Source organism: Cetorhinus maximus, chromosome 16 (genome assembly GCF_964194155.1).
Source record: "Cetorhinus maximus chromosome 16, sCetMax3.hap1.1, whole genome shotgun sequence".
NCBI classification, from domain to species: Eukaryota; Metazoa; Chordata; class Chondrichthyes; order Lamniformes; family Cetorhinidae; genus Cetorhinus; species Cetorhinus maximus.
In genome coordinates this window covers 7,099,160-7,167,660 of record NC_135894.1, presented here as the reverse complement: position 1 = coordinate 7,167,660, position 68,501 = coordinate 7,099,160, and the positions used below count along the sequence as shown (strand labels likewise).

Genomic DNA, 68,501 nt, shown 5'->3' with positions numbered 1-68,501 from the left:
GGCAGCAATAAGGTCACTGATGTCCGTACAAGAGGTCCTGATATGGCCGAAGCGGGTGATAATAAAAACGGAGAAGTGTGGTAAGAACCAGCTGATAGAGTGAGAATTGTCAACGACAGAAAGGACTGAAAATTAGTGGCGGGAAACAAAAACATCTGGGAACACTTCATGACAAGAATTGGGGTGACTGTACCGTTTTTTGTGACCTCTATTGGAACGCAAATGTTTCTAGGCCATTTTTAGCAGGATGTAATTATTAGACTTCAAGCGGGTGAACACAATCTGTCTACTCTTGACTGGGAAAGTCTGTCCACTGTAAACTTTGTTGAAGAAAACATCTCTCATGTCCGGGGATAGTATTGAGAAATGTTACAAACCTTTATAATGTTTGAAGAAAGTTCGAGCAACATTTGAAGAGGCCCCTACAGTTGAGACAAAAACATGTAGCGAGGAACATCTCCCGAATGTGCTGGAGGTTTTTCAGGCCCCTTTGTGGTGAGGACTGGCCAGTGGTGATTATTTTTTTCGCTCTGCATCCCGAAAGCAGGGAGTCCAAGTTCTAGCCCAGGATGCAACATGCAGGCTGACTCAGCACAGGGCCGAGTGCTGCATAACCACCGGCCTCATCGTGTGCAGGAGGTTCCAAACTGCAGTAGCCATGTACCCCGTCTCCCTAAAGATCACATTCCAAGTTAAAAGCAGAGAATTATCTTACCTTGAAGTATCAGGTTAACGGACCATTTATTTCTAAGAAAATCCGAAAAAAACACGATGTTTGCCTCAAGCCTGTTTTTCCCCCCGTCTCAACTCTGACCCCTGCCCCCACAACCCCCTCCGCCTCGCCGCCGGACCCTCTAAACCAACTCCATGCTGGCCTTGCCTCCATTCTCCCACCCCCTATATTCGTGCTGGCCTGGCTCCCCCCTCCCCATGTCCATGCTGACCTGCCCACCCCTTCCCCAGAAGCTCCACTATAGGCTCCAGTCTCCCGCATTCTCGGCCCCACTCACTCCCGATCAACATGGAGCTGCTGTACTTACCGATCACAAGCAGAAATGTGGCCCACACCAGCACAGGAAGTGGAAATGCCCCTGGGAGCAGCAGGTACTGAGGGAGTGGCCTCTGGACCACACAATGGATTTTTAATGTGACCACTTCTGTATGTCTGTGAGGATAAGAGGCCATTCCTCTAATACTGACCATCCCAGACACAGGCTGCATTCCCACTTCCTCCCAGAGCAGGAGGGGGTTAGATGATGGTTGGGAAACCATCAATGCGCAGGGATGCGGGGAGAAGGCAGGAGAATGGACCTTGTTGAAATGTTTATGTTTTAAAATCCTTTATTGATTGTGATTCACTCTGCTATCACTTTCAAACTTTACCGGGCAGGAATAACTCCCCATTCACAACAGTCCCTGAACGGAAACATCTCTAAAAGCGACAAAAGAGACTTCAACAACCGTCAAAGAAGATGGGGAAGTAAGGATCAAACAAATGGATGTAGGAAAGTTAGTTGTGAAGGGGACAGAAGGATGTAGATAGGTCACGTGATTGGACAAAGAGATGGCAAATGGGGTGTAAAGTGGCGAAATGTGAGTTTGACCATTTTGGCAGGACAAACAAAAAAGGGGCACATATCATAAACGATGAGAGATTGCAGAGCTCGGAGTTACAGAGGGATCTGGGTGTCCTACTGCATGAAAGATTTTGCTCCTTTCTGCTGTTAAACTGTCCAAATCCATTGAAATTCGGACAGTCCAGAGTGACAGAATGGTTGCTCTTGAAAAAGGCCTCATTCGCTGAAAAAGCCTTAGTTTTGTTTTAAAACTCTTTCACTTCTGCACTGGTCACACTGTCTCATCCATTCACTGACACGTTCTTTTCTTTTCGACTGAAATCTCAAAATCAACTCAATCTTCCCGTTTAATTCTCACTTCAGAGCAGAGTGATCCTATGACAGGGAAATCATGTTGTTTCACACAAGAGGGGCACAGAAATCAGGTGCTGAGAGCGGACACAGAAACACAGGGGGACATTATTTTAACCCGCCAGCCCCTTTCACACACTCTCCCTGACGCAATGTTCACATCTGCACATTCACAGGACAAACTGCCCCCAGATTGACAGTTCGTGGGATAGGCTTCCCACTCCACTCGGCCTCTGTTGTGGACTCTCCGGGGTTATTTGTAGTTTCGCAGCTCTGCTCACAGGGTCTGTTCCCCAGATTCAGGGGCTGAAACGCATCACAGCTCTGGCTGGATTAAGACAGGTATAATTTTACATTATTAGATTATTCACAGCCAGCAATATGTTTAATTAATATAAAAATACAAATGTTGTGCTCTGGCCCTTCAGTAAGCGAATCCCACATTGTTTTATAGGGCAAGGGAGAAAAGGGAGAAAGGGCGGAGTGTAAGACAAAGTCAGGGTGAGTTCAGGCAGTGAGACACAGACAGTCAGGCAAAGTATCGGCTGCAGAATACATTGTTCAATCCAGTTTTACGAACATACAATTGGAAAGGTAGAAGACGCTGTCTTATTTCTCACTGATATTTTACCGGAGAAAAATACATTATTAATCACACACTCAGGGTCAGTGCCAGAGAGTGATCCAAAGCCTCATATTTAACCTCCTTTTCCCTGTTGTAATCTCTGCAGTCTTGCAGGTCAGGGTTGCTGGGTACTGCTCTCAGTAACGGAGTGTTTCACTTCGATTAAATGAATCTGGGGGTCTCTCTGTCAGATATTAACTATTGCGTGCTCCCAGCAAATCACTACCTCCCTCATTCCTCCCATGTTTCTGCAGGATTGCTTAGTGACGATGGGCTCGTGAACAACAAATCCCCTGCAGGGAATGATGCCAAATTGGGGTTTGTAAAGGGTCAAGCCCCCACTTTTCAATGTTCTGTGATCTTTTCCCAATCCCAATCCTTTTGCTCAGATAGTGTTCTAAGTGAATTGCAGAAAATGTTGATTTTAGTTGCTGATTTACAGCAGACATCTGCGCATGAGGTATTTAGTGCCACCCGAACGCTGATTGTTCGTGAGTCAGAGATTGACAGATACAGAATCAATCCCACACTCACAGGTAGTGATTGAGACTGATGTTTACACAACTAATCTCACAATCACAGATAGTACCAGAGACTGACATTGATAGAATGAATCCCACAATCGCAGGTAGCACCAGAGACTGATATTTACAGAATCAATTCCACACTCACAGATAGTGCCAGAGACTGATATTGATAGAATCAATCAGCACTCAGATGAATAGTGAAACATTGCAGGATTACAGGGAGCAGCATTCGGTGAATTGCACCTTCAGAGGGCCAGCACAGATTGGACAGCCCGAATAGCCTCTTTCTGTGTTCTAGCCATTCCATGATTCAAATGGAAAATACTGGAAGAACTTAGTCGCTCTGGCAATTTCGACGCTTCGATAGCAGGTCTATTCGTTAAAACTTCAATCGACCTGAAGTGTGAATCCTCCCTTCCTCTCTCCACAGATGCTGTCGGAGCACAGATGAGTGTTTCAGCAAATACTGTCATTATTTCAGATTCCCAAATTGAGCAGTGTCTCGCCTTTTGAACAAGAAAACAATCCCTGTGCAGGAATCCATATTCAAATAATAAATGGGAAGCAACAGGGGGGAAAATTCAGATAATTGGCGAATTTTACTAAATCGGAGTAATTCTCTCCCTGCTCCATAGTACAGTTCAGGAAAAGCCTTCATTATCAGCAACAAGGAATTCATCTGAGTTACATTTTAAATGGATGAGAAGTGGAGGTTGGAAATATTTTTTATAAAAATTAAACCGGCTCGTATTTTTGGAACAGAGTTTCACCGAAACAGATCAAATTCAGCTGCAAACTTCATATCTGAGGGGTTTAGAAACTAACAGACTGCGGCGGCCGAGAGTCGAACCTGGGAGAATTACTTAGAAGGGAGCTATGCTCACCACTATATCACCATCACTGGCTGCCAAGGGCGAAATGGACCGGAAATCTCCAAGCCTCTTAACGAGGGCGTTATCATTAAGAAAAAGAAAGCAAAGTTAATGTTGCGCCACAGAAGGAGATATCACATGGATCAGAACAATTGGATCCTCCCCCTCCCATTCCAGGTTCCTCTCCAGCCTTAAAACGGGCATTTTGCGGGCAGCAGGACTTTAGGCTCTTAGCTCATGCTGCAAAGATTAGTATCTATACGCTTGACTATGCTGTCCTCTTCTACAGCTCATTTCAATTCTTTACTTTGCCTACTTGAATGAGACCCTTTAGGACTGCGTTCATCCACGGTGTAGTCACTGCTCTCTTTTATGTAAGCTGCAAGCAATTAATTCCTGTTGGACAAGCGCAAGGACTGAGGCTCGTCCATTGCTACTTGCTGGGTCCAGCTACTTGCTGGGTCCAGTTACTTGCCTCACTGGTAGTCACACCCTCCTGTCTTTGACCGCACACCAATTCTGAAGTAGATACGGTTATCATCCTTAATGTTGTAATCCTATCACCTGAAGCGCCTGCTCTAGTTATAAGTGAGAGGTTCAGTTATTAGTTGGGGAAATGGTGGTGCATTATTATTAAGCATATACAAGAATTGGTTTCCACCCATGTGGATGGAAGGAAAATTAAGTTTGTGCCTGTGTTCTCTGGGTTTTGTGACTAAACCAATGTTAAGAAAGACTGGCTCCATATTCCTCCTTTACTCAGGGAATGAGTATCAAATTGTACCATGGTTCCAGAGATTGAACGTCGAGCTGTAGTGGCTGTAAGCTGAATAAGCATTCTTTGTATCTATTTCTGACAGAAGTATTGCTCGAGGAAATCTCTGGTGAAAAATGGTGAAGCCAGAAGCAAATTTTCAACCATTGATTGCAACTGTTTTTTGGGTAATTTGAACCGTAGAAGCAGCGGAAAATGAGGTGGAAATGTGGACTCGAGTTAACTCGTTTTCCAAGAGGAAGAAGGGCACCGCTTTGAATTCGGCAGCACCAGGAAACAATAAGATTAGGAGTCAATTATTTTTGGAGCTGGTTTGGACACTGAGGAGGGACTAACTCTTCTATGGCAATTGGTGGATAGGTTTTATATTGAAGGTGATTTGTTGGAAATCTACGCAGCGTGGTCAACGTTTGAATAATTTGCGATGACAGACCATCAGTCCATGGAAGAGTATATTCTGGAGTTAAATAGGTGTTATGAGAGATTGACAAAGTTTGCCCGAGATGTTTCGAGTCTGTGTTTCTATTTAAGTTACGAGATTGTACCCAAATTTCACATATTTCTAGCACTGACTGAACTATTTAAAAAGAACGAGCAGATTCAATGGATACTGGAGTTTAAGAAGACATTTGAGAATTTGAAAACTGTCTTAACTTCGAGACTAGTTTTGGCAGAACCCAATTATGCCAAGAAATTTAATTCGGCTGTTGAGGCAAGTGATATAGGCATTGGGGTTTGATTGTTACAAGAAGATGACATTGAAATTGAAAAATCGATAGGGAATTTTTCACGGAAGTTGAATGCGCAACAGAGAAGATATTCAAAGTGATAAAAACAAAAGGCTAAAAGCTACTGCGGATGCTGGAAATCCAAAACAAAAGCAGAATTACCAGGAAAAACTCAGCAGGTCTGGCAGCATCGGTGGAGAAGAAAACAGTTGACGTTTCGCGTCCTCACGACCCTTCGGCAGAACTGAAGTATAGTTAGGAGAGAGATGAAATATAAGCTGGTCTAAGGTGGGTGGCGGGGTGAGAGAGAAGTTGAGGGTGGGGTGGTTGTGGGGATAAGCAAGCCGTGATATGAGCAGATAATCAAAAGATGTCACAGACAAAAGGATCAAAGAGGTGTTGAAGGTGGTGATATTATCTAAGGAAAGTGCTAATTAAGAATGGATGGCAGGAGACTCAAGGTACAGCTCTAGTGGGGCATTTCTTGAAGAGAGGTGGCAGTCAATTAAACATAGAGATAAAAACAAAAGGCTAAAAGAGAGGTCACCTCTCTTCAAGAAGTGCCCTCCCTGAAGAAGTACTGTTCTGTTCTCTGACAGGATTTCCGCCTGACTCTTCTGCACTGCTCACCTTCATTGCTTTCCATTTCTCTCCTGGTGTTTGACAAGGTGTTTACTAAAACCCGCTTTCACAGACTTATTTCCTTTCTCAGTGACTGTCTCCGTCTCCGACTCACCCCACGTGGATTTCAACTGAAATTCCATCCCTCTTGTTTCGAATCCACCCAGGATTACAGGTATCTCCGGGACATAAAACGTTTCTCGGACTGCTGTTCCCATCGCATTCTGAGATCCACACTGAGTGCCATGCGCCGCCATATGAACACACATGACCTCTCCCTCCAGCAGCACCGCTGCACCCTTTTTCAAACTGCGCTTGCCCCCAGTTTCATTTTATTCTTCGCCTCATCCATCGCCTCAACAAGAAACTTTTTCTCTTTCTCTCAAGTTCTAAGGAACACAAGCTCCAACAACTCATCGACACCAACACCCATCTGGGACCCTCCACCCCTGCTTGTCCCTCCGTCCCCACCCCATCTTCCAATCCCAGCCCCAGCCGCGTATTCACTATACCCCCTGACCTTCCCCTCTCCGATGCTGAACGTTCAGTGCTCAGCAAAGGACTTAGCTTAATACCTTTACGCCCTCATCTCAATGAATTTCGGGCTCGGCACGATGCTGAAATCTTCTTCCGCCGTCTTCGTCTCCGTGCTCACTTCTTTGGGCAGGAGTCCTATCCCCGTTCAACGGATCCTTTTACCCACCTCCAATATTGTCCCTCCGCCTGGACCCCTCCCTCTGGATTCTTATCTTCTCTTGATCTTTTCATTGAGAACTGTCGGCGTGACATTAGCTGTCTCAATTCCTATGCTCCTCTCACCCATTCTAATCTGTCTCTCTCTGAACTTACTGCACTCCGTTCTCTCAGGTCCAACCCCAACATTGTCATCAAACCCGCTGACAAGGGTGGTACTGTTGTTGTCTGGTGCACTGACCTCTACCTCGCGGAGGCTGAGCGTCAACTCGCAGACACTTCCTCCTACCTCTCCCTGGACCATGACCCCACCACAGAACATCAAGTCATTGTTTCCAGGATTGTCACTGACCTCATCTCCTCTGGAGATCTTCCTCCCACATTTCCAACTTGATAGTCGCCCAACCTCGGACGGCCCGCTTCTACCTCCTACCCAAAATCCACAAACAGATCTGTCCTGGCAGACCGATCGTGTCAGCCTGTTCCTGCCCCATGGAACCCATTTCTCGTTATCTTAACTGCCTTCTCTCTCCCCTTGTCCAGTCCCTTCCCACCAACATCCGTGATTCCTCTGACACCTTACGCCACATCAACAATTTCCAGTTCCCTGGCCCCAACCGCTTCCTCTTCACCATGGATGTCCAATCCCTCTACACCTCCATCCCCCACCAGGATGGTCTGAGGGCCCTTAGCTTCTTCCTTGAACAGAGGCCCGAACAATCCCCATCCACCACTACTCTCCTCCATCTGGCTGAACTTGTTCTCACACTGAACAATTTCTCCTTTAACTCCTCTCACTTCCTCCAAATAAAAGGTGTGGCTATGGGTACCCGCATGGGCCCCAGCTATGCCTGTCTCTTTATGGAGAATGTGGAACATTCCTTGTTCCAGTCCTACTCCTGCCCCCTCCCACAACTCTTTCTCCGGTACATTGATGATTACTTCGGTGCTGCTTCATGCTCTCATCGGGACCTGGAAAAATTTATTAATTTTGCTTCTAATCTCCACCCCTCCATCATTTTCACATGGTCCATCTCTGACACTTCTCTTCCCTTCCTTGACCTCTCTGTCTCAATTTCTGATGATCGACTGTCCACCAATATCCATTACAAGCCTACCGACTCCCACAGCTACCTCGACTACAGCTCCTCACACCCCGCTTCCTGTAAGGACTCCATCCCATTCTCTCAGTTCCATCGCCTCCGTCGCATCTGTTCTGATGACGCTACCTTCAAAAACAGCTCCTCTGACATGTCCTCCTTCTTCCTTAACCTAGGTTTTCCACCCACAGTCGTTGACAGGGCCCTCAACCGTGTCTGGCCCATATCCCGCGCATCCGCCCTCACGCCTTCTCCTCCCTCCCAGAAACATGATAGGGTCCCCCTTGTCCTCAATTATCACCCCACCAGCCTCCGCATTCAAAGGATCATCCTCCGCCATTTCCGCCAACTCCAGCATGATGCCACCACCAAACACATCTTCCCTTCACCCCCCTTGACGGCATTCCGTAGGGATCGTTCCCTCCGGGACACCCTGGTCCACTCCTCCATCACCCCCTACTCCTCAACTCCCACCTATGGCACCTCCCCTTGCCCACGCAGAAGATGCAACACCTGCCCCTTCACTTCCACTCTCCTCACCGTCCAAGGGCCCAAACACTCCTTTCAAGTGAAGCAGCATTTCACTTGCATTTCCCCTAACTTAGTCTACTGCATTCGTTGCTCCCATTGTGGTCTCCTCTACATTGGAGAGACCAATGGCAAACTGGGCGACCGCTTTGCAGAACAACTGCGGTCTGTCTGCAAGAAAGACCCAAACCTCCCTGTCGCTTGCCATTTTAACACCCCACCCTGTTCTCTTGCCCACATGTCTGTCCTTGATTGCTGCATTGTTCCAGTGAAGTCCAACGCAAACTGGAGGAACAGCACCTCATCTTCCGACTAGGCACTTTACAGCCTTCCGGGCTGAATATTGATTTCAACAACTTTAGATCTTAAACTCCCCCTCCCTCCATCCCCACCCCGTTTCTTCCCCCTCCCCCTTTTTTTTCAATAATTTATATAGATTCTTCTTTTCGCATCTTTTTCCATTATTTTTAAATCTACAACTAATACTTTGTTAGTCTGTCCACCCCACCCCCACTTGAGCTGTACCTTGAGTATCCTGCCATCCATTCTTAATTAGTACTTTTCTTAGATAATATCACCACCTTCAACACCTCTTTGATCATTTTGTCTGTGACATATTTTGATTATCTGCTCCTATCACGGCTTGCTTATCCCCACAACCACCCCACCCTCAACTTCTCTCTCCGCCCGCCCCCCACCTTAAACCACCTTATATTTCACCTCTCTCCTAACTATACTTCCGTTCTGCCAAAGGGTCGTGAGGACTCGAAACGGCAATTGTTTTGTTCTCCACCGATGCTGCCAGACCTGCTGAGTTTTACCAGGTAATTCTGTTTTTGGTTAAGATGTTCAAAGTGTTTATTGCTTGTTGAGTGTGATAATAAAGCATCAGGTTATTCTGCCCTGTTTGGCTGATGCTGTTCATCAGGTTTTCTGAGGGACTGGAGTGACGCCTCCATATATTAGGTGGCGGGTTGTTTCCCATGTCAGGAGGAAGTATAGAACGTGAAGGCATGGAATGAAAACCAGGTGTCAGAAAGCGGCACCTTGAAGGAAGCAAATAAGAATCCGCATATGAGTGTTTCATTAATTCCCGACATGTCGATCTGAATGAAGAGCAGCCTGGTGCGATTGGATAGCGGTGACGTGAAGGGTTTTTTGGGCACTTCTGTTGATTCGGTATCTGACTTCCTTTACAGCAGTGCAGTTTAATCGATTGGTCACCGATCTGAAAGCTTACATCTCCTTCTCTCTTCACAGATGCTGCCTGGCCAACTGAATATTCCCAGCAATCTCTTGATATGAGCTGGATTTTACAATATCAAACTGTGGTAATACATCTCCCCCCACTCTTTTTTTGATGATACTGCAGCAATATAGTGATATACAATTCACAACATTGGATTACAATGCTTGCTTGCAGGTTGTCACCGTGCCTTTTTTAGTGAAAGCGGCTGTCTTTTAAACTGAAGAGTCCAATTCACTCAGCAGTGCCTCTGTTTCTGCAATGTACGGCTTTAAAGTAATACGGTAAAGTAGTGCCCATTTTTCAGGAGGGAAGGAGCAAATCACGTGCGACCATAGGGAAGCACTATTGGATCAAAATTATCTATGAAGCGAATGTGGACCGTTGTGCACATATGTCGCGGCCTCTTGAATGTATCCCAAGGGAATTTGGCAGAGTCCGTGAAAGATAACCGCGTCTACATCTTTACTATCGTTGTCACAAAGTATTTTGATGTAGCTACTTTCAGCTATCTCGCCAGCATCAACTGAAACTAGTCTGGCATGCTGAACCATGTAGGGAGCAGTTGAGGGCCTAGTATTTGAGAACAGTCAATGCGCTATGACACTGTCTGCCCCAGTGCTGATTACCACTGGATGCGCTGTGAATCGGCCTTGGATTCATTTCCTGTGCTGAAGCCATTCACATTCAAACTGCGATAATAATAGGTTCAGTACCACGAATGAAATCATTACTCAATAATGTTCAGTTATTAATATTCTACCCACTTTAAATGGACAGAACCATTCAGATATGTGTTGGAGACGGGCTTACAAGAATGGGTGGTTCATTTTAGCAAATAAGAACGGTCGTAATGTCGCACCGTAACTTAATTAAAAAACGTCATTGAGTGCATTTGGACAAATAAGGATACTGAGGCGGATAATTAAAGCATTAGTGCAACTGAACAGATGTTAGTTTTAATGACGATTTTAAAGGAGGAGAGATGGGTTTTGGGAGAGGATTCCAGAGTGAAGATCCCAGAGACCTGAAGGCAAGTCCAACAATAGTGTAGTGAAGAATTAATGGATGAACATGACGCCAGAATATGAGGAATAGAGAATTCTCAGAACATTGTAGAGAGGGAAGAGGTCATAGACGATCGCAGAGGCAAGGCCATGGGTGGATTTGAATGCAGGAATGAAAATTCTAAAATAGAAACGTGTTTAGACTACTACAGAAAGGTATTAATTAACTGGTTTATCTGCACTTTCCTGACATTTATTGGATTTTGAAATTAATATGATTGATATGGTTTGGCGAGTTGTGCCCAGGTGATTTAACATAAGAAGGGTGTGAAGCAGCACACTGCTTCCAAGATCTGAAGGGTCAGGAACCATCGCCCACAGATGAGAGGATATAAGGAATTTAGAACTGAAAGAAGAAGCAATCCCTTTGCTTGGAGAACGAGAGTTGGGTGACATTAGTGGGTAATCGCGTTGGGTATGTATCGGGGTTGGGCAGATAAGTAATCCAGTTGCGTAGGCAGTTGGGCCGTTAGGGGTGTGGTGGTGGGGAAATCGAATTGGTCCGGTTGTCAGATCACGTAGGTGGATAATCAGGTTGGCCCGGCTGTAAGGTCGTGTACTTGGATACACAGGTTGAATGGGTAGTTGTGTCAACTAGGTGGGTAATTGGGTTCAGTGGGCAGTCCGCTCTCTAGTTGGGCATTCAGGTTGGGTGTGCAGATGGGTCGCATAGGTGAGTAATCGTGTTGAGCGGGCAGCCGGATTGTGTAGGCAGTCCAATGGGCATTTGTCAGTTTGATTCAGGAGGGACGTTGAGTCAGGTGAGTAGCCAGGTTGGGTCAGTAGAAGGGTTGAGGAGTGCAATCGTGTTGGCAGGTATTCAGTTTTGGAAAGGGCAGTCAGGTCGTGGGGAGGGCTATGGGGGTGGCGGGGAGGGGGTGGACTTGTTGGGAGGGAAGTAGCCGAATTGAAAGGTGTAGTCGGGGCGGAGAGAGGATAGTCAGGTGAGGTGAGCGATCAGTCGGGTGGGCAGTTGGTTCGGTACACAGTTAGGGTTGGGGGAGTAGTCAGGTTTTTCGGGGGGTCGTGGTGGTGGTGGTGAGTTTCAGCACTGGTTGTGGTGAGCAGTTCAGTTATGCTGCTTAGTCTATGAGCTAGATTAAGTTTTTCCCAACGTAACATTCGCAGGGCAAGTATGCAGGCATGTCCCCTGTACCTGACCCCCAAGTCTCTGACAGTGATCTCAGCCTGGGAGATATTGACAGCGGATCCAGGTCAATGCAAAACAGCCAATCAGAAATTTAACCTTCCGAGGCAATTTCAGCCCGTGAGCACGTGTCAGGACATCCACATTAACTGGGATGCGCAATAGCATATTAAATTAACTGCCGTGAACTTTGAAAGTTTTGGGGCCCTAGCTGTTATTAAACTGGCGCTTCTCATTGAAGTACCGGCCATACAAGGGAGTAAAGGCCAGTGCAGAGAGGTTTTACTCCAATGCAGAAACATGTTAATGGCTGTCCTCTGTGCACCCTGAGTGGCAAGTGCGCCGCTTTAGGAAGAAACAATTATAATCCCCATGGAATATCAGCAGACATAAAACACGTGACAGAAAGTTGATCAGTGTTTTCTGATAACTTTTAAAAAAACAATATATTGTCGTGGAAGCAGAAAGGCCTCCAATCAAAACAGGAACATTGGCTGCAATTTAATTATAGTTAGAACAGGAAGAGTTGATTTCAATTTGCATTATTAAAAATCTGTACCAGAATTATTGCCCAAGGAGATGTCACAATCTTCTTCAGCTCTTCCCTGAATTTAGTTTGCGTAGCTGCATAAATAAACGCGTTTGTGCAAGAACTCAAATACATGAGCATTTGTCTGGTTTGAGTGGTGATATATGCAGGAGCTGTATAATCCGGTAGTAAATGAATGACCAGACTACTGACTAACGTACAAACGATTGCTGTCAGCCACAATAATATAAAAGTACCAGATACAGTGAACAGTAATATAATCGATTTCCTTCGGTTCTGTATTTCTGGATCACTCTGATTCTCGCTGCTGTGACCCCGGAGCTCCTTACGGGCTCGACTGGCTATTAAAATCTGTCCGACTGTCAAACAATTAAACAGTAATATCAAAGTGAAAGGAATCCAGGGCAATAAAATACTTTGTAGCCAAATGAATATGGCACCAAAAGTAGATGTATAAAATTCCTGGCTTCGTTGGAAACCCCAGTCAACGTTGTTAATTGTTCTCTTCGGTTCGAATGCAAACCGATTTGGAATGTTGTGTAAAAGTGAGAGGACACAGATTGTTGTTAGAACTGTAGCCGCAGTTCTCACTGTGCAATACCTTGTCTTAAACTTGTGGTTAAATATAAACACAAATCGGTCAAATGTGAAGGAGACTGTAAACCACACCGATAAATACAGGTTGGTACTAATTGAGTACATTATGAACTTGCAAATGGCTGTATAGGACAGGATTATATGTGGAAAGTGCTTACTCAGGACTTGACGCACGAGAACATTGTTGAGCATGACCAGTAAATCAGCTATTGCCATGGACACCATATAGAAAGAAATACATTTTGAAAGGCCGCAATTTCCTCGGGAGAGAATCACGATTGTCATCGGGTTCGCTGTGGGAAAATGGAGAGAAAGTAGATAAAGTGGACACTCAGGTACTTTCCACAGAATATTATGGGAAATTATGTGCATTTCTAGCCAGCGTTATATACACGTATACGATTAATAATATTGGCCAGTGTTGATGAAATTCGCAAAATAAATATTGAGATTAAACAGTTTCAAGGGCTTTATTTTTATGACTGCCCCCAGCTGAAGCAGGAACAGGAACGGAAACTGATTGGGAAGTATAACAGGCTGGGAGATTGGATTTCAGTATAAGGTCAGAACAAGCAGGCGTCTAAAAAGTTCAATTCTTTTTCAGCTGAAGGGCAGCAGTCCCAGGGGTTCTCGCTGAAGATGTGTGTGGGAGCAATCTTAGAAAACTATAACTTGAGAAAAGCTATGAGCCACCCAGTCACGCCGAAGAGCTGAGATTTTTTTTTTCTTTTACCCAGAGCTGAACATACTTGATACGAGAGGGTTACTGAATGGTGGAGTGACAGTGCGTCTGGGAAAACTCCGCCATCAGAACTCTTGTGACCCGAGTGAAAGGGGTTCCAAAGAAGAAGGCCTTATTGATGATAATCATTTTTGTGAAACCGGATTAGGATCCAATGGGTGATGGAGGCCACCTGAGAAATAGACACTGCGTTAAGGACAGTGGCTGAGCAACGCTGGGGCAAGACGGAATTGTGAGAGACTTTAGGACCGAACACAGTGCCGACTATGTGCTGAGGGCTAGCTGAGAAATGCGTGAGACTTATCATTGTTATATCAGCTACATCAATTATAATACATACTATTTTACCCAATACAATTAGCATTTAATTATATATTTGTTGACTTTGGTTTGAATTTTTTTTTAAGATAATGCTATAAAAAGAGAAAACTTATCCATTATTTTCTTCCATTTTGGACCTTTGGGAAGTTACGTTCTTTCAGGAAATTGATCCTGAAGTGAACAGTAACACTGTCTATATGGACTGGGTCTCTGTCGACCTCTCGGTAAATCTCTGACTGATGTTTTCATAGTGCTGAGAGTAGGGTCCCTCGAATTCAGTCTGGAGGATGGTAACGGAGAGCAGCCCCAAACTCCACCCAGTCGCACCGCCCCTATGCATTGATAGCTCAACTGGGACTATTGTTGACTTCGGAAAATTGAGTAAAAATGGCTGAATAGGATCAGCCGTCTGTTGTACAGAACACCTGATTTCCTTTGAAGACCATCGCCCCATCTCTGGATTGAGGCTCAATGGAACTCAACAGTGCAAATCACCGCGAGTACCTTGCAGAGACAGGCCAGTTGCCTATATAAGCTTCGTGAAGGGAAAATGGGATACTTCCATAACTTGTTCAATTTCAAAGTCAAATAGTAAACAAATGTCCTTAACTACAACATTCCTGTTATCAAGCCATGACCCTTTGATACACCGAGTGAATTTCATAAATTGCCACTGAGGCTCCATCTTTCACTAAAAATTATTTTAAAGTCGGCTCCTTCTGATTAGTTGGAGATGGGAATCTCGGGAAGGGCACCAGGTTCCACCGGTGTTCAATATGAGTCCTAATCCATTGCAGGAAGTAATAAATTCAAATAAAACTTTCATCTGAAGAAAAAAAACAATCCGTAGTAATTCAAAACGTTGCCCTTTGTCTATTTACAGTCGCCCTGAAGGACCCGTTCAGGATATGAGCGGGGGCGGGTAGAACCACAAAGATTCTTTGCGAGGGAGGAATGAGGAGCAAGTCCATAATAATCCATTTAACTCATCCAGCTCGGCAATAAGCAGTGTTCCCTTCAGCACATACAATTAAATTATAAAGCCCACCCTACCAGATATTCCCTTCAACCGTTCTAGCCCACTTATTTATAATGTTCCCTTCAGGCCATTTAGCCCATTTGCCCACAGTTTTCCATTCAATCCATCTAAATTTATCATTCGCCATGATTCCTTCTGCAATAATTACCTGGGATAAGGCCCCTGAATTTCCACTGGTTTTCATGGTTGCCGGATTAATACTGACTGTAATTGCATTAACTGGCTCAAGATAACCAGGCCATGAACCACTCCCTCCACCCTATTCCCCTTCCACCTCCTCCCAATCATTTGTCATCGAGTCCCTAGCTGATAACAGACGACACACGGACCCTCTGACACCTCATCTCACCCACTGAATGATCGGCCTCGAGGCCAAATCAGGTTGTCGTTTCCCGATGAGTTCTGCCGGCATCTTCACACTGTACTCATAGAAATCACAGAAAGTTTACAGCACAGAAAGGGGCCAATTTGGCCATCGTGTCTGCGCCGGCCAAAAAACGAGCTACCTCGTACAATGCGACTTTCCAACCCCTCCGTGACGGTGTACCGGTGTGCGGCCACCTCTGGTGGCTCTGGCTTGTCTTAAAATTGGTCGTATAATTCGGGGGAGTTGCAAGTGCAGGGAACTGAAACATGTTTCCGCCAGGTTCTCAGTCAAGGACTTTAGGCGATTAGAGCAAGTTAGGAAAACAGTAAATGACAGAACATATATCAGGCCAACAGCCGTTGTGATTTATGTAATTATCTCAGTAACAGACGTACAGCAAAGCGGCTGCACGGTGGGGAGAGCTCACTGTTATTTTGCCGCTGCTAGGTGGCATCGTAACAAGATTGTTCGAGAGAAGTTGGAATTTCAACAAGCTATATGGGAAAGCATTGGTTACTCAGCGACCTTGTTTACGCGTCGCTTACAAGTAGCTCAGCAATAAGGTAGACGTTGCTCGGTCCGGTATTTTGTTTCGTTCCGGGCGTATTTCAAAGTAATTTAACAACACATTAGGAGTACGTCGTGCAGTATTTTTTCAAAAAGACATGTGGAAGCAGCAAATGCTTTTTTTGCCTCGCCAGCAGCTGACTGAGCGTAAAGGAATTTTCTCATGAATAGGCTTTGCTGAAAAAGGTATTGGAAATAAAATGGGTTCCGGCAGCTGCACAGTCATAAGCAGGGCCACAGCAAAATTCAGGGAAAAGGCAACTCAAATTTAAGTATAGAAAAATAGTAAAAATGTTCCTACTGGGGAATGTGGGCAGTAAAAATGGTTTCCGTCAATTATGGTAAGGCAAAGTTGGAAGCCCGTTTTCTGCTCCTTCAAAATTTCACCTCCAATTCATTTAAAAGTTTATTTATTGCTTAACAGCGCAGTTAAGCGGAACTCCAATTGTCTCAATAACAGGCGACAGTTACAGTTGAGAATAATTCCACAGATGAAAGGATGCACCAGGAGGTGAATTAATGGAGCAGGTAGGTAGGGAGTCAGGGAATAAAAGGAATTGCTGTAAACCCCCAGGGAATTTTATCTCTGAATGAAAAGGAAGGTGCTGAAAGGTGAGGTGATTTCATTCTAATAAAGTGGGACACATGAAGGCAGTGTGTTGGAAATTGCAGGAAAAACCTGTTGAAATTATTGGAGGGGGGTGGGGGTTCAGAAATGTTCTGGAAGTAAACGCACTGTGAATATTGATGTTCAGGCACAGGAGGGAAAAAACCCTGGTTTGTGTACAAGTAAAACCAGGAAAATGAGTGACAGGTAAAGAAGTTGGAATGCGTGCAAAATTTACCCAAGATAATTACGAAGAGCAGTTTGTAAAAATGTTTAAAGATTTTGTGTGTGAAGGGAATGTCTTTCCATGTGTACATGGTGGAGTAGGTAAGGATGTTAAAATTTCAGGAGAGACAGCGGCTAGTAAATCATTACTGTTGTGGGATAGTGATGTTTGTTTTTCATACAGAGAATTGCAGGAAGAGGTCATATTGAGTGAGGTTCTTGGGGATGCTAAACATATTCCATTGTGGAAGGTAAATTTAAAAACTAAGTGAAAAACTAGCGAAGTGATTGTTGGGGTGGTGGAAAAAATGCCCATTGCAGAGGTTCAATTTATTTTGGTTAATGAGTCGCTGGATCACCAATGTGGCATTTGAGAAGCGTGTAGAAGCGTTTTAAACAGACGTGTTACAAGAGGAGCATCCTGGGATGTTTCCAGGATATGTGATAACGAGATGACAGGCACATAGTTTGAAGCAAGAGAAACCAGATGGACAGGCAGTTCAAATGCAGGAAGTGGGTATTGAAATCCAATTTGCTGGCAATGTGTCTGATATTATTGTTCAGAAAGACACAAAAGAATATATTTCTGCTGAAAGGTTTAACTCAAGGCAGTTAATTGAGATGCAGCAAAAGGTTTTGGGATTAAACAGTTATATCAGACGGTTTATTCAGAAAGAGAGGCAAATGCATCCCAGAGTGTTATTCCTTTACGGTTGATATTTGAAATGCGAAATTGGAGGCTGGACCATGTCTCAGCAAATGAAAACTGCTGAGAGACACATCACATTGTCATCCCATTAGGATATAGAAATCAGATTCAGAGCTTTGTTCATTAAATTCCAATGTGGAGGCATTTCGGAATTAGGAAGACTCAGGCAACAATGCAGAAATGTTTTTATTGGCCAGGATTGCATAGGTTTGTCGTCACCTTCTGTAAACTTGTCACAGATGTCAGGTGATAGGGAAACCACAAACAGTGATTAATCGGTACCGTTAATCCTAATACCAACATTTGATTAGCCTTTGATGAGAGCTATGATTGATTGTGTAGCTCCCTTTGATAATATTAAAGTGGAAATCAGGATTTACTGACAATGATGGATGTGTCTACCAGGCTTCCTGAAGCGATATCTTAAAAAAATATATATAACGAAGGAGGCTGTGGAAGGGTTGACTATTTTTTTTTACGAGATATGGTTCATCTCAGGAAAAACAATCAGATCAGGTTTCAAATTTAAGGTCACAGCTGTTTAAGGGCGAAAGTAACAGTTTAGGGAAAAAAACAGTTTAAGTCAACAGTTTATCAACAAGGAGCTTTGGAAGGATTGCATCAAACTATTAAAAACTATGATGAGAGCGTTCTGTCACCTCTTCCAAAGAGGTGGGAAGACGACAAAATTAGTTTTTAGTTGTGGTAGATTATGAAGAAGAAGTAGAAATGCAGGACTCTGAAATTGATTTTCCTGTATTCAAAATAGATAAAGAGGGAATACTTGAGTACTTAAATGTAATATTGAATTGCCTTACAAAATCTATCAAAGTGGTTTGGGTAAGCTATTGCAGTCAAAAATGTTTATTTGTGGGAATGCATTGGGGAGGAAAGATTTAGCTGTGCAAGATGCCCCTGTAAGAGTTTCATCTTCGATAAGGCAACATTCTTATGGATTAAATTCAGCAAGTGATCACAAACACAGAAATAAATTGACTTCATGCTTCAAAATTATATCATTAAGTCTAGTTGCAGTAACTTGAGTTCACCTATTGTCCTGGCACCAAAACCAGGTGGAACACAAAGGCTTTGTGTGAACAATCAAAAGGTTAATGCGGTGACAAAATAGGGTTCAAATCTAATAGAACGGTTGGAGATTGCATTGAAAAAGTGGGGCAAACAACATTTATCGCAAATATTGACTTGCTAAAAGCATATTGACAAGTACCATTATCGGAGAGAGCAAAGGAAAAATCGGGTTTTGTGACGACAAATGGACTATAACAGTTTAAAATCATGCCATTTGGTAAGAAGAATGCACTTGTGACACATCACAGGATGACAAACAAAGTAGTTGCAGATCAATGCAATTATGCTGTTTATGTTGATGAACGAATCATTTATAGTCAGGCGTGGGAGGAGAATTTACAGCATCTGGAAGAATTATTTATTCGATTACAAGAAGCTAATTTGACGATGAAGTTGTCTAAAAGTGAATTTGCAACAATGCAAGTTATGTATTTAAGCCATACAATTGGAGATGGAAAGGTGGCTCCAAGAGGTGTGAAATTCATGGCTATCATGGATTTCCCCGTGCTACAACAAAATGGGAAGTTTTGAGATTTTCGGGCATGAGCTGGTGTTATTGGAAGTTTGTACCACATTTAAGCCGTGTGCTTGCTTCACTAACTGAAGTAGTAAAAAATAATGAGAATTTGCAATGGACACTGGAGTTTCAGAAGCCATTTGATAGTTTGAAAACTGTATTAAATGCGACGCCAGATCTGGCAGCACCCAATTACGCCAAGCAATTGAAGTTGGCCGTTGAGGAAGTGATGTATGCATTGACGTTTGACTGTTATAAGAAGTTGACATTGAAATTGAAAAATCGAGAAGGTATTTTTTAAGGAAAGTCGAATGCACAACAGAGAAGATGTTCAAGGTGATTATTTTTTGTTTACTAATAAAGCATCAGGTGGTTCTGCCCAGTCTGGCTGAATCTGTTCCTCATGTTTCCTGAGGGACTGAAGTGACACCTCCATAAATTTGGCAGTGTGTTGTTTCTCCTGTCAGGAGGAAGTGTAGAGCGTGAAGACATACAATGAAAACCAGGCGTCAGAAAGCGTCTCCTAGCAAGAAGCAAATAACAAGCATCACATGATTATTTTATTGATCCCCGTCATGTCCATCTGAATGAAGGTCAATCTGTCGGGATTGGATAGGGCTGAGGTGAAGGTTATTTTGGACACTCCCTCTGATTCGGTATCTGACTTACTTTACAACAAAGCACTTTATTCGATTGGCCAGCGATCTAAAAGGTTACATCTCCTGCTCTCGTCACCGATGTTGACTGACCTGCTGAGTATTTCCAGCATTCTCTTGATATTACCTGGATGCTTGATTGTTAAAATGAGTTAATACAACTTCCCCTCTCTTTCTTAAGATCATACTGCAGCAATATAGTGATCTACAATTCAAAGCTTTGTATTTCGATGCTTGCTTGCAGGTTGTCACCGCGGCCTATTTAGTGAAAGCGCCTGTCTATTAAAATGAAGATCCCAATTGTGAATCTCAGCAGTGCCTCTGTCTGTTTCTGCAACGTGTGGCTTTAAATTAATCCGGAAAAGAAGCGGGCATTTTCAACGCGGGAAGAAGCAAATCACGTGCGATTATAAGGAACCACGATTGGATCAAAATCATCTATGAAGCAAGCGGGAACCGTTGTGCTAACTTGCCGCGATCTCTTGAGTGTGTCTCAATGGTAATGGCGGGGTCCGGGAATGATAATCGCTTCGACGTTTTTTCTTGTCGTTGTCATAAAGCATTTCGCAGTTGCCACTTTCGGTTACCTCTCCAGCATAAGCTGAAACTGGTCTGACATGGTTAACCCTGTAGGGAGCAATTGATGGCCTAGTAGTTGAGAACAGTCACTGCGCTATAACACTCTCTGCCCCAGTGCTGGTTACCAGTGAATACCCTGTGAACCGGGCTTAGAACCTATTCCTGTGCTGAAACCGTAAACTGTGATGATCAGAGGTTCAGTGTCACTAATGGAACCAACACTCAATAATATTCAGTAATTTATGCTCCATCCACGTTAAATTGGTAGGACCATTCAGGCATGTGTTGGGGACGGACTGGCTAGAATGGATAGTTCATTTTAGCAAATAACAACTTTCATTGATATCACGGTGTTAGCTTGATAAAATAGCGTCGTTGGGCTTAAAAATATTGTATTTGGATAAATAAGGAGACTGAGACAGATATTTAAAGCACTAGGAAAAGGAGCCAGATGTTAGTTTTAATGACGACTTTAAAGGGGGAGAAATAGATTTTGGGAGAAGATTCCCGAGATTACATCATAGAGATCTGAAAGAAAATCCAACAATTGTCCTGTGAAGGAATTAGGAGATGAGCAAAACGACGGAACATGAGGAATACATAATTTTCGGAAGGTTGTAGAGACGGAGATCGCAGACGATGGTAGAGACAAGGGTAAGAATGGGATTGATACGAGAATGAACATTTTTAAATAGAGGGGTTGCCCATACCAGAGTACATGTTCAGCGAGCGCTAGTGTTGTGTGAATGGGGCTCAGTGCCAGTTGCATTCTGGCCATCAGGGCTTTCTCTGATATTGCTTTTCTGGATAGTGGACGGTGGAAGGCGGCAGAGTAACAATGCATAAGCCAAGTCTGGAGATCAACTTGGCGGGTGAGGTTAGCAGCAAAAAAGGCGGAGCTGCGCGACATTGCGTAATCGATGCGATCGGGGTGATACGTGGTCAGACGCTCATATCCTGCATGCGTGTGATCTGTGACTTTGACAAGCACCTATTCAGTGTTGTCGCACTGGGTTCCAATGTGAAGTTCGACTTTTGAAGGATCTCAACATGAATGAGAACATGGCAGAGTGACGCTCAAAGTAAGCTGTTAATGACAGGCTATTCAAAACCAGTATAATTATATCGCTATTGAAGCATAAATGCTTTAATCAGGTTCGACAGCATTGGAATGAATGTTTCTCTTATTGAGAACGCACTCCGTGCAATTTTATTTAAAATACATTTAAAGGCAGAAATTGCAGCGGCAGGTAATGATTTTATTTGGCGGCGGAGGCGGGTTGCAGGGCGGCGGGTGCGAACCGTGGGCAGATACAAATCTTGCATTTTTCACTAACTGAAATACTACGACTACATTTTTACACGTTGTTCTCACTCCCTCTATATAACAATTCCATTTAAGTTTGCTTTACACAATTCTGTAATTGTTAAATTTCAATTTCATATCGTGAGAATATAATTTGCTTATTCTTGTTCAATGTTGATAATTTCCCCTACTGAACAAGATTTTTTTACCAATCGGCCAAAAGTATTAGGCCCTTAACTTGTTGTCTAATAGATAAATTCAATCTAGGTCAACATAATTGAAATTCTAACAATTGTTTATTTAGAAAGCTTGCTATTCAACTTTATCATTGCTGCCAATTGAGAGGATGATTTATGACAAATGATTATATTTCTAGACCGTATCAAACGAGTAAACGTTTTCGAAGTTTATTAATCAGTGTGCAATAACATATCTTTAAATAACTTCCATAAAACTTCATCCTGAAACTGATGCTTACTGCAGGGTCAGTGCTGGCCTGATAGCCTCGTGTTGTTGCAAATTGACAAATTCTTCGCTACTTAGTATATAATGGCTAAAGATAGCAGCTACTACAATATAAAGAGAAAACAAGAGGATACAATGTGGAGAAACTTCATGACAATCTTATCAATTATAATCGAGAAGGTCTTCCAGTCTGCGTCATTTATTAGAAGGCATTCCTATATTTTCTGCCTATCCAGTCCAAGGAATGGGCCTGCAGGTCTTTGACTGGAATCTCTCCTGCACAGACCCTGTCATTTGGGCAGCTCCCACCTGTAAAATCCATTCTTCTCCCGTCAGTAGATGGAAGGACACAGGCATCTCTCACTGAAACATGTTAATTAACTGGTTTAACTGCACTTTGTTGAGATTCACTGGATTTTGAATTTATGTATGGTTGAGGACAAACGTCCACATATTAGAGAATGTAAGGAATTTAGGACTGAGAGAATAAGCAATCCCTTTGCCTAGAGAACTGGAGTTGGGTTTCATAGGTGGGTAATCACGTTAATCACGCCCAATCGGCAGTAGTCGCTTTGGATCAGGTGGGCCATTGAGCCGGGTGGGTAGTCAGGTTGGCTGAGTAGCTGGGTCGAGGAGAGCAGCCGTGTTGGCAGGTAGTCAGTCCGGGGAACAGCAGTCAGGTCCTGAGGAGAGGTGAGAGTGGCTGGGGGCTGGTTGGGAGGGAAATAGCTGAGTTGGAAGGATTAGTCCGGGTGGAGATAGGGTAGTCAACTGGGCTGGGCAATCATTCGGGTGGAAGTTGGATCGGTGGACCATTGCGTCTCGTGGGCAGTCGGATCGGGTCGGCATGGTTGGGGGGAGGTGGTGGTGAATTGGAGAGTTGAGTTTGGTGTTTCGTTCAGTTCTGTTGGTTAATCCCTGAGATAGATCAAGTTTTAACCAGCGTAACATTCGCAGTGTGAGTATGCAGGCAAGTCCCGTGTATCTGACACCCAAATCTCTGACACTGAGCTCAGTGTGGGAGAGACAATAACAGCGGGTCCAGGAGAGCGCAAATCAGGCAATCAGGAATTTAAACTTCCGGGGCCATTTCAGAGCGTGTCCACGTGTCAGGGCGTTCGCAATGTTTGGGATGCGCAACAACAACTTCAATTCACTGCTGCTTTTGGGACCTTAGCTGCTTATTAAACTGGCGCTTCTCATGCAGTTCCTGCCGTGTAGGGGAGTTAAGGCCAACACAGAGAGGTTTTACTCCAATGCTGAAACATGTTAATAACTGTTCTCTATGGCCCCTGACTTACAAGTGCGCCGCTATAACAAGAAGCAATTATAATCCCCGTGGAATATCAGCAGACATAAAACACATGGAACAATGTGGAATAATGATTTCTGATGCCTTAAAAAACACAATACATTGTCGTCGCAACAGAAAGGCCACCATTCAAAACTGGAACATAGTCTACAAGTTAACTATAGTTAGAACAGGAACAGTTGGTTTCGTTTTGCATTTTTTTTAACATTAACAAAATTATTATCCATGGAGATTTCAGTATTTTCTTCATCTCTTCCCTGAATTTAGTTTGTGTAGCTGCATAAATAAAAGTGTTTGTGCAGGAACTCAAATACATGAGCATGTATCCGGTTTCAGTAGCGATGTATGCAGGAGCTGCATAATCGGGTCGTACATGAATGAGCATACTACTGACTAACGTACGAACGACTGCTGTCAGCCACAACAGTATAAAAGTAGCCGATACAGTGAACAGTAATATAATTGATTTCCTTCGGTTCTGTATTTCCGGATCATTATGATTCTCGCTGCTGTGACCCCGGAGCTCCTTACGGGCTCGACTGGCTATTAAAATCCGTCTGACTGTCAAACAATTAAACAGTAATTTCAAAGAGAAAGGAATCCATGTCAATAAAATGCTTTGTAGCCAAATAAATATTACACCAATAGGAGATGTATAAAAATTTAGGCTGGGCTGGAAGCCCCAGTGAGAATTGTTAATTGTTCGCAGATGTTCAAATGCAAACCAGTTTGGAATGTTCTGTAAAAGTGAGATGACACAGATTGTTGTTAGAACTGTAGCCGCAGTTCTCACTGTGCAATATCTTGTCTTAAACTTGTGGCTACATATAGACACAAACCGGTCAAGTGTGAAGGAGACTGTAAACCACACCGATAAATACAGGTTGGTATTAATTGAGTACATTATGAACTTGCAATTGGGTGGAAAGGACAGGATTATATGTGGAAAACGTTTACTCAGGATTTTATGCACGAGAACATTGTTGAGCATGACCAGTAAATCGGCTATTGCCATGGACACCATATAGAAAGAAATACATTTTGAAAGGCCGCAATTTCCTTTGGAGAGAATCACGATTGTCATAAGGTTCGCTGTGGGAAAAAGGGAGAGAAAGTAGGTAACATGGACACTCAGATACCTTCCACAGAATATTATTGGAAATGTTACTGTGCATTTCTACCCAGCGTTATATACATGTGTCCAATTTATAACATTGGCCAGTGTTGATGAAACTCCGAAAATAAATAAACGAATATGCACTCTATTGTGATTAAATAGTTTCAAGGGCAGTATTTTTGAGACTGGCCCCTCGCTGAAACAGAGACCGGAACCAGATTTATGGGGGAGGGATCTCTTCGTTGGACACCGGAATTCTGAGAAATGAATGTGCGCATGTAATTGGTAAGGGAATGGAAACTGGTTGGGAAGTGTAAACAGTTTGGGAGATCGGGTTTCACCATGTGGTCAGAACAAGCAGGCGTCTAAAAAGTTCAATTCCTTTTCAGCAGAAGCCGCCAAGGCTCAGTGGTTCTCGCTGAAGTTGTGTATGGGAGCAATCTTAAAATACTAAACCTGAGAAAAGCTATGAGCCACAGAGCTAATGATACTGTACACGAGAGCGCTATTGAATGGTGAGTGACAGTGCCTCTGGGAAAACTCCGCTATCAGGACTGTTGTGACCCCAGTGAAACAGGCCACACAGAAGTAGGCTTGCTGCTGATAATCATATCCGTGGAGCTGGAGTGGATTCAAGTGGTTGTTGGAGGCCACTTGAGAATCAGACCTTACGTTAAGAACAGTGGTTGAGCACTGCTGGAGCAAGATGGAGTTGTGAGAGACATTAGGAATGAACACAGTGCCATATGTGTGCTGTGGGCTAACTGAGATATCCGTGAGACTTATCATTGTTGTATCAGTTACTTTAACAATAATCAATACTTTCTACTGAATACAATTAGAAGCTAATTATATACTTTTTGACTTTGGTTTGATTTTTTACAATAAATGTTTTAAAAAGTTAATTTTTGTCCATTGTCTTCTTCCATCGGGGTCCTTTGGGAAGTCCGGTTCTTTCAGGGAATTGATCCTCAGTGTACAGAAACACTGTATCGGGACTGGGTCTCTGCCGTCCTCCCGCTAAATTTCAGTCTGAGATTTTCATGATGCTGAGAGAAGGGTCACTCGAATTCAGCCTGGAAAATATAACGGAGAGTAGCTCCAAACTCCTCCCACTAGCACCGACCCTAATGCATTGATGCCTCAACTGGGGCCAATGGTGACTTCGGACAACAGTGTAAAACTGGCTAAATCGGATCAGCCGTCCGGCATACATATCGCCCGATTCCCTTTCATTGACCATTGTCCCTGTCGCTAGATTGAGGCTGCATAGAACTGTCCAGCGCAACTGTCAGCACCTTGCAGAGGCATTCCAGTTACCGATATAACTTTCGTAAAGGGAAAGTGGGATATTCTTATATCTTCTTGAATTTCAACAGTCAAATAATATACATATTTCCATTCAAACAACCTTCCTGTCATCGGGCGGTTACCATGTGATACACCGAGTGAATTTGATAAATTGCCAATCTGGCTCCATGTTACACTAAAAATAATTGTACAGTCGGTTCTTTCTGATTATTTGGAGATGAGAATCTCGGGAAGAGTATCCGATGCCAGCGGCATTCAATATAATTTACAATCCATTACAGGACGCAATAAATTCAAATAAAACCTTCAGCTGAAGATAAACTATCCAATGTAATTCAAAACGTTGGCCTTTGCCTCTTTATAAGCGGTCTGAAGGATCCGCTCAGGAACTGAACGGGAGGCAGTGGATCCGGAAAGATTCGTTGAAAGGGAGGAATGAGGAATAGCTTCGTATTCCTCAAAATAACTTCCCGCCGACTGCTGGGCGGAGGGTCTGAAGTACTAGGAATTATCAATGTAATGTAGAGAATGGGCACCTTTACATATGAGATGATGGCCATTGACACTAAGCAACACATGCTTTAGTTATGTGGGGTCGGGAAATTGGCCTAATTCTCCTTCACTGTGAGGGTCTGCTGAGCATTACCGCGGATCACGGGCCCTGTGAACGGCTAGGGTTCCCGCTGATATTCAGCCATTTATCCTGGCAGTGAAATGACTCGGCAGTGAGACATTCCTTCAATCAGCTACATAATCACTAACAGTGAAATCAAACAGCTGTTAGACAACACTGACTTACCGGGAATACCAAAGACTGCGAGAATTGGATAGTAAACATCTGTTACTTTAGAATCGTTGGCCGGGTCATATTTTTTTAGAAGGATGCGAGATTTCACTCAGTTTTCTGATTGTATTTAAGAACCGTAATTGTTTCCCCCTTTATAGGCCAACCCCAGTTCGACTGATGAAATCAGCTCATTTAATAATTCGTGTTAGTTATAGTCACTTAACAAACAAGCGGCTAATTTACCTCGTCAGAGACCCCGGTCCGCCAATGGGAAGATTGACCAGCTCAGTTCCAGAAACTTCGTCAATTAAAATTAATGATCGGAAAGTAACCCCAGAGGTGATGTGTTCTGCGCATGCCACCTTTGAATGTTGAAAGGGACGTCCGTCCTGAAGACTGTTGGTCTCTTGGAGCTTCATATTATTCTGGTGCGATCTGGACTCAGCCATTGCAGAATGTAAACCTGTTATAGACTGTAATGTACAACTTAAACCTATTTTATTCTGTGTGGATACCTCGTGATGACTCGGCGTTATTATGACTGGCGATGATATTGCTCGAACGTTAACAATACTGGATATGTCCGTGTATTTATGCTTTTGCTGTCAGTCAACAGTACTAGACATTACCTACTATAACAATAATAGTAGAAAAATTTAGAAAATTATCGGTGCTGATTTTAACCTATCGTTATTCAGGAAAACTCCAATCAAACATTTGTATGCCCTGCTCCAAATTTTTTTGTCCTGAAATACAAACAGAAAATGCTGGGAATACTCAGGAGATCTTGTAGCATCAGCGTAGCGTGAATCAGAGTTTATTTTTCAGGCAATGGTCAGCATTGACCTTTAAATTTCAGATATCGAGTATCGCAGCTTCACTGGGGAAGCCCCTACACGAGCAATAATAGTTGTGTCCGTGCAGAGAATCATTCTAACATTTCTAGCTGTAACACTATAATGTTACTGCGGAGGCCTGTACTCAAAGTAATTCGTGATAACATCCCTGACACATTGCTGGGGCTGATCCAGTGCCTCCAAGGATTATTTTTTCTTGTTTTGTTTTATTTCTCTCCGAAATCCGGTCGCCTGATTATAAGGTAATGTTCTCCATTGCCGGAGTTAATATTTTAATCAGCACTCTGGGTAAAATTGGGAAAGCCCCTATTATATGAAAATGATGTTGCTTACAATCCTCTATTTCACTTTAGGAGCATTTATAATGCTTTGGCCAAGAATCATGGCACAAGTACCCTTGGGCATAAACAAAAAGAAATAAGGAAAATGAAAAGATACTTTTAGGTTGTAACTGCGCTTGGAGAATGAAAGGGTGTCATGACATATCACTGAAAAAAATGCTAATAGGGCAGATAAATCTATTCCTCGCTCAAACTTAATGCAGCAGGAACCATTTTATCCTTGAATATACACAGTTTATATTGACGTTTACACCTTATAACTGAACACAAAGCGGAGTCACAAATTGAAAAGTCAAGCTATGGAGAATATTACTGCTTCCAATTGGCGATGGATCGATTATGTATCTCCCCAGTTGACAGCGAACAAAACAGTAATAATTCACCTAAGTACAATTGCCTTACGAAGGACAATGGTCGCTTTCAAGAGGGGAGCTAAATGTGGTTGTTACACTTGAATGCAGATGCAAGGGGAAAATGCACCTTTCTGCCAATAGCAATCAATGTTATCGAAGATATAGCGGGCAGGAGCACAAAACCCACTTGTGTCTCAATCATGACTAATCACTTAAAATGTGGTAAATTTGTTGTAAAGCAGCCACTTTTGGCATTTGACAGCTGTTAATTCAAGGACTCTGCTCTCTTTATCTCGCAACCAGGTGGAAAGACACCTTATGTTTAAGAAGCGAGCGGTCACTAGTTCTTTCATTTAAATGATGTTTCTTCATTCTACCTGCCATAAACCAAAGCCATTGTGAGTGGCGAGTGTCATCCGAATTTAACTTGCGTTTGCAGAAGTTGTTACTGGATTTAGAGCATCGGAGGTGACGCCTGTAACAATTTCTGCGTCAATATAATTTTTATTGTCAACCCTGCAGTGAAGCATCGAGCTCGTAAACGGTGAACTCGTATTGCACAATTATCATTGCCCGCAAAACTTCCACAGAAACGAAAGATGACTGGTATTTCACTCCTACCAGGGTTTGTTCTGTAAAGCGACGAAGAAATGGGAGGGGGATGGGGGGCGGGTGAATCTTCCCTCTCTCTGAACCACACAGAAAAAGACTGGCCGCAGCTGTCCTTACAGATATTTGTAATAGAACCAGAGGATGCTGGAAATACTCCGCGGGCCTGACAGCTTCTGTGAACAGAGACAGCAGAGTTAACGTTTTCAGGTTCTTTATACTATAGGGAATAATTTGCTTTATATCTCCACACAATTTAAGACATGACCATAATTTCTCCACCCGAATCGTCTAACCAATCTCCTCTCAACTTTCTCTTCTCGAAGAAGAACAGCCCCAGTTTCGCCCATTTATCCACATAACTGAAGTCTCCCATCCTTGGAATCATTCTCGTAAATCTTTTCTGAACCCTTTCTAAAACCTTCGTTTAAGTTGAACCATAATTTTATGAAGGTTAATTACTTAGTTCCTTTCGTTCTGTTTGCCCTGATTTATAAAGCCGAGTGTTCAGGACGAAGGACTGCTTTCTAAAACTGCCCTGCCACCTTCACTGATTTATGCACCTGTACACCCACGTCCCTCTGCTCATGCATCCAATCAGAATTAGAGCCATCATTTTATGTCACCCCTCCTCGTTCACCTGACCACATTGTATCACTTCACACTTCTGTACATTAAATTTCACCTGCCTTGTGTCTTCCCATTCCACAGACCTACCTATACCCTCTTGAAGTATATTATTATCCGCCTCACAGTTCACAATATTTCTAGTCTTGCACCATCCTCAAATTTTGAAATTATGCCCTGCACACCCATGTCTAGGTTATTGATCTCAATCTTGAAAATGCAGTGGTCCCGTTACATACCGGTAGCCCCACCACACCCCACAGCCTTACGCCCTCCCTCCAAGCCCCAGTCAGAAGTAAGGAACGTTTCCTGTATGTCATGCTTTAATAGGCTTGAATTCAATTATTAAACTGTGGCACAATTGAATTCCAGCTATGCTAAAGACCAACGATTCAAAACGCCACATGGTTGGAAATAAAATACTTCCAGGAACTAAAAGTTTTAACTACAAAGCATAGGTTTAATAATATTTGCGGAATCAAATGATTAATACAAGGGGAGAGAAGGTTAGAGTAGATTAAGGGATGATATGACAAACTCATTTGCTTAGAGCTCCTACATTTTCAAATCCCCCACTTCACCAGTGCATTTCCATCAGTCATAGTGTTATTAATAACTACATCAAGTCGCGTTTATATAGCACCTCTAAAATAGTAGATGTGAGGTCTTGTGGACTCAGCCGGGAACCCTGGCTCGAAGTACCACTCCAGGACTTGATTAGCAATAATTAAATTTATTCAGTTACGGGATGTGGGCTTGGCTGGGTAGGCCAGCATTAATTGCCCATCTTTAATTGCCCTTGAGAAGGTGGTGGTGAGCTGCCTTATTGAATCGCAGCAGTCCTTGTGATGTAGGTACACCAACAGTACTTTTAGGAAGGGAGTTCCAGGATTTTGACCCAGTGACAGCGAAGGAACGGTGTTATATTTCTAAGTCAGGATGGTGAGTGACTTGGAGGGAAACTTTCAGCTGCTGGTGTTCTAATGTCGCTGCTGCACTGTCCTCTTAGATGGTCGTGGTGGTTTGTTGGAAAGGAGCTGGCTAAGGAGCCTTGGTGAATTCCTGTTTGCAGGGATAATGGCCAAGCTGGAGGATGAGGGGAGGAGGAACCATCTCCTACCAGGACCGTATCATCCTCCACCAGTGGCACCGAGCAGTGCTCAGCATTAATTAAAACCGACACTCTGTACAGTGACAGCGGAAAGGAGCCGAGTGAGGCAGCCAGAGGGAAGGAGGAAAGGCAGCAGGAGGCTGAGACTCAACGTTTAACCCCAAGTCAGAATGAAAACAGCCACATCAGGCCAATAAGACACAGAGCCCCTCACCAGCTGTATTCACCGCCACATTCTGCTGGACTTCACTTGGTAACAGCTGAATTTACATTAGTGTGTAATGCACATGCGCAGTCGAGCATCGCAGATCGAACACCACTTTACCCAGATCCAGACATTCCAGTGGTGAGACAGCGAGTGTGACAGGCTGAAATGGAAGCCGTGAGACAGGAGAATGCTATCCTGTGTGTAGAGAACGACAGACCTCGGGCTCATTTGAACAGCTGGGCCAAGGTACGAGCATGTCCTCTGTGTGACAAGCTGGGTAAGAATTCTCTGTCCCATGCTGCCCCCCACAAATCAGCAGCTTCTTCTACAGTGTGTGATTGCCGGGTCCCTGCACATTATGATGAATTGTTTGAGACACCTGAAAACAGATTTGTGTGAATAGAGATCCTGATATTGAATGTAGTGAAATTCACGTGGATCATCCCCCCCACCCCACCCCCGTTCCCCGGCCCCCTCCACGGCTTCTGAAATTATAGCCCTTGGATTTGTCTGGGGAGCAAGATAATGTAATCTGCGAGTTTCCTCTTTACATTGAAGCTATGAATCCTGGAAAGCTACATCTCATGCGGGGCATTTTTGGTCCCTTGGAGGGCATGGACAGTGCCAATTGACAGCAGGTCTGAAGATGGAAACTGGGTGAGTGTTTGTGGAACCCTCCCTCCATTATGTGAACTTAGGTCAAACTGAGAGTTCACATCATGTTCTCACCCTCGACTTTCCCGCGAATATGCTCACAAGCAGTGGATCAGAGAGACTGGGGCCTACATTAATTTACTGGCCTTTTTCTCTGTTCATGTAACAGGATTAATAATCCAGGGAGGTTAATACTCTGGGGACGCAGGTTCAAATCCAACTACGGCAACTGATCGAATTTACAATCATTTAAGAAATTCTGGGATATAAAACTAATTTAAATAATGCTAACTCACATTAGACTATCATCAGCTGTTGTAAAAAAAACCATCAGGTTCATAAATGTCCTTTAGGGATGGAAATCTGCTGTCCTGACCCAGTCTGGCCTGCAGAAATGTGATTGACTCTTAACCATTCGCAAGGGATGGGGATGCCGGCCTTGTTAGGGATGTTACATTTGAAAGAATGAAGAAAGTCCTTGTTCTACCGCTCTGTAAGACATATACTGACCTGCCTAGTTACGCCTCGAAGCTTTGAGGTTGATCGATGCCAATGAGTGATTCTTGTCACCAGGTTGGGAATTTAAATGAGAAATCACAGAGATCACGCTTTGACTCGCTCTTTACGATGGTTCAATGTCCATCATTGAAACATTTTTTAAAATATTTTACAAACAGACCAGCAGTTATTCCTACCATTATGCAGACCTCAGAGGGTAACTGCCAATCAACCACACATGAATGCCGAAATTACAAAGTTACAGGGCCCTCAAGAATCCATTTTCACACAAAGGATACCTGCTGGAGGCAGGATTGAGGAATGGGAGCGGGAAAGGAGATTTGACGCAAGTACAATTCACTCAGGAAATTAAAGCACATTGTCTAGTTTTCACATCCCATCATGTTTTAGCAGCAACACACATTTGCAGCCATCGGACTATCAGGGTCTCAAATTAATTCCCTAACTTTCAGAACCCTGGGCACGAGAAGGTGGAACTGCAACATCGTCAAATGTGTTTTGTAGCACCGGAAAAATTGGAGACTCTAAAAAATTTAGAAAAGAGAAACCTGGTTATAAGCCGCCTGGTACATGCAATCTTCACTAGTGATGTCCTGCACAACTCAAGCTGCAGGGGCGCAGCTTCTACAGCAGACGGGAGGAAGCCTTTACCCTTGAAGGTCATTGAGACAGTCAAGGATGAGTGCATATATCAACCAGTAACCAGGCATTTATAAAGCAAATGAACGCATTGCATGTAATTCCCAGGAGCTGCTGGGTGATGAACTAAACACTCGGCCTGGGTCCAAATGTTTCACTCAAAGAGCCTCTGTCTTGTGATTTTAATAAGCGAATGCGTTACCTTCTCGGAGTTCATGAGACAGCACCATCGACAGGATGGAAAGCCAGTGACGGGAGAGACAGAGCTGAACCGAATAATAAACAGCTGCTGCACAAATGCAAGACGGCGGCCCAGCAGGAGGCCTGACACAATAATGACAGGGGGCGGGGGGGATTCCCCCATCACTGCAGGGTGAACATAAATATATTCACCTTTCATTTTAACATTTGTTTTTTTTCCCCCTCATTGGGTTCCTGGTCGGGAAATGTTTCAAGAGGAAAAATAAATCCCTATCATTATTAAAAGTCCCAAAATGGGGTCAGAAGGAGTGTTATTTTGCCAGGATTTGCCACAAAACAGAAAACCTGAATTGATGACATTTTCATTGTCTCTGAACTCTCCTAGCCTTTCACTGCAGGTACAGAATATACATTTTTTCCTCAGTCGTGCGCATTATTGAGCATAGGCGTGTGCCGCGTATTCACTGACAATTCCCCATATTGACAACTTCCCTGGAAGTTTGGTGTGAGTATTACATCCGCGGATCTCACTGGCGGTCAGATTTTCCCATTGATAAACCAAGACACTACACAAAAGAGGAATGTTTCACGATATGAATGTGCTGATCGGAGGACAATTTAATTTCTTTCATTCAACAAATCTATCAATTTGTGGGTTATTAAGCATCATAAGTTCCTGACAGCAATTGAACAACAGCGACTTCAATCAGAAGTCTCGGAAACAACTGTTGGAAGCCCCCTCCAGTCCCACATTTTGCCACTTCAGCATTTTCATTTGTTACTGAGTGAAGTTAACCCCAGGTTTTTCTACTCTGTGCCAAAGTTCAGCAGTTCCTCGTTAGTATAGTGCTTAGTATCCCCACCTGTCACGCGGGAGACCGGGGTTCAATTCCACGACGGGGAGGAGGTGTTGTCCTTCATAAGAGGAAACACACGAATTGGGCATTGTTTTATATACAGGAGAGAGTGCAGATTTCGTCTCAGAAATTCAGGAGCAGCGGTCGTTTTTAGAGATCCTGGAATATGAAAGTTTCTTGAGAGGAACGGCCCTTCACACCAATAGTCAGCCTACAGTTCCCTATGTGTCCGAACACCCGACTCTGGCTCTTTCACTAAAACTTGGCTGAATCGGAATTTCAGTGAAATCAGTGAATTGGCAGCTTGAACCCAGGACAGTTTGCTGAAAGAAGGTATTTTAAAACCGAGAGGAGCCGGCCACACTCGGTTTAGTAATGACTAACGAGGCAGAATTCATTAATAATCTGACAGTCAACGAGTATCTTGTAAACAGTGAGTGTAACATGATAGAGTAACTTACATTATAACATCTGCCACCATTTTATTAATTTATTAAACGTATTTTTCCCTTTATTTCCATTGCTTTTAGACGGCAGCATTTCAGTATCCTACCTTCCATCCCCGCCCCCTCGCAACTTTTCTGTTCTTATCCCATCGCCTCTCCCTCAGTGAACACGATGATTCTCCCAATTCCAGCTCTATTTTCTGGTCTCTGCACTATCAGCAGCTCCTTGGCACAGAGATTATTTTTTCTTTTGATCTTTCATTGAATGAAATTTGAAAGATGGTGATGACCGTTCATATTCCTCTTTCTTCCTCGTCGCCAATCATTCAGTTTTCTTCCTCTGTAAATCTGTTTGTCTCTTGAACTCCCTCCTAACCCTCTTCAATTCCCGACACCAAACCACAGCTCAGTCCCTACATTTAACGCACTGACTGTCCCTTTACCGAGATCCTTCCCCATGACTGCAGGAGGCATTCGATGCATTTTTTTTGTAAATTTGAACAAGTAAGATCAGCCCAAAACTATTCCCGCTGACTGGGAATCTCGGACCCAGTGCCACCGTCAAAGAGTTAAAGTCAGGGTTTTTACCGAGGGAATTAGAAAAAAGAATTCTACACACAAAGTGTGTGAGAACTTCTGTACACGGCAATTTATCTGCGTCAAAAGAACATAGGACAAACTGCAGGACTCCAACCTACAATCTTCTGATAACCTTGCACGACACAGGGAAGTAAAACTCCTCATCTAATAGGCCCTCCGACCACAGCATCAACAATGCAACAAATATCATTTATTTTTCCGCAACGTTCAGGAACCTGAATCAGAAGGTAGAGAGCGCAGATTGCCCCCGTGTCTGATCCCCTCCTGAATCTGAGTTATCATATTTTCTGTGAACCTTGTTTGTTATTGTGTTGTCTAAACACTGAACCACAATGAACTTACTAGGATCCCGATACTGGAGTTACTGACAGCTGTCAGTTCACTCAGTGTTAAAAGACGGGAATCGGGCGGAATTGGAGACAACACATTCCCTGGGAGACCGAGTCCTCACTAAACTACCGGGAGGGGGAGAGTCAGGAACAGAACAACTGTGACACTCCGGTCTGTTCACTGACTCTCCATCCCTCTCAGTGAACCCAGTGACAGGAATTATTGATATTAATGGTTCATGAACAGCAAATATCCTGCAGGGAATTATCCCAATTGGACGAGCTAAAGGGGCAAATGTCAGCTTTAAAGGGTCTCAGTCCTTGGCCACAGTCTGGGACATTTTGTTCAGCTTCTGATTGCAGTGAAATGTGAAAAGTCCCGCAGCGACATAATGTTCCAGAGATACAGACACAGTAACAATCCTAATATTGAACAATAATGGCTGACACTGTATCCATTTTACCCCTAATGTCTCTGATATAACTACATGATATTAGGCAGACTGACAGGCTGTTATCAGATGAACACTCAGTACTTGAACATCCTAAACATCGGCCAACCCCGACCCTGCCTCAGCTCATCAGCTGCTGAAACCCTCATCCATGTCTTTGTTTACTCTCGGCTTGACTATTCCAGTGTTCACCTGGCCGGCCTCCCATCTTCCACCCCACACATACCTGTGCTCATCCAAAATTCTGCTGCCTGGAACTTCACCTGAAAACATGGGAAAAGTCCGCTACCCCGGAAGACGATGGAAACAAAATCCGCGCCAGGGCGGGAACCCGAGTGAACATTGTTAATGATCAGTTTGTTGATCACCCGTTTTTGCAGTTTGTTCAGTTGCTGGTAAATGAACATTTGTGTTCCTGAACAAATCGAGATGGCAAATTCTCCCAATAGATCAGCACAGAGACCGCTGTTGTGGTCATTGTAGCAGTTTTCACAGTGACATACTTTGCTTTAAAATTCTGGCCATGACAGTGACAATTGAAGATGGGAAATGGAGCTAAATTGCGAATGAGAAGTAAGGCGGCCACTTCAGTGCCAACTTATGACGGGTGTTTCAGCGCGAAATGACGGAGTGCCAGTTCAATTTAAAGTTTGGTGCTGCCATAACAATGACAGTGTTGGAGAGGAATGAATGTGTAAAGACTTTGCTGAAAGTTTGATATTCTAATATATGAAGAACATGATCAGTAGATCTGCTGTTTCCAGACACCATTTAGACAGATAAATTTGTAAAGGCCGCAGTTTCTCCTGGCGAGAATCATGATTGTCAATAGGTTCGCCGTAAGAAAGAGGGAAACGAGATCAGTGATAGCGAGAGCCAGATAAATATCACAGTAAGTAGAGGGAATGTTCAGATGTGTTTCGACTGAGTGTTATGCGCCTTGATTCTTTCCTGTCATACATGCAGACACTTTTTCAAAGCATGAAAACAATATACGCTCAATATCCTTCCTGTACACTTCTTTGAGACAGTATCAAGGCAGCAGGGGGGCGGGGGTCAATCGGATTCTGTGTCTGAAATGGTACCGAAGAACGACCCAAGGACCATCGGCACTCAGTCCTTGCTGACTGACCGCGCACCAGCTGGACCATTGGAACAATCGTCTTTGTAAATTGAAAGCTTCAGGTTACCAGGGATTTGGAAGGGAATGAGTTTTCCCCAGAGCTGCCTCATTGTCCCGATCTTCACGAAGATGATCAGCAACATCAACGCTCCCCTTCTGAATGTTCAAAATATTCCGCCGAAAGCAAACCTCAAGCTGAAAACCTTCTCGCCCTCAACAGGCTGATATCTTATCCAACCTCTCTTTTTCTATTTATATCATGAGATATGGATATGCCTCCACGACCAGTATAAGTTGCTCATCCGAAATTGCCTTGGGAAGGATTGCTAACTTTACAATGTGAAAACACTTCAAACATTGAAGTAAAATTAGTTTTGAGATGTTGCCCTGTCCTCAGGATGATGCAAGTGAAGCTTGGAATTGGAACTGAATTGCGAATGAGAAGTAAAACGATCACAGTTTTTACGAATTATGACCGGTTCTTTAGCGAGAAATGACCGAGTGCCTGTTGAATTTTAAATTTGGTAGTAAAAGCCGGGGAAGTTGCAAGTGCAGGAAACTAAAAGATATTTCCACCTGGCTCTCAATCAGGGCTTTAGGCGATTGGAGCAAGTTGCGGAACCTGTAAATGGGAGAACAAATAACAGGCCGACTGCCCTCGGTGATTTACAAACCTATCCCAGTAACAGTCATACAGGTAAGCTACTAAACCGTGGGGAGAGCTCACAGTAATTTTGCGTTCGGTTTGCCCTCTGCTGGGTGTCTTCGTCACTAGAATGTCTGAGAGAGATTGGAATTACGACAAGTTAGACGGGAAAACATTGTCTTCTCAGGGACCTAGTTTATCCGTCGCTTACAAGTCGCTCAGCAATGAAGTAGACTTTGCGCGGTTCAGTATTTTACTTCGTTCCGGTCATGTTTGAGAATAATTAACAACACATTAGGAGTATATTGTGCTGCTTTTTTAAAAGATATCTCGAAGCAGCAAATGTTTTTTTGGCCTCGCCAGCAGCTGACTGACTGTTGAGAAATTTGATAATGGATAGACTTTGCTGACAGATGTAGTATTTGCGTGAAATTGTTGTGAAGCGAGTTATTGTTGTCGTGTAGAGAGCTGTTGATAGCTTCAATGCAATCACTTTATGGTAGGCTAGTACGATTGGTTGCACTGACACTTGAAAATTGTCTCGAGGTAATTTGCCTGCAGCATTGCAGCGAACGGCAGGCATGGGCACAGTTAACAGCGATGTCACTGCTCGTCTGCAAGTATTTCTCTGTACAGGAGAAAATATTTGTTGCCATGATGCTGACCGGTTTATTGCACAGAAGTGTGAAAAAGGACAGATTTGCAGGACAAGAGGCAGAAATTTTCCAAAGGCAAGAAGTGTGGAAGAGAAAAAGGCTCAACCTGCGATGCGGCAGGAGAACACGGTCCGATTCGAAATCCCATTCCGATGTGACAGTATAGGAATTACAACTGAACCTCGAACCATGGAACAGTAGAAGGACTGCAACTGAACTGGAATAGGGACAGAATTACCACACATCTCCCATGTCCTATTGTTCAATGGGGATCGAACCCGTGAGCTTTAACGCTATTAGCATCATCCTCTAACCAATGGAGCTAACTGATCAAAAACAGAAAGTGCTGGAAAAACTCAGCAGGTCTGACAACATCTGTGGAGGGAAAGACAGAGTTAACATTTCGAGTCCGTATGACTCTGAAGAGGTTTTTCCAGCATTTTTTGTTTCTGTTTCAGATTTCCAGCATCCGCAGCATTTTGCCTTTATCTCGGAGCTAACTGGTCGCCAAGCAGCACGTTTCCTAGTTTGATCAATTGCTTTTCAAATTCAGTCTAGCAGTGAGTGGAGAATTCAGCATTCTTCCTTACCTGACTGATCCCGCACAGGCTGGAACTCTCGTATTTGCCCAGTAAAAGCTTCAGGTTACCAGGGAGCTGTAAGGATATATTTGCCCAAGAGATGCTGAGCAGAGCGTCGTTTGCAAGTGTTCCGTTGTGCAGTAGCAAAGCTTTGTTGTCTTGTCGCCAACAAATTTGTAGCACAGAATTGTTAAAAGAAGGGCGGATTTGTCAGAACTAGAGGCAGAAATGTTCCAGAAGGAAGGAGCATGGATGGAAAAAAAACACAGCCTGCAACGCTGCAGAAGAACTTTTCGAAACGCTCTTTCCATGTGACAGCGGAGGAATAACAACTGAACCGGGTCCGGGCTTTAATTACTTCTAACTCGAATAAAATACGTTGGCCCGTACGGGGATCGAACCCGCGACCTTGGCGTTATTAGCACCACGCTCTAACCATCTGAGCTAACCGGCCACTTGGTGAAGTCCCCCTAGTATCTGGTTTTCAAACTCAATGGGCAGTGAGTGGAGGATTCCGCAATCTTCCTCGCTGATTGATCGCGCACAGTCTGGAACTCCCGGATTTGCCCAGTTGAAAGTTCAGGTTACCAGCGAGCTGTGAGTGTATGTTTCTCCCAGAGCTGCTGAATGATCCGATCTTCACAAAGCTGTTCAGCTACAGATACCTTCTCCTTCTTGTCAATGATGAAAATAATCTGCTCAAAGCAAATCTTAAACTGCAAAATCTCCCGTCAATAGGCTGGTATCTATGCAATCTCTTTTCTATTTATTTCATGGGGTGTGGGCATGTCGAGCATGACCAGTGCAAGTTGCTCATTCACAATTGCCTTCGGAACGATGCTAAATCATATAAAATATATAAGCACTTCAAACACTGAAGTAAAAATAGTGTGGAAATGTTGCAGTATCTCTAGGATGTAGGAATTGAAGCGTGTGGATTTCATGGCGAATTGGAAGGAAGTTGCTGACAGTCGGGCAAACTCACGGCGGGGGCTTCAACGAGAAATTACCGAGTGCCTGTTGAAATTTACATTTGATGCTATCATTCGCGGTAGTTGCAATGTCAGGGAACTGAAATATATTTCCGCCTGGCTCTCAATCGATGACTTGAGGCGATCAGAGCAAGTTGGGAAAGCGGTAAGTAACAGGCCAACTGCCGCTGTGATTGATGTATTTATCTGATTAACAGTCATATAGCAGCGCCGCTTCACAAGCCGCAGAACAACAGTGTGGGGGGAGCTCAATCTTGTTTTGCCTCGGGTTTAGCCTCTTCTGGCTGTCTTCATAACGAAGCGTTCGGGATTGGTTGGAATTAGACGGGGGCGGCATTGATTTCTGAGCCCAGGAGGTTATGTGTCACCAATGAACGGTGAGTAGTTATAATGCAAAGGTTTCAAATCCGTTGCACTGTTTTGCTGCAAAGATCATTGGTATTTGTTTATCGGGCTGCATGGCAGAGCCAATGGCGAACTTGCATTTAAAACAGCGCCCGAGAATCGACGTGAATCCTGAAAACATCAGCGTTAAGGGTATTTGGGAGATGGATTTGCACCAACCAGATTTCTCCCCTGAAAAAAAAAGCCACATGTATATTTAGCCGCGCTTTTCATGGCACATATTAACTATTTGGAAATATATATAAGGGGAATCCTCATGAAGTTTTAGGCAACGAGAAAAGTGGTTGTGTTTGATAGTGAGGAGGTTTGATAGCAGGGAGATATCAATTGACTGGTTAGATGGCCAGTAAAGTGTCAAATGGAATTCAACCCGGGGGAGAGCGATGTGATGCAGCTGGGGAACTCAAACAGGTCGCAGGGAATACACAATTAATGAAGAGAGGATTGGGAGGTTTCGAGGAAGTGATGGACACTGGAGCGAATCTCCACAGATTCCCGAATGTTACATGAAAGGCCGATGAGGTGTTTAAGAAGTCAAGTAGAATCATTTCGTTTATTAGACGAGGCTTAAATATACTTGCAGGGAGGTTATGGTGGAGATGTATGAATCATTAGTTAGGCCACAATTTGAGAACTGTGTGCAGTCCTGGTCACCTCATGGAAATTACCAAATTACAAATCGATGGTGGAGCTCCGGCATGATGAACGTGGATAGCCGGTGGTATCTGCTGCTAAAAATGGGAACCAAACTTAGATAAAACTCGTCATCCCAGATTCAGCAGTGACCCTCATCAATATTCCATAACCCGAGCTCTGACCGGAGGGATATATTAACTTTGAACCGATCCACACAATTTAATTTTGAAGCCCGCTCAACTGAACAACACAGCAGAATCTTCTATGTATCTATTGCATTTCACAAACTCCCCACCCGTCCCCTTGCCAATGTGCTTGAAAGGAGCGTTATATATCAACATTTAAAACGAAGTTTCACAAGGAGGTATTTAGGAAAATGATGAAATGTCTGGCCAAATGGGTAGATTTGGACGAGTGTTTGAAAGAAGAAGAGAGAGGTAAAGTGGGACAGAGCTTAAGGGAGGGAATTCCAGATGTCACGAACGTACAATAATTCTCGTAACATTATTGTGATTTATTGTAAAGGTAGGACATAGTGGGATTTGATTAGTTTCTCTGAGTGTGTGTGGGATGTAATTGAATTGGGGACAGCTGGTCTGGAGTCTTTGACTCATCAACTGAATCTAGGTTTGAAATGCTAAATGGGAAAACATGGCTGAAGTCTTAGAATGTGAGGTGAGCAGAATTTGCAGTTTTAGGTATATCACAGCAGTTTGAATTTCAAAGAGATGGTTGGATGATACACCTAGCCGGAGAAGGCAAGCAATCAGCATGTTTATTTTTCCAAATGTTCCTGATAATATTAGCACTATGATTAGCAATATGATTCATATTATGAGAAAGGTAAGTTTAAAATACATATGGGAACAATGGGGATTACATTAAAAAAGACAAACATTTATAAAGGAGAACGATGGCAGGGAAGGCATTCTAAGGTCGACGGGAAGTGCAAACAGCCTTCAGTATTTGTGCATTAAGCCTGCTGTCTACACAGACCGAAGCTTGGAATAGCCACTTTGAATACTTCTGCCCAGGGTATTGTGTCGACTTGCTGGGGTCTGTTTAAATATATTTGTTTTTACTGTTTCCTTAACGGGAGTGTAAGTGGAAGCGAGGTTAATTAGGGGTTTTAGGAGTTAATATAGTAGTAATTTATAGACTTGTGCTGTGTATGAAATCCTCTTACATGTATTACATGTTCGGCACACAACATCAGACAATTACCTGTAACCATTCGGTCATCACCTTCACGTCTCAGCCATTTTCAAATCTCCCGGTCAACGCAGAAGTTAAAGACGTGATTCATCAAATCCTGCAGCTCAGAAGGAGGCCTGTCGGCCCATCTACTCTGTGTCAGTTCTTGGAATGAACTGTCAATTTAGATCCACAATCAAGCTTCCCACGTCACCCTGTAAATTAGTTCCCCTTAAATTCAGATTGAATCTGATTCCACCAACCTTTCAGACAGTAAAGCAATGCAGAGTAATTGCTGGGAATATTAAAAAATAATCCTGAGAATACTCAAGCGGTCAGGGAGCACCTGTGGAGGCAACAGAGTGAATTGTGCAGGTCGATGACTTTTCATCAGAAGTGAAGAAAGATATAAATATATTAAATGTTAATCCTGTGGAGAGGAGGAAGGGGCGGGATGTACAAAGCGAATGTCTGTGAGGGTGGAGGGAGGGAGGGAATAGGTTTCTTGATGTAAAATCCATAGAGAGTTGTAATGGGCATGATAAAGAAACAAAGGATATGTCCAGATGGGGCTGTGAATGGCTGCATTGCAACCGTCCGAAAGTAACATGAAGGAATAAAGATAGAAACGTGACAAAACTAAATCAGTAAAACCCAGCAAGACATCAACTGGAGGCAGATGTTATGAAGTTTACATCAACGTAACAAAGCCCGAAAAAAGCATTTGGGTTTACGTGCTAATATTATGAAGCCCGAATGGACCAATATTACCTTTGGAGGTGTTTACTTAAGGAAGCACTTTGATTTATTCCGGGTTTAGCAGAGCAAGGGAAGATGTTGACTGATCTATGTTACCGCACGTTATGCAGGAAAGAGTGGGGAGGGGTGCATGTTGAATCTTTTTAATCAATGCTCTCGGGCTTGCAGATCGATTTAGACACCTACACTTAGTGCTTCACACTATTTAAACGTTACTCCGAATGAGCTGTCTTGATTTCAAGGGGATGGTATTACACTTTCCCACATCAAACACCATTACAAATCATTTACCCACTCGTGAAATCCATCCCTGTGACTTTAGAGCTTCCCCCTTCAATTTCTGCAACTTAATAGCTCCCTGAAATGAATACACTCTTCAAACCTTTGAAGGTCTAATGCACAGACCAGGATAACAACAATCATCAGATCACACGCCACTGGTTAGGAGCGAATAGTTGATGCAAGTTGGAAGGTTTGTGAAATGAAGCCAAAGTGACGCTGCCGGTCTGTCTGTGAGGGAAACGCGTTGTAGGGGGTGAAATACAAAGAAGGGAATGGAAAAAATAGACGCTGCAATAACCCTAGTTAGACAGTGAAGGCTGCTATGGGAAACATGCTCAATGGAGGCCGGATAGCCGAGTCGGTACAGCATCAGACATTTAATCTGAAGGTCCATGGCTCCAGTCCTTATCCAATTGCATCCTTTTGGGACAAAGGGTACAGTCCCATTGAAATGACGGGAAAAAAGAGCAAAGTATGCTGAATTATTCAAGAGAACAGAAGAGACGTATAAGTTTCTTCGATTTGCAACAAAAAAAAACTTTCTTCTCGAAATTGTGGCGTTCTCGATGATTTTTAGGAATTATTTGCAGATTTCCAGCTACTCTAAGTGTGAAAGGTTCTTCCAGGCTTTTCCCTTGGCTGGCCGAGACACTATCCCTGTGAATCAGTGACAACAATATGTTCTTATTCAACCCTAGTCTTAACGCCGGTGGAAGCAGCTTCTCCCTATTTAATCTCACACTTGATTCTAACAAGATAGAAACCTCTATCAAACCACCCTTCATTCTTCTTTTCTCAAGAGATTAGAAATTGGTAGAAGCCCTGAAAACGAAAGAAAGTTGCAGGAAACGTCGAGGGATTGACACTAGGTGATCGTCTCCTTCAGAGAAGCAGCACAGAACGGACGGTCACCTTCTGTGCTTTACCCATCCTATAATTATACAAATCTAGAATTATCAAAACTGAACTTCTAAAGTGACCTACTTAACTCCGCAATCCGCACTGCTTCCACTCCAGGGTCAATGTAATCCTGGTGCTTCCTCTGAGTAGCGTCTGGAGGAACATGAGAAATAGGGACAGGTGTATTATCTATTTCACAACTTCTCAATAATTCACAAACTTTCTGGCTGATCTCCTGCTTCAATTGCACCATCCTGAGAATCCTCAATTCGCACCGTCATGCAGCACCATCACAGATAAAGAATTCCTAATGCGTTTGCGGCCCCAGAATCATGTTCACAGCAAAATAGTGGGATGCAATTCACAATATTGCATTACAAAACTCGCTTGTAGCTTTTATGCCACTCCGTCTGTTACATAGATCTGCGTAGCTGCAGATTTAAGACAGTTGTCTAACTATCTATTGGAATGATTGGCACCTCGGATATGACAGCCTGGAAGTCCAGACCTTAAAATGATTGTTTGTGCCTGTGCACTGGCGATTCGTGAGCGCTGTACCTGGAGACCCAAATCCTTTTGCTTCTCTACGGTCCCCTGTTTCTCACCACCTAGAAAATACGCCCATTGCTCACTGGATAAGCTCTTTGTGTACTCTCCACATCCTTAATGGCTGTCTCTACATCGACTGTTCAGCTGGAGGCACTAAAATCATTTGCTTCTATGTGCTTTACAAGCGTCGTACAACAGGGTAATAATTTATTGTTAATTACTTTGAACCACGTCCGAATGAAACAAAACACCGATATTGCAAAATTCTACGTCATAGCCCAGATATTTGTCGGCGACACGTAATTCACTAACTGAGAAACCAACGCTTTCGCCGTACAACGTTTTTGAATTAAATTTAACTCGGTTTCACTTCTTATAAAGAACACTCAGCGCAGCGCAAATACAAGCGGAAAGCAGTGAGAATTCTCCACAGTGTTGTCTTCTCTTCTGTCAAGCGGTGCTGCCACAAGCTGGCACTGAGATCAACGCATAAATGACAACTGCAGTTGGAATATTTTTCCTTCTGGTTAGTTGTTACCAAATTTGCTTTAAACACAACAAATCTCTGACTGAAAGCCTGGTAGAATGATCTTCCAGTTCCCTCTCCTTGCAACTCCGCCGAATGCTGGGAGTGAATTGAAAATTCACCGCACAGTCGGTGACCCACTTGATTTTGCGCTGAATCGCCGGTCACTAATTTAACTAATTTCCCGACATGCGCTGCCAACTTCAAGACATTTCTCCAGCCCCCTCGGCTCCTGCATCTCATTTAGCATTGACTAGTGTACCTTATATCGCCATTCCTCGCCCTCCCTGAAAAAATGTACAACTTCACTCTTCTCCGCGTTAAATTTCACTTCTGCCATCTGTTCCATCAGCCTGCCTCTGTCCCCTGGAAGGTTATCATTATCCTCCTCTGAATTTTACAACACTTCTGAGTTTTGTGTCATCCACAAGTTTTGAAATGGTGCCCTCCACGTTGACGCCTCGGTCCTATGTTGAAGAAAAACAGCATTGATGACACCGCTGATGGCTGGAGAATCCCATTATATAGCAATTCACCACAGCGCTTTGTTTCCTATCATTCAGCTGACTTGGTGCCCATGCTCCACTGACAGTCTTCATCCCAAAACAATCAAGTTAACTGAACACTAACTGCTTTTAACACATCCAGGCATGTTTTCCTGAATGAATCCGCACTTATCCATGTGGTAATACATTTTGTCTCTGGATATCATTTCCAAAAGCTCTTCCACCACTTGAGGTTAAACTGGTGCGCGTGTGGTTTACAAAATGATAATTAGTTACATTTTGTGAACAATGGTATACCATTTGCAATTCTACAATCCTCTAGCATCGTCCGTTAAAACTAAGCAGGATTGGAAATTTGCGGCCCACTGCCCTCCGCAATTTCCAAACTTACTTTCCTCAACACCCTGCCCCTGAACCAATCCTGGTGAATTGTCAACATTTAAGTAAAACCACGTTTATAATGCCTCCTCTATCTACAATTGTCGCCCACCCAATTTCACAACTACCTCGTGTTTCACTCTGCCTTTGGAAGTGTTTTTCTTTCTTGGCAAACACAATATAAGTCCTCTGGCTCCAGGCGCGAAATTCCGTTTTAGTCCCTATTCGGACCGTTCCTGTTCTCGCAACCTTTTATATTTATATCCATAAAGCAAAAACGAAATCTGCTAGTCTATTCTCCCATTCGCCCTTTTCTACCTGTATTTATTCTTCACTTCCCCAATGAATTTTCTATTATTTTCCATGGTTCTCACTTGCGGTGTAGTGTCCCCAGGGTAGTGTCCTCGGCCGAACCATCATCAGTTGCTTCATCAATGATCTTCCGTCCAAGATATGGTCAGAAGTGGGGATGTTCGCTGATGATTGCAAAATGTTCAGCACCATTCGCGACTCCTCGGATAATGAAGCATTCCATGGCCAAATGCAACAAGACCTGGACAATATCCAGGCTTGGGCTGACAAGTGGCAAGTAATATTTACAGCACACAAGTGACAGGCAATGATAATCTCCATCAAGAGATAATCTAACCATCGCCCCTTGACATCCGACTGCACTTCACTGAATCCCCACAATCAACATTCTGGGGGTTAACATTGACCAGAAACTGAACTGGACTAGCTATATAAATGCTGTGGCTACAAGAGCAGGTCATAGGCTGTGGATCCCGCGACGAATAACCCACTCCCTGACTCCTGAGAGCCTGTCTGTAATCTACAAGGCACAAGTCAGGAGTGTGATGGGATACTCCCCACTTGCCTGGATGAGTGCATCTTCCAAAACACTCAAGTAATTTGATACGGTCCAGTTCCACGCAGGCCGCTTGAGTGGCACCCCACGCACAATCATTCACTCCCTCCACCACTGACGGACGGTAGAAGCAGTGTCTACCTTCTACAGGGTGCACTGTACGGATTCACCAAGGCTCCTTAGGCAGCGCTTTCCAAACCCACGACCACTACCATCTAGAAGGACAAGGGCAGCAGATAAATGGGAACACCACCACTTGGACGTTCCCGTCCAAGTCACTCACCATCCTGACTTGGAAATTTATTGCCGTTCCTTGACTGTCACATGGTCAAAACCCTGGAACTCCCTCCCTAACAGAACTGTGGGTGTACCTACACCACAGGAAGTGCGGCGGTTCAAGAAGGCAGTTCGCCATCAAATTCTCAAGGACAATTAGGATGGGCAATATAGGCTGGCCCAACCAGCAAGCCCTCATCAGGTGAAGGAATAAAAGAATACAATCTGACAGCCTTTACTTCTTTCATTTTGCTCGATACATATTTTCTCATCGAAAACCTTTGGTTTTGTCTGGCCATCCTTTCCTAATCGTGGCAAGGAACCACGACATCACCCAAACAATCTCTTTAAAGGCTGTCACTGTGGCTTTCCTGAAAATATTTCGTTTCAATTCGTTTGGGCCAGAATAGGAAGAAAGTGTATTAGCATCAGTGTGCGTTTGTGTTTGCGTGTGTGCGCGTGTACGTGTGTGTGCGTGTGTGTGTGTGCGTGTGTGTGTGCGTGTACGTGTGTGTGCGTTTGTGTGTTTGTGTACATGTGAGAGAGGGAGAGACGGGTTGAAGGGGGGCGGGGATGTTGGGGGTTGAGAGGGAGAGATACATAGAGAGCCAAAGGGAGAAAAATGGAAAGAAAGAGATAGAGGGATATCGAGGGAGAGAGAGCTGGAGAAGAGACAGAGAGGTTGATGCAAGATGTTTGCTTTTCATTTTATCCATTCGCCCCGTGACACTGGAAGTGGCTGGGCCCTGTGGAGTGGGAAGCGAATAACCCAGAGAATATTGGTTGATGCCTGTGACTCATTCAGTTCAACATCAAACTGTGCTCCTTCATAAAATGAAAGCAGATAAAATTCTGGGGTCACGTCAGTAAAAATCACTTTGGCAGATGAATAAACATAGAGCTGGTGGAGCAAGAATAAGATGGCGGCCGGAGATGAAGTGTCACCGTATCTTTGTGAAAAGTTAGAAACTTAAATCGTGCCCCCACCTTCCACACCAGAGCTGTAAAAAGGATAGCGCGTGAGGTTATTGTCATCTCTGCCCAGTGCTGAATAATTTACATTTACAGCGTTATCACAGGACGATATCACATCGATCCAGAACTCAGGCGACTCTGAAGCACCCCTGTCGACACCTTATGCTACTGTGACTCTGTGATCTGCCAGTAAATTCTTAATCAGGAGCGATCTGATGCTAAGTATGTTACCAGCAGTCGAGGTAGTGGAAGCTGGAATAGTCTTTGTTAAAGCTGCTGCAGTTATATATTTGGCAGATGGATCTTGGATGGAGCTACTGGTCAGCACTGAGATGATGGAGCTCTTGTCACTACTCCTGACTCTGCTGTTTCCCGTGATTCTCTAAGCTGGAGTGTTCTGAGAATCAAATCTTACTGAAAATAAAGTTTTCAAAGCAGGCCGTTCACCTGAGTAGAGGCCTAGCTTAAACAGTCCCTCTTCACACACAATCATCTCCCATGAACCAGTCCAATGAAGATACATTGTCCTTTCTGTGAGGGAAAGCTGCCCTTCCTTAGGTAAGGAGACCGAAACCCTGGCTGGTTGTATCTCTATGTTATTCAGGCAGTCAGGGATCAGAAGGAAGTTCAGGACCGAGAATGCACTGTTCTGCCTACAGTAGGAGATACTGCACCAAGAACCTGCTCCAGTTAAACAGAAGTGACAAGGTTTGGACCAGGCACCTTGAAAGAGCGGGCATCATAGACTGGGGAGGTGAAGATCAAGCAAGATCATACCTGTTACATACTCCAGAAGGTACAATCCGCCGGAACATGATTCTCCTCCTCATCTGTTGAGAAGAACCTCCTATCATACTTTTAAGCTAATCAGGTAGAGACAGTCAAGTGGGTGTACCTACATCACATCCATTGCAGCGGTTCAGTAAAGCAGCTCAGCACCACCTTATCAAGGGAAATTGGTGATGGGTAATAAACACTGGCCTAGCCAGCCGCCTGCCAAATCCCATGAATGAATAAAAAAATGTGCCAGAAAGAAAAGATACTCTGATTTTTCAACTCCAAACCAATAAAGCTGGCCCAAAACAACTGGGCCTACAACCCTCCAGATGTGACCAGAACGAGATCTGGTAGAATTGTCAGGCCTCCAGACTGTATGAATTTATAAAGTCATAGGCTTGAAGAAGGAGAAAGGGTAGTTGTAAAAAATATTGTAATGCAATTATGTTGGATTAAGAGTGGAGGGAACGGTACTGCGAGTACGTTCGGCATAGCAAGAGTTAATGTGAGACTGGAGAACAGCACTGCCCACAGCGTGATAGAAAGAGTGACATGACAGTATACCTAAGATAGACAGGTTAGCGCATGGGAGAGGCATGATCAGGAGACTTGAGTAGATATCAGCATGGAGATGGCTCTTAGTCTGGCCTATAGTTTGTACACAACCACACAAAAACACATACACACACAAGCACGTAAGCACACATACGCGCGCGCGCGCACACACACACACACATACACATACAGTTATGTGTTGCCAACAAACGGTTATTGTTCAACATTACAAGCCTCTGAACACCTACTGAAAAGAACTCTTACAACACAAAGTATCCAAGTTTGCTGACGATGAAAAATGGCGTGAAAGCGTGTGTTGGAGATAACGCAGAAAATTTGCAGAGGGAGATGGATGGGCTGAGTGTGTGGGAAAGAACAGGGCAGGTAGAATACAATATGCCGAAATGTAAACAGATTCAGCTTGGTAACAGAAACTAGGAGAATTAAGTTCTACTAAGATTATGCGGGACATTGCACAGCTCCTGCCTGTTGCACTGAGGCAAGTTGGATCTCAATGTTCAATGCGTCTATGGGACGTATTTTCTATATCTCAAAAGGGGGTTTAACGGTGGGCCGCCTCTTTCCGCCTCACCATTTGATTGTGGAAAATTTGGGGAGCAGTTAAGTTGCTGAAATCCGTAATGGATGGTGAATTGAGTGAAGCCTTCACTAGTGAATTGCGGGCCGTTATCGGACACCACCAGGTCCAGGATGCCAATGGGCTCTCCAGGTTGTTGGACTTGTTGTTGAACTTTCCTCGCACTAAAATTGTATTCCTTCTTAAATCAAAATAGGTATCGAAAGATTTCAGAACAGCTTCAAATTTACCCGGAGATTCATTTATTCCTTGGCTCACAATGACGTCATCGGTTATCGGACCTTCTGTTTCCAAAAGTGTTTTCATTTCATCAACCTGTGTCTCCTTATCTAACCCTAAAGCTATGGTATATCTTTTAAAAATGCCCGCCAACGCCACCAATTCTGTGCCTGAATTGCCCCTTGGATCAGCAAAGATCGACCTGCTAGCTCTGATTTATTATCCAAGGCTGTTTTTCTTTCAGCAGAGGGGAGTTCAGATTTAATTGCTGTTGCACTTTTAAAGATGGATCTGCAGAAACCGTTTAGTTCACTTCACCCCGAGCTTTTTGGGGTTTTGGCGGGCTCCAGCGGCGATGTTGGACCCGACCTCAAAGTGATCTATTTTCTTTGCAGCAAGTCTTTGAATCGAACGTTTGGGTCTTCTCGCGAATTTCCCAGAGTAGAGTCTTCAATTCATCAAAGGGGATTTCCGGCTTTCACTGAGGCGTCAAATGTTTTTATTTCAACGGTTCTAGGCGGCCGACTCTGGACTCGGGCTGGGGGCGGTGACTGAAGAAATGGACTGTTCTGCCTGATTAATGCCCTCAATACTTCTAAAGACCCGTTCAGCCTTTGTACCGATTTATAAATATTATTTAGCTAACTCACCCTTGCGATCTGGCTCGGTTATTTGACTCTGTATTGGAAGGGGATTCACAATGCCCGGGGCGGGCTCTGCTGGTGTCCTTCAGCTACACAGTTGATTTCACTTCTGCCCTTGAGCATCCAGTTCTGCAATGGGGTTTCTTCTTAGGCGATCTTCATCTGTTCTCTTCAGTTTTGGTGAATTCGTCAGGTCAGGATGTGGTTCCTTTAGTTTTTCAGATTTTGGGGTCTTTCCCCAGCTTGTCTTGAGTTCTGGGTTCGGTCATTAGTTGCTACCAAGTTGTGAGAGTTCTGTCCATTGTTCTTACGAAGAATGTTCAACTGTTGAACAGTCACTGTTTATTGGTAACACACAGCTGTATACATAACCACCAGAAAAGCCCAGTCTAAGAGCTATCTCCATGCAGTTTTCTACACGACCGTCTCTAGTTCACGTCTTTCCGATGTCCGAACCTGTCTATCCCAGTTTTACTGTTATGTGACTCTTTACATCACACTGTGACTATGCTGTTTTCCAGTCTCACATGAACTCTTGCTGTGGGAAACAACTTTATCCTACACTTCGAACTCAGTTCCATCATCTCAGCCATTAATATCGAATGTACATAGCTGAGACCGAAGTATTCATCCATCCAGCACCCCACTAATTACAACCTGCCAAGGTGAAAATATCACTTTTCTTCCTACTCTCTGTTGCCTGTCCATTTGCCAATTCATTTTCCATGCTAGTATTGACGCCAAATCCCATAATTCCTAAGTTTGTATAAGAACCTTTAAGGATCCTTTAATGGATGCTTTCTGAAAATCCAAATTTAGTGCATTCACTTGTGTTCCCTTTATCCCTCTCATAATTACATCCTCAGAACCGCTGATAAGATCGCCGTACTCAATTTCTCCTGCACTATCTTGTGTGGAGTTTATTGAATAACATTATGATTTTCCAAGTGTTCTATTAGCACATCCCGAAAAGAAGGGAAAATATCATTTTGCCTGGCAGTGATGTGAAGCTAATAGTTCCCCGTTTTCTTTCTTGTCCTCTTCCTACATATCGGGGTTTGTTACTTTCCAATCCTTGGGAACTGTTCTGGATTCTAAGTAATTCTGAAAGATCGAATCCAATACATCTGCTATCTTTGCAGCTACCTCTTCTGTCAAACTCCATGTTGCAAGTGGAAAGGTCTAGGAGATTGCTTGCAACTTACCCCCTTGAATGTCTCCAGAAATCTTTCTTTCCTGGCACAGATTTACATAAGTTCAATATATTCACTTGATATTTGGTTTCGGTTTATTCTGAATCGTTTTTGAGCCAAATCCCGATTCTCCATTATAATTCCACCTTTCTCTGAGTCCAAAGGGTCAATGTTTACTCTCACAATTATTTTTTTTTTCATCTGCATAATTTATAGAAATGTTTACAAACTTTTTTTAAAGTTAGCAGTTGGTGTAATATCATATTCTCTTTACTGTATCCTTGTAAATTGTAGATCCTCTTTGGCTGAAATCTAAAAGCTTTCGATTTCCGCGGTTTATTACTATGGTATCTTTAAGCACTCTTGTTCGTAACGGTTGCGCTGTTCTTCTTTTGTCTTGGGGCTGATACAACTTAAACGGATGTATACGTGTTTAAAATTGTACAGTAAGTATTTTAATGAGAACCATTGTTTGTCCAAAATCATATCTTTAAATGTGGTGACCTAAATTACATTTGACAGCTCGAATTCAAAAGCTAATGTTTGCTATTTTGAGACTCATCATTCGAGATTCAGCGTAAACCAAATCATTTACAAAAACAAAATCTAATCTTCTACCTTATTATTTTCAGTCTCCCTTAGAAATCGCGTTCTATAAGATTATTAATTAAATCGTCTTCATTGCACACTACTAGATCTAAAAGGGATCTAAACTAGATCCAGAACCTTTTTTGGGTCGTTGAAATGCTGATCCACAAAATTATCATGTATATATTGAGGCACATCTCCCCTGGGATTTCATTCTGATGATGAATTTCAATGGCAGGCGTTTTGTAGACTGACCTGCTCAACTTTGCCATTGCCGTTCTGAAGTCACTGTTGCGGAAGCGCTGTTTGTTTGTTAAGTGACTGGAACTAACGCCAGATGTTATGCAAGCTGCTTTTCTCAGCTGGGCACGGATTGTACTATAAAGGGGATCACTTAAGGATCTCAGATACATTCCAATGGGAACTGCAGAATAGGGCAGGAGGCGAAGATTCTTCTAAAGAATGGAACGGCCAATAATTCTACAGATCAAGGATATTTACTATGCCGTGCTGGTAGCCATTGGTACTCCTGGTAAGTCAGTATTTCCTGCTGTCTGATAGCTGATGAATATCTCACTGTTAATGATTATGTAACAGAATGAGAATTTCCTCCTTGCTTTGACACTTGTCCAGCGGGATCATTTGATGAACATAAGCGGGAAATTTAGGTGTCCACCTCGCCGGTGAGGGGCTCTGCTGGTCCGCAAATTGGGAGAATCGATTTGCTCTCTATGATTTTCGCTACTCCATTATTTTATCAGAGCATAAAATCCAGTGACTTTATTTATTCACTCCCGGGATGTGGGCGCCGGTGGGTCTGTCTGCAGATGGCGTTGACCAAGACCTCCCCCTCCATTGTTTTACATTGTCTTGTAGTGAACTGGGACCGCACTCTCTTGGTTCAATTAGCATTGATCGATTCTTTAATGGAAAATCTTGTTCCACGAAATTGCGGTAGATTTTTTTAAAGAGCTAACAGAGACGGTTGATAAGGGCACCACTTTTGATATGGTGTTCATGGTCTTCCAAACACCATTTGACACAATATAACGCAACAGGCTTGTGAGCAAGTTTGCAGCTCGTGCAATAAAAGGGACAGTAACAAGGTGGAGATGGAACTCGCTGAGCGAAAGGAAACGGGAAGTTTTGGTGAATGGATTTCTTTGTGGGCTGGATGAAGGTTTGAACTGGAGTTCCCCAGGGGTCAGTGTTGGGACACGTGCTTTCCCTGATATGCATTAATGACCTAGACCCTCGTGTATAGGACAAAATGTTAATCCTTGCAGATATAGAAACCTTGAGGTATTCCGAAATGTGTGGAGGATAGTATAGAACATCAAAGGGACGTCGACAATTTGGTGGAATGGCCGGACAAGAGGCAGATGAAGTTTAATGCAAAGTGATGTGAAGTGATTAATTTTGGTAAGAAGAAAATGGAAGGTCATTATAAAATAAAGCGTACAGCTCTGAAGGGTGTGGAGGGACAGACAGACTTGGTTGTATGTGTTCATAAATTGGTTAATGCTGAAAAAAGTCATTTTGTCAAAGATTGTTGCCTTGCAATGAGAATGATAATGACAATCGCAAGACTACCAAAGTCAGGGAAGTAACAACTTTATACTGTCTGATAAGAGAGAGCTGAGTGACTGGCAAGTGGACTCTTATTGGTAGAGGTGTTGCCGTGGAGAAAGCACTGGTCGATGGCTACTGAATTGTTTCAAAATTTAAACCACGGGGCTTGGAATTCACCAAGGCATTGCACCGAGGAAAGAAGGAACTAATGGCTATCACTTATTTTGTTTCGCTGAAACAGGCGCATTGTGTGTACATGTTCTTTCTGGCTGCAAAGAACACTGCTCTGGGTATTGGTATATGTAGCTCTTTATACACACAGAGCCCAACTCACAGTCTTAAATTGGTTTTCAGCATAATTTTTTTCTCACTGAGGGATGTTTAGCAAATGTTATCCAATCGCAGAATCACATCTAATTTGGACACTGTGTGTTGAGTTTTGCGAGCACGGGATGGTTGCCCGTTGTGAACAGGAGAAGGGAGATGCTGTTTGATAGGAGACCTATCAAATCGTATCAAACAGCACGTCACTTCTGCTGTCGGAACGGGCAAGGTACAGACTGTACCCTAACAAACCGTGGTTGCAGAACTCAAAATACAGTGTCCGACATTAGATGTGATTCTGTGATCGGTCAGCATTTGCTAAAAATTGCCCTGACATTGTTGTTCATGTGATTTTCCACGTGAGGGCCAGACGAAAAGCATCGACAAAACGTCTTTTTTCAACAGTACTCAAGTTCTGTATTACTAAGCGACCGATTGTTCATGAATATTGAAGGGAACTGGGCATGTTGACAGTGCTCTGTCGTATCCTGGGGTTTATCAATAGAGTACAATAGCAAGAAGTTAAAGTTGCATTTGTAGAAGGCCTCAGTTCGGCCTCAGCTACAGTATTGTGTCCAGTTCTGGGCGCCACGCTTCAGGAAGGATGAGAAGGCATTAGAGAGGTTGCAGAACAGATTGACTGGGATGGTTCCAGGGATGAGGAAATTTGGTTATGAAGATAGATTGGATAAGTTAGGACTGTTTTCCTTAGAGAAAGGAAATTGAGAGCAGGTTTGATGGAGGTGTTCGAAATCATGAGGCGTTTGGACAGAGTAAATAATTGTCCCATTCGTGAAAGGATCGAGAAGGAGAGGGAAAATGTTTGGAGTAATTACTAAAAGAAGGAGAAGTGATATGAGGAGAAATATTTTGGTGCAGCGATTGTTCGGGATTGGAGTGCACTGCCCGAGGCTGTAGAGGAGACCGATGCAATTGAAACACTCACAGTTAATTAGACTGTTATCTGAAAAGGAAGAATGTGCAGGGTTACGGGAAGTAGGGGTGGGGGTGGGGCGGGGTGGAGGGGGGGAAGGTGGGATGCGGGAAATAATGTTAGATGGGTTGCTCATTCGGAGAGCTGGTGCAGACACGAGGGGCCGAATGGTCCTCTTCTGCACCATAACAATTTTGTGATTCCGTGCGATTCCTTTTCATTTAATCACAGCCAGAGCATCGATTGCAAGGCTTCTCTTCCCTCTTCTGCGCCATTACCTCTGATAACGAAACCACCGCGAGGACCTATTCCTGTCCGCTTCCTATTTCCCATCAACATGCTGCCACTCGTCGACATTACGCTGAAACAGAGCAATTGTTTTCACATGAACAGGGACTCAATCAGGAACTCACCCAGACTCCTTCGGCCGCAGCTTCTAAATCCACGACCATTTGGAAGCACATGGACAACAGAATCGAGGGAACAACACGACGTCGAAGTTCCCCTCCAAGCCACTGATCATTCTGACTTGGAGATCTATCGTATTTCCCTCATTGCCGCTCGGTCAAAATCCTGGAACTCCCTCTGTAACAGCACTGCGGGTACAACTGCACCACATGGACTGCAGCCGTGCAAGAAGGCGATTCACCACCACCTTCGCAAGCACAACAAGGGATGGGCAACAAATGCGGGCCTAGCTCGGGAATGAATAAAACAAATGTCCGCTGTTGACACCCAGATCTGCCTCGCAATCAAACCTGTAGATTGCTCCACCTCGACCGATTCATCAGGCTGCTTATCACAGATCCAGCAGCGAATGATCCGAAATCTCCACCCATTAAATATCAGGAAGACAGAAGCCATTGTTACTAGTCTCTTCAAAACTCCATTGCCTAACTTTGACTCCTTTCCCCTGCTGAGAAATTGTATTGGAGTAAGGAAGTTTGTTTTCAAACTTGGTGTCAGAATTTCACCATGAGGTGGCTTTCTGACGACAGTTCCAACGTATTTCGTGACCAGTCTTTGATCATCTCGGTAACATTGTCCGACTTTGCCTTGTCTCAGTTGATCTGCTGTTGAAATCCTCATTCCAGCCTTTGTCACCTGCAGACTTTGCTATTCCAATGCACACCCGCCCGGCCTCCTACATTCTGCCTTCCATTAGCTTGTGGTCATAAAATCTCTGCTCCCGAACCCTTATCCACAACGAGTCGTGTTGACATATCATGCCTGTGCTCGCTGGTGTAAATCATCTCCCTGTCAAACAATGCCTCGATTTTAAAATCCTCATACTTGTTTGCAAATCGCCACCTCCCCCCCACCCCCCCACCACGCCCCCCCCCCACCCCCCCCACCTCTCCACACCCCGGCCCCCCACCCCCGCCGCTCCCCACACCCCAACACCCATTACTCCCTGGTCTTGCCCATTGTAAACCTGAAATCCCCTGCAACCCCACAGACCGCGGTGAAATTTGCAATCTTCTAAATTTGGCATATTGGACATCCCCAGTTTTAGTTGTTCCACGACTAGTTCCCGTATCTTTGGTGCTTAGGTCCAACTCTCTGAATTTCCCGCCAAATCGCCCCTTCCCCGGCCTCTCCACGTCTCGTCGGCCTTTCAAGATACTTGTTAAAGTTTCACTCTTTGACCAAGCTTTTCGCCACCGTCCTAAAATCTCCCCACGTGTTCCCTGTCTAGTTTGCTTTTACGGCACTTCCTTGAAAGCGCTAGATAAATATTTATTGTTTAGCTGTTGCTGTTCACACCCCATCTTTCATTAATCGCACAGCTATGGAAGATATGTGGACTTTTTTGCAGTTTAATTGTGTTAAGCATGGAAAACAAATCATTGTAGAAAAATGACAGATAATTGACTGATCCCTCATGTTTTAATATATCGTCCCAAGTCGGTAAACCTCCGCCACCATCCCACAGTGAACCATCCCCCTCCCCCCGCTGCACACCACGGCCCCAGACCCCCGACCCCTGCCATGTGTTATCAGCGTCTGGGCCTCAATGTTGTGGACCGTTCTCTTTGACCATTCCCCTTCCTGAATCCGAACGAACCTGTTACCACCTAAATGAAATGTGTTTGAAGGTAATTGAGTCTTCAATGATTTACTTGATTCAAAAGAAATGTCATCAATGCTGGCCGAATATTCTAAAAGGAAACCGTGTTCCCAACTGGAAGTAGCAACAAATCTGTACGTTGCCCCACAAATTGTGACCGGAGGTTTCTGAGTGCCACCCCCACTCCCCAACCTTATTTAACTCTTCTTCCTCTTTCTTACAGTGAATCTTTTGACAATAGTGACCGTCTGCAGAGGAAAGTGCCACCTTCCAATAAGTATCTCCATTCACATGGTGGCCATGGCGGCTGTGCACCTACTGGCCACGCTCGTCTATAGAGTTGCTCATCAAATTCTCAGGGAACGTTTTCCATATTCATTCCTCTCCTACACTGTCATTTGCAAACTTATGGTGTACATGACTTTTACCAACGTCGGCTTGTCCGTGTGGTTTACTGTCTGTTTAAAATTGGCCAGTTTGTAGCTATATGTTGTGAGAAACTGAAAACCAGGTATTGTACAGTGAGAACTGCGTCCATCGTCATAATAATTGTTTCTGTGATAATGTGTTTAGAGAACATCCCTTTCTGGTTTGCATTTGAACATAAAATAATAATGAATAACATTCAGTGGTGTTTCAGCCCCAATATGGTCTTTTTCAGATCGCCTGCAGGCGGAGCCTACTTCAGATTACAAAGTTTTCTATTTTCATTGGTTCCTTTTGCATTGATATTGCTCTGTAATTGTTTAACGGTCAGACGCATTGTAGTAACCAATATTGCCCGCAGGAGACTCCGGACTCCCAGGACTGGGAATCAGCGCGATCCAGAGATGGAGAGCCGAAGGAAATCCATTATTTTTCTGTTCGCCGTGTCGGCCAATTTTATATTGTTGACAAAACAAAAACAGAATTACCTGGAAGAACTCAGCAGGTCTGGCAGCATCGGTGGAGAAGAAAAGAGTCGACGTTTTGGGTCCACACGACCCTTCAACAGAACTGAATATATTGTTATACTGAATATATATATATTATATTGTTGAGTCTGATATCACTGGTGAGTCAGTGGACTGGTGCCCTGGTCATACGTATCCAACCAGTATATACAGATCCTGAATATATTGCCAATGAGACCGGATATATGCTCACCCAGTTGAAGTCTTCTATAAACACGTGCATTTATGCAGCGACACAAGCGAAGATCGTGGAAGAGCTCATTAATGTAGTAAAATCTCCTTGGATATTTATTTTGTCCGTGGTTAAAAATATAAAAAAACAAAGCCAAACGACCTGCCCAAGTTAGAGCAGAATTACAGCCCGTGATTCCAACAGAATGGCCACCTTCCGTTTGGATCAAAGGGATTTGTTGTCATTGAAAATGAACAGGCATCAGAAAACATTTCCTGACCTTAGAGCCGTGTGTTTCATGTCTACTCTCCGAAACTGTGCAGCTCAATTTCCTGCTGAAACCTTAAACCTTTTACCCCACATCCAAAGGGAACAGTCATACTTGAGGTTCAGATATGGAGTCGAACACGTGGGAGTTAGCGCTTAGTGCCTTCCACTCCAGCTACAGGAATAATACTCTCTGTTATATTAAGTGATAGATTCCTTTAGAATAGAAGCAACGAAGTGGGTGTTGAAATCGTGGTTGTTTATAGTTTACCTGTAATATTGATGTGAATGTTACAAACCCTGGACCTCAGTCAGGTTTCACTCTCCATTGTTTCCAGGAGTAATAGACGAGCGTCCTGTCTCCTGATCAGTATCTAATTATAACGGTAGCAAGAACTTGGCTCATCGTATTAACTTCAACTCTCAATTGGTCGTGAACATGTCGGTATTTTGTAACAAGGAAACAGATCATTCCAACCAGCCAAATATTTTGGGCCTTTACCCTCCAGCCAAGAAAATAGTCCCAATAAATTTTAGCCGCCTTGTAAGAACATCACCTGCTTATTTTTAGTCACCAGCTTATTTATTTTCCTCTTTATTTTGGAATAACTTCTGAATCTGCGAATTCCACCATCTCCCAGTTCTCCAGTAAAGACCTTTCTTCACCATAATTTCTAAATCGTTCTGTCATTTAATATTTTATATCTGGCGTTTAGTTCTTGATCCCTCAACTGACGGGCGCTATCTGCATCTATTTATCCAGTCCTCCTGAATATAATCCAGATGGTCACGACTCGACAAATAAAATCAACCTGATATCAATAACCAAACCTGTGAGTGTCTGGGAAGTGGAGTTAAGAGAGTTCATTCATAGCTCTGTCTTGCAGTTGGTTCTGATATTGGTTATACTGATTAATGTGAATATTAGCTTTCATAACTTAAACAGTACCCTAAACATCTGGGGAATGGAGGGCAAGAGTCCAAACAAATGACTCCAGGCCACCCCCAACACGCCACCCCCACCCCCAACCCCACCCCCACCGCTATATTCTCCTAGACAGCCAGAAAGGAGAGCATTTTCTGTATTGAATATAATGATGTCCATAATCTTGAGGCTATCTATGCACACGCAAAAGTGAAACTATGATCACGTAGCGCCAAGGATGATTGAAATGTTCAAAAGAGCAGTTCCAATGTAAGACCATAACTACTAAATAAAATGATTAATCTGGTTCTGAAGAGCGGAATTCACCAAACGAGCGGACGGAGGGCACAGACATAATATAGGTCGTAGTAAGTATATGATCTTGAGGAGATCTAATTTAGTGTTGAATTTAAATACTTTAACCTCAATAACAGGCACTTAAACAAAAAGGTTGATCAGACTATCCTCTGGTGCGTTCAAGCTATAGTAGTTTTCCTTTATTTTTCAGCTATATTAACCTTAATCTTTGCCGGTTACACGGGGAAGTAACAGTCTATAGAAAGTACTTTTGGAATGGCCTGAGCCGACCCTGCAACAATAGTCAGTTCTAGGATGAAATAATAAGGTATTTAATTTGATCCACCCATTGCCTATGATGTCAACATTTTAAGAGGACGGAATGACATCGCGATATTTTCACTAAATTAGCATTCAGAGACCTGGGTCAATGTTCTGATGACCAGGGTTCGAATCTCGCTAAGGCAAATGGTGAAAAATAAATTCCTCAAAATAATCTGTAAGCAAAAGTTTGATGATGACCATGAAACCATTGCCGATCGTCATAACAACCCACCTGCTTCACTGATGTGCTTCAGGGAAGGAATCTTCCAGACATTAGCTGGTGTGGCCTACGTGTGACTCCAGACCCACAGCATTGTGGTTGACACATAAACGCTCCCTGAACAATAAATGGGCAATAAATGCTGACCGAGACCCCCACACCGCCTGATCGAATAAAAAAGTCAGATTTGAGAACCGTCTTGTGTGGTTCTCCAGAGGAAACACCTGAACGGGCACCGTTTTATGTAATATGATAGATACAAAAATAAGGACAGACTTGCTTTTAAAATGTTTTATTCTTGGATATTTATCACGAGTGAAATTATCAATAAATAAATATTTCAGCTTCAATGCAATCAAACAATGCATGTTAGGGGCATTGTCTAGTACGCGGAAACAAACGTCCACTGACTCAAAGCTTTACTGTCTATTCGGCTTCAGATACTGAACTCAGCGCTCTGCTATGTTTGGGTCGCCCACCAACAGTAGCTCGGAGTGATTGCAATTTCAAATCCCCCCTTGTGTATTATTGCATCCTTAATAAACCTATGGCAGATCACCTCAATGTTCAAGAATGTTATTGTAAACCTTACATGTACAATGGATTTTGAACTTCAATTGTGAAAGAGCTACATTTGTTGAGTTCGGTGACCTAACCCTTTACCCGTCGCACTTTAATGTTCCACATAATCGTGAGGCTCTCCGAAAGCCAGAGTTTAGATTGTTGGCGGATCCCGTGGCGGCCAGACTCTGCCAATCCCATTGGCAGCCAGATTTAGGGAACTGTTGATGATCTTCTTTTATTTCTGCGCAATAACGATATTTTCCTTTAAGATAAAAGCAAAATACTGCGGATGCTGGAAATCTGAAGCAAAAACAAAAATTGCTGGAAAAACTCAGCAGGCCTGACAGCATATGTGGAGAGAAAGACAGAGTTAACGTTTCGAGCCCGTCTTCTTTCGAACTAAAGAGGTGAAAATGTGGTGAAGTGTAAACTGTATAAGGCGGTGGGACTGTTGAAGCTGGGTAGATGGCCAGTGGTAGGTGGCGGCAAAGGAGACATTGCAAAAGATGTAATAAGCATAAATCCGAAGTGGTGATATTGGCTAAAGGTGGTGCTAAAGGTGTTGCCAAAGGTGACATTAAGAGTAGAAAGCAGAATAAAACAACGAATACATTTTTAAAAAAGTAATTGAAATAGGTGGGGAGAAATTATATATATAAATTAATAAAAACATATTTGAAAAAAAGGATCAAAAAGGCGCGAGGTTGCAGGAGAGAGTTCATCATAAGAAGTTGTTGAACTCAATATTCAGCCCAGAAGGCTGTAAAGTGCCTACTCAGCAAATGAGGTGCTGTTCCTCCAGTTTGCGTTGGGCTTCAGTGGAACATTGCAGCAGGCCACGGACGGACATGTGGGCATGAGAGAAGGGTGGAGTGTTGAAGTGGCAAGCGGCAGGAAGGTCTGGGTCATGCTCGTGTCCAAGCCGTATTTGTTCCACAAAGCAGCCACCCGGTCTGCGTTTGGTCTCTCCAATGTAGAGAAGACCGCATTAGGAGCAACGAATGCAGTAGACTAAGTTGAAGAAAGTACAACTGAAGGGCTGCTTCACTGGGAAGGAGTGTTTGGGCCTTTGGACGTTGAGGAGGGGGGAAGTAAAAGGGCAGGTGTTGCACCTGCTGCGATTGCATGGGAAGGTGCCGTGGGAGGGGTTTGAGGTGTAGGGGTTGATGGAGGAGTGGACCAGGGTGCCCCGGAGGGAGCAGTCCATACCAAATGCCAACATGGTGAGTTAAGGGATGATGTGTTTGATGGTGGCATCATGCTGGAGTTGGCGGAATTTGTGGAGGATGATCCTTTGAATGCGGAGGCTGATGGGTTGAAAAGTGAGTACATGACCTATCAAGGTTCTGGGAGGGGGAGGAAAGTGTTAGGGCAGAGGCGTCGGAGATGGGTTGGACACACTTGAGGGACCTGTCAACCACCGTGGGTGGGAAACCGCGGTTCAGGAAGAAGGAAGAAATGTCAGAAGAATTGTTTAGGAAAGTGGCATCATTGTAACAGATGCGACGGACTTGAAGTAACTGAGAGAATGTGATGGAGTCCTTATATGAAGCAGGGTGTGAGGAGCTGTAATTGAGGTAGTTGTGCGAGTTGGTTGGATTGTAATGAATATTGGTGGACAGTCTAACACCAGAACTTGAGACAGAGAGGTGAAGGAAGGGAAGAGAAGTGTCGGAGATGGACCAGGTGAAAGTGATGGAGGGTGGAAATTGGAAGCAAAATTGATACATTTTTCCAGGCCCAGACGAGAGCATGAAGTGGCACTGAAACAGTCATCGATGTACCGGAGAAAGAGTTGTGGGATCGGTCCTGAGTAAGACTGGAACAAGGAATGCTCCACATATCCCATAAAGAGACATGCATAACTGGGGCCCATGTGGATACTCATAGCCACACCTTTTATTTGCGGAAGTGAGGTGAGTTTAAGGAGAAATTGTTCAGTGAGAGAACAAGTTCAGCCAGACGGAGGAGAGAGGTGGTGGATGGGAATTGTTCGGGTCTCTGTTCAAGAAGAAGCGGAGAGCACTCAGAACAACCCGGTAGGGGATGGAGGTGTAGAGGGATTGGACGTCCATGGAGAAGAGGAGGCGGTTGGGGCCAGGGAACTGGAAATTGTTGATATGATGTCGGGATCAGGGGAATCGTGGATGTCGGTGGGACGAGACTGGAGAAAGTGAGAGAGAACGGGGTCAAGATACGAAGAAATAATTTCCATGAGGCAGGAACAGGCTGACACGATCGGTCTACTGCGACAGGCCTGTTTGTGGATTTTGGGGAGGAGGTAGTAGCGTGCTGTCCGAGGTTGGGAGATTATGAGGTTGGGAGACTATGAGGTTGGAAGCTTTGTAGAGAAGATCCCCAGAGGTGTTCAGGCCAGGCACCGCCTTGGAAACAATGTCTTGACGTTTGGTGGTGGGGTCATGGTCCATGTGGAGGTAGGAGGAAGTGCCTTTGAGTTGGCGCTCAGCCTCTGCGAGGTAGAAATCAGTGCACCAGACAACAACAGCGATACCTTTGTCAGCAGATTTGATAACATAGTTAGGGTTGGGCCTGAGAGAATGGAGTGCGGCAACTTCAGAAGAAGACAGGTTAGAGTGAGAGAGAGGAGCAGAGAAATTGAGACGGCCGATGTCACTCTGACAGCTCTCAATGAAAAGATCAAGAGCAGGTAAAAGGCCGGAGGGAGGGGTCCAGGTGGAGGGACAATACTCAAGGCGGGTGAAAAGATCCTTTGAAGGTGGTGGGGGAGAGCGGGGGGGGCGGGGGTTGGTGTGGGGGTGGTGGACTCCTGCCCAAAGAAGTGAGCACGGAGACGAAGGTGCCGGAAGAAGAGCTCAGCATCGTGCCAAGCCCAGAATTCATTGAGGCAAGGGCGTAAGGGTATGAACCTGAGTCCTTTACTGAGCACTGAACGTTCAGCATCAGAGAGGGGAAGGTCAGAGGGCATGGTGAATACACGGCCGGGGCTGGGATTGGAAGACTGGATGGGGCCAAAGGGGTGGGGAGGGGTGGAGGGTCCTGGCTGGGCTTTCATATCAATGATTTGTTGGAGCTTGCGCCGCTTAGCACCTGAAATAGAGAGACAAGGTTTATTTTTAAGGCCTCGGATGAGGGGAAGAATACAATGAAACTGGGGACAAGGACAGCTTTGAGATAGGGTAAGTCGGTGGTGTTGGATGGAAAGGTCGGGTGTGATCATATAACAGCGCACGGCACTGAGTGTGGATCTCAGGATGCAGCGAGAACAGCAGCCCAAGGAGGGTTGTATGTCCCGGGGATACCTGTAACCCTGGGCGGTTTCAAAACATGAGGGACGGAGCTTCAGTTGGAACCACGAGGGGTAAATTGGAGGCGGGGACAGTCAATGAGGAAGGAAGAATGGCTGTGAAAGCGAGTTATACTGAATACCTTGTCAAACACCAGAAGGGAAATGGAAAGCAATGAACGTGAAAAGGGGAAAAGAGACACACGGAAATCCTGTCGGAGTGAAGAACAGTACTTCTGCAAGGTAGGCATTCCTGGAAGAGTGCGGCAGTCAATTAAACACTAAGTTAAAACCTAAATACTGCGGATGCTGGAAATCTGAAACAAAAACAACAATTACTGGAAAATCTCAGCAGGTCTGACAGCATCTGTGGAGAGAAAGACAGAGTTAACGATTCGAGTCCGTTTGACACTTCTTTAGAACTAATGAGGAGTGGAAACTTTTTTTTCCCTCTCCACAGATGCTGTTAGACCAGCTAAGTTTTTCCAGCATTTTCTGTTTTTGTTATGTATAATTAGACGTGGAGTAATTGAGACAAAGGGAGAGGGGACCAGAAGGAAACATATCACTAATTTGCTGAATTTATGGCAGAAAGTTCGAAATTATGCGCAGATGAACAATAATGGGAGGGAATATCTCCTGTTGTTCTCGGTGCAGTAGCATTCCACGTCAGGTATAATACATCACAAATTAACTCCGTCAAATATTGAAACTGATGGAGCAAATGAAACCGCGTAACCAGCCGGATTTGAACCTACGCAGGGAAACCCTGATGGACTTTGTAGGCTATCGCCTTAACCACTAGGCCATGACTACGCTATGGGGGAGCGCAAATTACCCTGATATCGGCTCAAAACAATTATCAGCGCGAGACTCGCGATGTGATTTTGACTTCAACTGCTGGATCTAAATGCGTTTCAACACTCTGCTGCTTGCATGGATCTGTATTTTTCCTCATTTCGGCTGAATGTGGTCTGATCTGGGAAGATTTTTATAGTTCATTATTCTCGAAAACTGCATGTGTACTTGTGGGTTATTTTTCAATGTATTTGAAATGTAAAGGAGAATTAAATAGGCAGAAAAAAGCCCTTCCAGATTGAAGTCAGATGCAGCCGGATAAATGAACAAGAATAGAGGAACACGTAAACAGATCTTTAAATAGCAGATTCATGAAATTAATTTCCCTTTAATGCGCAAAATCAAAAGCACATCCAAATGATCCTTTCGTCATTTCAATGACATTTAGATATCCTTCCCTGCCGGCCTAATGGTTAGGATTTCCGCGGTTCTGGTTCGATTTCAATTCAGAAAAGTGCATTTCACAAAACAGTTAACATGTCAGATCACATTTGTGGATGAAGGACAATTGCATTCAGCCTATGAATATCCGCCGCATGCGGAAGCAGATTTCTATCAAGTAATAAGGGGCCTTTCACGTGTCAGGCGAAGCTGATAACATCGACACGATGTAAACACCCATGTTTTTGGTCTCAGCTCGAAGAAAATGTTAAGAGAGGCAGTGAAATGTTGAATCCACTGCACTCACTTCAGCAAGTGTCACAACGTTCAAAGCCATAATAGTCACAGAGGGAAAAAATATACTTTACATTTTTTTAAATTCCTGACTCAACTTCCGAATTTCCTTCCCGGAATTTTCGGCAGGAGATCACTCTCTTTCGGATACATTTGGATGGAAAGCGACCGCCCTCCGGCTCCGGAAAGCTCCGTTCCAATTCTGTGAATGGGGTAAACTTTGTTTGGACGGTGTATTACGAGTTCCCATAACCACATAAATCTTATGAACACGACCCTAGAAGACGACATTCATGGACAAATTGACCAGGTTACACCGCTGACAGGTATACCCAGGCACTAGCACCTCTGAGCAGATATACACAGGGGGACCACGGATGCACACAGGAACCTAGGGCTACCACAGTGGAAGTAGGGGTTCCTACGGCTACCACAGTTGGACAGGGATACACAGGAACAACAACTGGACAGGGGTGCACAAAACCTCGCACAGCTGGTTGGAATATTCAGGGGTTGGAAAATATTGGAGTCGATGCCTAAGGATTTTGGATTTTTAATTTTCTATCAACAACAAATAATTATAAGTTGCAAATAAAATTTATCACATTTTTATTCATTTTACGGGATGCCGTCATCGTTGCCAAGGCGATCATTTAATGCCAATCCCCATTTGCCCATGAGGAGGCAGTGGTGAACTGCCTTCTTGAACTGCTGCATTCACTGTAGTGTAGGCACATCCACAGTATTGTTAGGGACGAAGTTCCAGGATTTTGACCCAGCGACAGTGGAGGAACGGAGATGTATTTCCAAGTCAGGAATGCGAGTGGCTTGGGAGGGACTTCCAGGTGGTGGTGTTCCCATCTGTCTACTGCCCTGTCCAACTAGATGGGAGTGGTCGTGGGTTTGGAAGGTGCTGCCAAAACAGCCTTCGTAAGTTTCTGCAGTGCGTCTTGCAGATGGTACACACTGCTGCTGCTGTTTGTCGGTGGCACAGGGAGTGAATGTTTGAAAATGGGGTGCCAAGCAATCGGGCTGCTTTGCCACGGATGGTGTCAAGCTTCTTGAATGTTGTGGGAGCTGCACTCATCCAAGCCAGAGGAGAGTATTCCATCACACTCCTGACTTGTGCCTTGTGGATGGTGGACAGGCTTTCGGGAGTCAGGAGGTGAGTGACTCGCTGCAGGATTCATAGCTTCTGACCTACTCTTGTAGCCACAATGGTTCGCCCAGCTCAGCTTCTGCCAGGTATGACCCCAAACAGTGAAGCATTTTCCTCCTGATTCCCATTGGCTCCAGTTCTGCTAGGGCTTCTTGCTTCCACACTCGGTCAAATGCAGCCTAGATGTCAAGGGCAGAAACTCTCACCTGTCTTTGTTGACCATCTTCAGAAATGCTTTGTCTTCACTTATACCCCCTCTATGATATCCAGAGCAAATGAAGCTTCACACAGTGCGATGACATATTCTGGTTCTATATATGTAGACATGGGCAATTTCCATTAATTACTTTGTACCCCATAACTCTAATGGCTTTGACGTAGATACATGGTACACCTGTTCCTTTTTCCGATTTAATTGAAATAAATGTATCCAACAGATTGATGGGATGTGCCCAATGTGTGGGTGAAGAGAGTGAGCATGCTTTCTGCTTTTGTGCGCTGAATGTCATCTCATTTTCAGCCCACACTGCTGGCTTACAACAATGAGAAATGTGTAAATCTCCCTCTGTCGGTGCAGGGCCTCTCCATGAGCAAGTTCTCAACTGTACATCTTCCCAGTGACCATGGAAACGGGTTCCTCACAGCCCCAGGCTGAAGTTTCAGAGAAACACAGAGCGGGTTAGCCCCAGACATGCCGTGTCCAGGCCCACTGCCATGTGGACTCAGGAACCGAACTCGCAGCTGTGGGACAATAGCTCCAGTGCGATATGGATGCCTCGGAAGAGCTAAAGAATATGCGAATAACCCCTGTCAATATATCTGGACTGGAACCCAAAGGCAGATTGATGTCTAAATATGGCACATTCCTGGCTACCTTTGCAACCAAGCTGGTGCCAATCGCAGTCTTCTGCATTGATGCAGATTCAACCGGGGAGGTCAAGAGTCGCACCCTGCCGTTTGTGCAGCCCAGATCTACATACATTTTTCCAAACCTGGAACCCTGGAGAGAGGGCACCCAATTTTCATTGCAGAATGTTAACACAACACGGGAAACAGTAGCTATGAGTGATAAGCCCAATTTGATTGCCATAATGAACGAGTGCTACAGGCAGCCTCTGGCGGTGGGATGGACAATCGTATCTCTCTGGTCATTCGCCAACCACCTCACATCGGGCAGTGCCCGACTACTAAGGTGCTGACCCACCACAGCCCAGCTGCTTCAATGGGTTCTTCTAGATTAGAGTCTCTCCACAACAAGTTGATAGAATCCATTGCACCAGGCAAATAAATGAAACAAACTAAAATATAGGAGATGTCAACTCGTCGATTCGCAAGCGGGAACGTCAGGACTATGCGCACGAATCAGACTGACAATTTGAAGTTGGTCGATAACAGATGCAAGATAGCTCTGATCGACATGCAACTTAATAGGCTGAACAACAACACAGCATCCCACCAAGAGAGAGGCTCGCGGAAAGTGGATCAGTGAAAGGAAAACATGGCACGTTGACCTGGTAGCGGAAGTGCTCTGTAGAAACGTGTATTGAGAAACTAGACTTTGCTGCAAGGAAC

General features: G+C 44.0%; 1 non-coding gene across 1 annotated transcript; it reads right to left on the bottom strand.

Moving 5' to 3' along the window:
* Positions 1 to 38,909: 38,909 nt before the first annotated feature.
* On the bottom strand, positions 38,910 to 38,983 carry trnai-aau (transfer RNA isoleucine (anticodon AAU)). Its single transcript has one exon. It is a non-coding gene; the product is annotated as a tRNA-Ile (tRNA).
* Positions 38,984 to 68,501: the final 29,518 nt, after the last annotated feature.